Source organism: Loxodonta africana, chromosome 3, assembly GCF_030014295.1.
Source record: "Loxodonta africana isolate mLoxAfr1 chromosome 3, mLoxAfr1.hap2, whole genome shotgun sequence".
Classification (NCBI taxonomy): Eukaryota; Metazoa; Chordata; class Mammalia; order Proboscidea; family Elephantidae; genus Loxodonta; species Loxodonta africana.
In genome coordinates this window covers 209,320,512-209,392,600 of record NC_087344.1, presented here as the reverse complement: position 1 = coordinate 209,392,600, position 72,089 = coordinate 209,320,512, and the positions used below count along the sequence as shown (strand labels likewise).

Here is a 72,089-nt window from a genome sequence, read left to right as displayed (position 1 = left end):
CCATGAGGAAAATATAACAATTATAAACATATATGTGCCCAATAGCAAAGCATCAAAATACATGAAGAAAAAATGACAGAAAGAAATAAGCAATTCAACAATAACAGTTGAAGACTTCAATATTCCACTTTCAATAATGGATAAAACAACTAGACCAAAGATAACAATGAAATAAAAACTTGAACAACACAATAAACTAACCAATTCTGACTGACATCTATAGAACATCTAACAACAAAAAAATATACATTCTTCTCAAGTGCACATGGAGCATTCTCCAGGATAGACCATATACCAAAAAAAAAAAACAGCCAGTTACCATCAAGTTGATTTCAACTCATGGCGACTCTTTGTGTTTCAGAGTAGAACTCTGCTCCATAGGGTGTTCAATGGCTATGATCTTCAGTAGGCAAATCACCAGGCCTTTCTTCTGAGGCACCTATAGGTAGATACAAACTGCCAACTTTTCAATTAGTAGCCAAGCGCTTAACTATTTGCACCACCGAGGGACTCTGACCGTATACTAGGTCATAAAGGAAAATTTCAATGAATAAGGAAGAACAGAAATAGTATATGTTCTCCAATCCAGTGGAATAAAATTATAAATCAGTAATACAGAAAAATTTGGGAAACTCACAAATATGTGGAAATTAACGCACTCCTAAATTACCAATTGGGCAAAGAAAAAATCCAAAGGGTAAACATGAGTTTGAGATGAATAAAAATTAAGACACAACATACCAAACATACGATGCAGGCTAACTCAGGGCTGAGAGGGAAATTTTAGCTGTAAATATCTACATTAAGAAAGAAGAAAGTTCTCAAACAAATCACCTAAATTTTCACCTTAAGACATTGGGAAAAAAAAAGAGCAAATTAAACCTAAATCAAGTAGAAGGAAGGAAAACAAATTAGAGTAAAAAATAATGAAATAGAGAATATAAAAACAACACAGAAATCAATGAAACCAAAAGCTGGTTCTTTGAAAAGACCAACAAAGTTTGACCAAGAAAAAAAGAGAAAACTACTAGAATCAGAAATGAAAGAGGCGACATTACTCCTGACTCTACAGAAATAACTAATGAATTAGATGAATGAAATTGGCAAATTCCTAGAAAGACACATACAAAACTGACTCAAGAATAAATACACAGCCTGAAAAGACCTATAACAAGTAAAGAAATTGAATAAGAAATCAAAAAACTACCCACGAATGGTTGCACAACATGATTAATGCGTTGTTGTTAGGTGCCGTCCAGCTGGTTCCAACTCATAGCGACCCTATGCACAACAGAAGGAAACACTACCCAGTCCTGCCCCATCCTCACAATTGTTGTTATGCTTGAACCCATTGTTGCAGCCACTGTGCCAACTCATCTCACTGAAGGTCTTCCTCTTTTTCATTGACCCTCTATTTTACCAAGCATTATATCCTTCTCCAGGGACTGATCCTTTCTGATAATATGTCCAAAGTATGTAAGAGGTAGTCTTGCCATCCTGGCTTCTAAGGAGCATTCTGGTCGTACTTCTTCCAAGACAGAGTTGTTTGTTCTTTCGGCAGTTCATGGTTTATTTGACATTTTTCGCCAACACCACAATTCAAAGGGGTCAGTTCTTTTTCAGTCTTCCATATTCATCATCCAGCTTTTACAAGCGAATGAGGCAATTGGGAAAACACCATGGCTTGGGTCAGGCACACCTTAGTCCTCAAGGTGATATCTTTGCTTTTCAACACTTTAAAGAGGTCCTTTGCAGCAGATTTGTTCAGTGCAATGTGTCCTTTGATTTCCTGACTGCTGTTTCCATGGGTGTTGATTGTGGATCCAAGTAAAATGAAATCCTTGACAACTTCAATCTTTTCTCCATACTGAAGGCTGTGGTCTTTGATCTTCATTAGTAAGTGCTTCAAGCCCTCTTCACTTTCAGCAAGCAAGGTCATCTGCATAACACAGGTTGTTAATGAGTCTTCCTCCAATCCTGATGCCCCATTCTTCATGATTGATATAATTGGTTTTATTGAATTGTACACGAGAAAAATGTTGAATTGGCAAATGTCATCTCATCTGTATTTTTACAATATAAATAAATGTTTTTTGAAAGACAAGCCAAAACAACTACCCACAAAGAAAAACCCACACACAGATGGCTTTGCCAGTGAATTCTACCATTAAAGAAGAACTAATACCAATTCTTCACAAACTCTTCCAAAAAAAAAAAAAGAAGAAGAGAAGGAACAATCCTCAACTCATTCTCTGAGGCTAGTGTTATCCTGATACGAAAACCAAAGACTTCACAAGAAAAGAAAACTACATCTGTGAAAAACCCACAGCTAACACAGTAAAAAAAAAAAAATGAACAAATATATGGCTTATGTGTAAACTATAAACCCCTCCACTACTTTACCTTTAAGAATAAGGTTCAGAGCCAGAATCATAAATTTAAAAAAACCTAGAAAGTACATAAAAACTTGAAGCATAGTTTGCCTGTACTCCTCTCATTCTTGGCTCCATTTTATTTTGACCGCTCTTATTTTTCCTCAAAACTTCGATTTCTTTACTTCCTTTAAAAAGATAGATGGTTAGATATGTAGATGTAGAGAAGGTGATAGGCACATGAATGTACGTATGAATATGCGTGTGTGTGCACGTACATATATAGCCTGCTGCAGCTAGGGGGCATAAGCTGCAAGAGCTAAGTGGGTGCATCTCTTCTTAATCGTGATGGTTCATTTTATGCTTCAACTTGCCTAGGCTATGGTGTTCAGTTACTTGGTCAAACACTAGTCTAGATGTTCCTGTGATGGTATTTTGTTGATATGATTAACATTTACAATCAGTTGACTCTAAAGGAGATTACTCTCGATAATGTTTTTGGGTCTCATTCAATTAGTCACAGGCCTGAAGAGCAAAAACTGACGTTTCTGAGACAAGAAGGAATTCCTCCTGAAGACTGTGCATAAATATCCTGTTGGAGTTTCTAACCTGCCGATTAGATTTTGGATTTGTCAGCCCCCACAATCTTGTAAGTCAATTCCTTTAAGTGAATGAGTCTCTCTCTCTCTCTCTCTCTCTCTGTATATATATACATGTATGTATATATGCTGACGGCCATTCAAAAGTGGTTGCAGCACTACATCGAGGGGGAACTGCCAAAAATTCAACCAGGATTCAGAAGGAGACATGGAACAAGGGATACCATTGCTGATGTCAAATGGATCTTGGCTGAAAGCAGAGAATACCAGAAACATGTTTACCTCTCTTTTAATGACTATGCAAAGGCATTCGACTGTGTGGATCATAACAAATTATGGATAACATTGCAAAGAATGGGAATTTGAGAACACTTAATTGTGCTCATGAGGAACCTGTACCTAGACAAAAAGGCAGTTGTTGGAACAGAAGAAGGGAAATATTGCATGGTTTAAAGTCAGGAAAGGTGTGCATCAGGTTGTATCCTTTCACCGTACCTATTCAATCTGTGTGCTGAGCAAATAATCCAAGAAACTGGACTACATGAAGAAGAATGGGGCATCAAGTTTGGAGGAAGACTCATTAACCACCTGTGATAACGCAGATGACACAACCTTGCTTGCTGAAAGTGAAGAGGACTTGAAGCACTTGCTGACGAAAATCAAAGACTACACCCTTCAGTATGGATTACACCTCAACATAAAGGAAATAAAAACGCTCATAACTTGACTAATAAGCAACATCATGATAAATGGAGAAAAGATTGAAGTTGTCGAGGATTTCATTTTACTTCGGATCCGTAATCAACACCCATGGAAGCAGCAGTCAAGAAATCAAACGATGTGTCGTACTGGAAAATCTGCTGCAAGAGGCTTCTTTAAAGTTTTTAAAAGCAAAGACGCCACTTTAAGGGCTAAGGTGTGCCTGACCTAAGCCATGGTGTTTTCAGTTGCCTCATATGCATCTGAAAGCTGGACAATGAATAAAGAAGACCAAAGAATTGATGCCTTTGAATTATGATGTTGACGAAGAATATTGAATATACCACAGCCTACGGAAAGGACAAACAAATGTGTCTTGGAAGAAGTACAGACAGAATGCTCCTTAGAAGTGAGGATGGTGAGATTTTGTCTCACATACTTTACGCATGTTATCAGGAGCAGTCAGTCCCTGGAGAAGAACATCATGCTTGGTAAAGTAGAGGGTTAACAAAAAAGAGGAAGACCCTCAACGAGGTGGAATGACACAGTGGCTGCAACAATGGGCTCAAGCATAACAACGACTGCGAGAAGAGCACAGGACCAGGCAGTGTTTCGTCCTGTTGTACGTGGGGTCCCTACGAGTCGGAACTGACTGTACGGCACCTAACGACAACACGTATGTATGTATGAAAGGCCTGTTTCTCCGCAGAACCTTAATACATTCACTCTGCATTTCCTAGTCACACTGTACAAATCAAGGTTTTGGGTTTTGTTTTGTTTTGTTTTCTTTCTTTCTTAAGAGCCTTTTGTTAAACGTTGCCATATCGCTGTCTCTAGTTCAAAAGAACCAGCTGTTGTGAAGGCTCAGGTTTAGAGTGCCCACATTTATCCTTCGTCTTGTAGCTCATACCAAGAGGAGAGACCTGAAAATTCCTAGGAGATATCCTAACTTGCATATATGAAAGAAACATGGTATTAAAAAAAATGTCTTTTTTATTTGGAACATTCATATTAGTGAATACAGCTCTTTCTATCCTGGTTTAAAAATCTGAGCATAAATCATTTCAGATACACAGTACCAGTTAACTCTTGTGATAATAATGTGGTTTGATGATCCCACATATTAAATTAACTTGGAAATATTGATACATGGTAGAAGAATTCTTAGGCATTCAGGCTGTTTTATTCAAAGAAGTTTAAATACAGAATATTTTATTTTGCTCTGGAAATTTTAGAAAGGCATTTTGCCAAAGTATTAAATATTTGATTTTACTTGTTAAGATTTGCAGGAACTGCTTTAAATTTATTATAAAAAAATAACAGCAATGCAACACATTTTCCCCTTTCATTAAGGTAGTGAAAAAAAGAACTTTAAGAGCTTTTCCATAAAAATGCTTTAAAATATTCCATTAAAATTAAAAGGCAACTGCCATTTCACACGTGGTCAGGTTTAACTATTCAAAGTTATTTTAGGTATAACAGCCCCCAAAGACCAAACTACCTGAGTGTCTAGCTGTGTTCAAAGTAGATACCGATCTCCAGGGCTCAGCCTCCAGAGTTGGATAGGGCCGAAACAAAAGGTTGTTTAGGAGACCAGAGAAGAGTAGTCCTGGGTTCGATATTGGTATTCTCCACTCAAACAAGCCTCACTTGACTACAGGTTTCTTAAGGAAACATCCTGTGAGGGCCAGGGAGAAGTCCAGGACAGAGTGAGGAGCTTGGAGCAAAAGTCCAGTTCCAATATTGATAGCATCTTAACAGCAAGCAATCTTCCAGGATTGTGAGAAACAGCACTTCAGTTGAAATTGTGTGCTCTCGTGATTATAAAAGTTATCCTTAAAATGCTACAATAATATGCATATTTGTCATTAAACACTATACATTTGGTATAAGAACTTTGCCTAGTTTTGTTCTATAGCACCATCTATGCATTTTAAGTACAGTTCATACATGCATACCTGAGTTCTCCCAGAAATACATAGCTTATTAATGTATTTCTTAGGGTGACCCCATATATATATACACATATATACAGATATACAGATATAGCCTTGGAATCAAATTGTTAAATACTTATTTAAATGTCCCAATACAAAAGAATAAAGGTGCTCTCTATTTTTCAATCAAGAGGCAGTCGTGTGGACAGAACAAGGAGATACTGCATGGTTTAAAGTCAGGAAAAGTGTGCATATCAGGGTTGTATTCCTTTACCATACCTATTCAATCTGTATGCTGAGCAAATAATCTGAGAAGCCAGACTATATGAAGAAGAATGGGGCAAAAGGATTGATGGAAGACTCATTAACAACTTGTGTTATGCAGATGACACAACCTTGCTGGCTGAAAATGAAGAGGACTTGAAGCACTTACTGAAGAAGATGAAAGACCACAGCCTTCAGTATGGATTACACCTCAACATCAAGAAAATAAAGATCCTTACAACTGGACCAATAAGCAACATCATGACAAACGGAGAAAAGATTGAAGTTGTCAAGGATTTCATTTTACTTGGATTCATAATCAACACCCATGGAAGCAGCAATCAAGAAATCAAAACACACATTGCATTGGGCAAATGTGCTGCAAAAGACCTCTTTAAAGTGTTGAAAAGCAAAGATGTCACCTTGAAGACTAAGGTGTGCCTGACCGAAGCCATGGTATTTTCAATCACTTCATATGCATGCAAAAGCTGGACAATGAATAAGGAAGACAGAAGAATTGACACCTTTGGATCGTGGTGTTGGTGAAGAATATTGAATATACCATGGACTGCCAAAAGAACGAACAAATCTATCTTAGAAGAAGTACAGCCAGAATGCTCCTTAGAAGCAAGGATGGCAAGAGTACTTCTTACATGCTTTGGACATGTTTGTCAGAAGAGATCAGTCCCTGGAGAAGGACATCATGCTTGGTAAAATAGAGGGTCAGCAAAAATGAGGAAGACCCTCGATGAGATGGGTTGACACAGTGGCTACAACAATGGGTACAAGCATAACAACAATTGTGGGCATGCTGCCGGACCCAGGTGTGTTTCATTTTGTTGTACACAGGGTCGCTATGAGTCAGAATTGACTCTACAACACCTAACAGCAACAACAACAACGTATTTTTCAAGAATTTCTTATTGAATTTTGTACTCAAATCTTAACAATCTTTACCAGTATCCCTGTTGGGGGTACTTAACCCCAACAAATTTTTGGCATAACTTACTCATAGCAGGCGCTGATTTCTCTGGAATCTCATTGTTTGGTATAAAACAGTTATTTTTTTAAAAAGAGGTAAACTAATGACTAAGAAATAAAAGCTGTGGCCACAAATGATACAGTAACTAAATGAAAAAGCCAAAAGTCTTGCCAATATGCATTAACAGTTAACATCTTCCTGGAGCAGTTTTAGAAATAGGATCGGGGTTGCAGTATTTTTATTTTTTGCTTAGAGCTAAGTGAAAAGTAAAGGGCATAAAACCATACAGACTTGGAGTATAAGTCTGACTCCTCCACTTGCTCCATTATTTGACTCTGACAAAGTCACTCAACTTAGAATGACTTCCAGGTTTCATTCAGATTTCCTTTCAGGCCCATCAAAATAATGAGAAAACAAAAATAGGAACAATAATGATCTGATTTACACAAATATGGTGTAAATACTGAAAAAAAGTTATAGCGATGGTAACTTTCACGTTAGGCCATTGCTTTTCCTTGAACTATCCCTGTTAAGGACTTCTCAGCCTCTAGTTAAGAATGATTTCTTGTGAAGTATGGCTATAACACTTTTTTAAAGGAAGGATTTCTTCAGTCTCACACACTCCCTCACTACGTGCCAGCAGGCTGCTGGCCACTGGCTTTTCTTCCACCTGAAAGGGACCGTTTCCTGTCTCCTTGACACACTCATTTACCTTGAGCTCAGCTCCCTGGGTTGGAAAGCTGCAGTAGGTTTATGAGGGCCTATGGGATATTAAGTGGTTGTCATCTTCCTCTTGCTCCCTCCCACAGCCACACCAAATGCACCTGGACTCTACAATCCCTGCAGAGCACCTTGTTACCAGAAACGTGGAAAACTTGGACCAAGTTCAGAGAAGAGCTATTAAAATGATTAAGTGACCAAGGGGACCAATTTAAACAAACTCAGCAATGTTTGGCTAAGTGGTAATTACCTAGGAAAGGTATGGTGGCTCTGGAATTAAGTTTAAATTCCAAGCTGTACTTGGCAAAAAGGCCTCTTTTCAGGCCTTCAGTATTCTATTGAATAGTACCAGGAAGGAAAGGTGGAAGAATCCTATTCTCACCTGGGCCTCCAACCACTGCACAGGCTGCTTGGGTGGCGACCACACTAGAGTGTAGTAACCTCCACAAACAAGCGCAGAAGGCAACACCACCAAAGCGGAGAGCTCATCTGAGAAGGCAGAAGGATGCTGAAAGGAGCCTTCCCAGGAATCAAAGAACAAGCCTTGGCTGTGAAAGGCCAGTCCCTCCATTCCAGTTAAACGCCTACCCACTCCCCACCACCAACCTCTGCTTGATGGGTGGTACCCTTCAATCAGAGCTGCTGATCAAGCCAAAATGTGCAAGTGTGTGTAAAATACACCTCTGAAATGTCAATCTTATTAAGTGTATATAATAAGAATGAACGTTCCCACTTGGCCAAAAAGGAAAGCCTAAGAACAGCTGTAGCATTCAAGCAGGCAGGATAAGATAATTCCTCATAAAAAATTTCCCACAGTGTCTTGCAGGTGATGTTACTGTGCGTTACATGCATTAAAAAAGAAAAAAGGCTAGAATCTGGAATAAGTGAAGTTAAATTGTGTGTGCGCGCGTGTAAGTGTGTGTACCATGTTTGTTTTTTAACAGTAAAATCTCTGAGCCATTAATATGCCAACATATACAAGCTCTCACTGAGAGGTAGGTTGTGCACTATTTCCCAAAATCAGGTGGGCACAGAACCCTTTAAATCCTTGAGCCCTTTGTATGCATAGCTACTTCCACAATGCCTAAGGATCGTGCACTCAGTCAGTGGACAGTAAATCAGATGAACATGCCTAGGCAAGAGCCCACGTCTTAAATCCCAATTCACGCCTCTTTCCACCACGCTGATATTCTAGTTACTCTTCACTTACAGCAAATCTTCTCATTCTTGGAATCTGCAGTCTCTGTAAACGAAATTTGTTCACTAAGACCTGATTAGCATGAAGCTCCTGAAGCTCAAGCCCGTCAGCCTCTGCACCTGTGTGTCGAGAGTGTGTAGTCATTTTTCTTAAAGAGGCCCCACAAAATTGTATAACCTTCACACCCTGCAAAACCTGGTCTGCGCCTGCTGCTCCATATAAGATAAAAATGGCCCAAGTGATTTTCACCAAATTTGTAAAATGGCTTAAGTTATAGTTGATAGAATGGACTAAAATTCACTTTGAATTACTCTGGGGTCACCCTACCAACATAGGCATTCAGCCCCCTGTGTAAATGAAATGTAGATTCAAATAAGAAATAAATGTGTGCTCATTCTTTCTATACCCTTCCTAGTTATGTTAGCTTAAACCATCTCACTTTTAAGTACTCCTCTTAAGACAATGTTTACTACCTCTACTTATTTTCCTAAAGAGCACCTTATCCAAAATTGTCTTACTTCCATTCCCCAACCCCTCAATATTTCAAGACTAGAATAGTCACTCTGAAATCATCATGTTGTAAATATTACCACAGTTGGAAATCCTTCTGAAGACCATCTGAAGCCTGCATCATTTTTTTCACATGGAGTAGGGGCTGGCATCTTTAAACTTGAATCTACAATAGTGCAATTTGGCATTCCACTTCAATTCTTTAAAAACTTCATCCATATTGATCTTGTCTTCTGGAATTTCCTGTCTGGTGTCAAAGATAAAATAATTTCCAGCCTCATCCTCATCTTGTCTGCTCTGCACATTGACATTACGCCTTCAAAATCAAATCTTATTATTTAACCCAAAAGAAAAACTTTTTGTTAGAAAATATTAAATCAATAACATTAACTGACTGACCTTGGTAATCATTGGTCCCATGATTGATAAGCCAGTGTCTAAGCTTTGACTATAGACCCCTAAAACTTTATGGATTTTTCCAGAGTATTCATAATTTAACAGGATAGTCTAACAACCACACACTCTGTAAACCGCTTTGTGTCTTAGGCCAAAGGAGCGCCTTAGTCTCTCGTTCTTCAAGTAAACTTACAGTCAAGATTACAAAACTAGGACTGACTGGAAGATGAAAAGTTTTACCTTCCTGTCTTTCTCTCTCATCGTCTTCCTGAGTTGGTGACTATGAAAATATGCTGAGCCCAAAACAGCAGCTGGCACTGCCAGGCCTGCCTCGGTCGTTTCCAAGCCAAAGGCGAAGTGACAGACACCCCTTTACAAGTCTGAGGTTTGGAAACATCCAATGAAACGACTCCCTACAGTCAATTATTTCTGCAGAAAGCAGGCCAGATAATGTGGTAGTTAAACTGAGGACTGATGGAAACTGTAAAATAGGAGACTATTCTGCTCTGCAGTGTTCTAGTGAGTGCCTTTTATGCATTTAATTAAAAAAAAAATGCTTAAGAGTGTAATTAAAAAGAATTTCCTCTTCATTGAAAAGCATATTTAAAATTTTCTCATGAAGACAGTGTATGGAAAAGGAAGGAGAAACTTAGTTTCCCAGCATTTTCGTACAGTCAGTATGATTTCCTTATTTTAAGTATAATGAACTCTGAAATCAAAACACAACTGTATTCAAATGTAAGCACAGAAGACATCCCAAAGCTAGAATATCCTGTAGTCAAGACTCACTTTCCTGTGGGGTAGGTATTCACTTCACGGTGAATATGGTGTCTGCAGCACATTTTTACCCTTTAGCTCCTCTGGCTGGCCACCAACACACCTTGATTTACTCATTCATTCATCAGTGCCTGAGCCACCAATCAGGCATTGTTCTAGTTAATTGTCACGCAGCAGTAAACAGGAAATACTTTCCCACACACCTCTCCTGGTCGCCTAATAGATATGCACTTAGGGACAGACAAAAGTTCTGATGTAAAGGAACAAACTGGAATCCGGAGCTAATGGGCAGAGCTCTGAATGCTTCCCAAAGGAAAATGCAAGCTGTTGAATTACTTGTAGCGCTTCATTTTAAATGAGTCTTGCGTGCAAATAATCGCTGTTTCTCCCAGTATTTGGCACCACAGATACAAAGGCAAACAAATAAAAAAAACACAATAAATGTTTAGATCATCTGTGAGGGTCTCAGGAATTTTGGGGAAAAATTAAAAACTGAGGGAAACCAAGCCAGAAAATTACAAAGTAGAGTGAAACTGGAAGAGTTAGTGACTAAAAATAGCTTCTGCTACACAGCATAAATCCTTTTCATTTCTCTTTGTTAAAACACGTGATATTTTACCTATTAAATATTCATCTGGATGAATCTGCAAACTCTTTTGAAAATGAAAATATCTCAGGGGGTTGTTAAGAACTGTTAGTCATTCACACTCTGCTCATATGAGCTACGTAAGACTTTAATGAAATGTAAACTGAGAAACACTGTAATGGCAGCACGGCAGAGGAGTTAAGAGCTTAGATTCTGGAGCCAGATGGCCTAAGTTTGAATCCTAACTCTACTACTAACAAATGTGCCATCTTGAGTAACTAGTTTAAACTCTCAGTGCCTCGGTTTCCTCATCTGCAAAATGGGAATAGTAGTCAAAACCACCCTACAAGGTTGTTGAAAAGCTTAGTTAGTATACATAAAGCACTTAAAACAGTGCCGGGACTTGCACTTCTGACTGACTAAGATGAAGTAAAAACAAAACAAAACAAACTTGTTGCCATTGATTCTGACTCATAGCAACCCTATAGGGCAGCATAGAACTGCCCCATACGATTTCCAAGAAGCTGCCGGTGGATTCAAACTGCTGAACTTTTGGTTAGCAGCCTGAGCTCTTAACCACTGCACCACAGGTACTGAATTTACCCTCCCACCTAAAACAACCAAAAACAAACAAATGAAACATATGAAGCAATGGGTTGAAGACACAGAATATCAGGTAACAGAAGGGAGGAATCCCTGAGAGACAAGGAACCCAGCCAGGTCTCTGATTGTCCCAGTTTACAGCCTTAGGGAAGTTTCCTGGCCATAGCACAGGTAGGAAAACCCAGATGGAGCTTGGAGGACTCTCTAAATTGAGGAGATGGAGCTGAGAGTATGAAGAACAAGGGAACTAGAAGTGCCTGGCAAAATACAAGAAAGAAGAGAACCGCACAGAAGAACCACTGATGTCAGCAGAAGGTCCCTCTTGAATATTTGGCAGATCAGCACACTCATGTGACGAAACTACACGAGGCCAAGGAAAGAACAATCCAAAATCATCAAAGAGTATGTCTTAGTTACCTCATGCTGGTGTAACACAAACACCACAAGTGCGTGGCTTTAAAGAACAGAAACTTATTTCGTTACAGTTCTGGAGGCTAGATGTCCAAATCGGGGTCTCAGCCATGTTGATTCCTTCCCTGAGAGTAGCCATGGATGTTCCTTGGTTCCTTGGCATTCTTTGGCATTCCTTGGCTTGTAGACGATCCTCACATGATGTCTGTCTTCTCCCATGTGTGTGTCTCTGTGTCTATTTTGGTCTTTTTTATAACTCAAGTGATTAGGTTTTGGATCCAACTTATACTTGTATGACCTCATAACAGAAGACTCTATTTCCAAACAGGATCGCATCCACAGGTACAAGGGTCAGGTATTCAATACATATTTTGGGGGACCACAATTCAATCCATAACAGTACAGTACACAACACTTACACAGGACTGGAAATAGTGCCTAGTTCCACCAGTCAGACTGGAAAACCTCACAATTCACAGAGTATCTGGTGGAGTATTCAGAAGAGTATTGCCTCAGTAATGGTAGATATTTAGCCCTTGATTAAACATTTCTCTGGTCCTACCTAACAAATTCTAAAAATCAGACTCAAAAAGGTCAAACTATTTCCAAGTAACTTAACAGCAGTTCAGAACAAAACTCAAGAATATTTATAGGAAAACAAAATAGCACCTAGGAACATAAAAATTACAAGACCTTGTAACAAATCAAAGATTACCATGGATGTAAAGAAGTAGGAAAATATGAATCACAGTGAGAAGAAAATTTAATCAAACAAAGCCGACCTAAAACTCGGCCATCCAAGGGACAGCAATTGGTCTCTATTCACCTGGAGCAACAGAGGAAGGAGGAGAGTCAAGTATCGGAGGAGGATATGAAATGAGTGGCTAATTGCCTCCATGAACAATTGCCTCCTTTGCCATGAGACCAGAAGAACTGGATGGTGCCCAACTACAATTACTGAACATTTTGATCAAGGATTCTATTGCAGACTCTTGATCAAAAGGGTGGAAATGCAGAACAGAATTTCAAATTCTCATCAAATTCAGAATTTCTAGACACATGGAGGCTGAATAAATCCCTGAAACTATTGCCCGAAGACAATCTTTAATAAAACCTTAAACCAAAAATATCCCCTGAAGTCTTCTTAAAACCAGAGTTTAGCTTAATTAGTGAAGAATGTCCACCTTGAGCATTATGCTCTTTTTAGATGTATTTATATGGGATAAATTGACAAGAGCAACTCAAAAAATTAGATAGGAACCTTAGGGGTGAGTTTATGTTAATTGGGAGGAAAAACTCAGAAAAGAAGGGTGAGAATGGTTGTACAACTTGAAGAATGTGACAAATGTCACTGAATTTACATGTAGAAACTTGAATTTGTATATGTTTTTGCTGAGTATATTCTCAACAACAAAAATAAATTAAGAAAAAAAAAAACTGACCTAAAACTAACATCATAATCAGCAGACAAGGACATTAATATTTATCATTACTGTACTCCATATGTTAAAAAAATTAAGCAGAGATATCAAAGATATAAATAGAACTCAAAAAAGTATTCAATAAAATCCATTATCCACTTCTGATAAAAGCTCTCAGGAGAGTTAGAAAGGAATTTCATCACCCTGAATAAGGGCATCTATGAAAAACCTAAAATATCATACTTAATGGTGAAAGACTTTATGCTTTTCCCCTAAAATCAGAAACAAAAGAGATCATCTAACAATTTTTCTCTTCAGCATTGTACTGATGGGTCTATAAGGCTAGAAAAAGAAATAAAAGGTATATAGATTGGAAAGAAAGCAGTAAAGCTGTCTTTATTTTGCACACATGATCACTTATGTAGGAAACGCAATGGAATCTATAAGAAAAATGTTACTGTAATTAATAAGTGTGCTTATCAAGGTTGAAGGATATAAGATTGATAAACATAAGTCAATTTTATCTCTATATACTAGTCACAAATTTTGAAAATTGAAATAAAAAACTATTCACAGAAGCATCACAAATTATGAACTACTTAGGGATACATCTGACAAAGGTATGCAAGACCTATACACTGAAAACTACAGAACATCGCTGAAATACTATTTTAAGGCTTTACCAAAAAAAAAAAAGGGACAACCTGCTTCTTCTCAACCTATTTTTAACATTAAAATTTAGTAAACAATGAGATCACAGATGCAATATTAATAAATAATGAATGGGGTGTTACTCATCATCACAGAAATTTACACTAGAAAGGAATTTCAAAATATGGGAATGTTTCAAGCCAACATTTGACTCAGAAAGGTTTATTTTTTAATAAAAACATGAGTGACAAACATGCTGTGATATACTGCATGAATAAAAGATGCAGTCCCTGATCTTGTGCAGCTACTACCTAATAGAGGGAAATAGAAAATAAACAAGTATAATTAATGTTATAAAAGCAATAGCACTAATTATATTTGTTTGTCTGTTTTCCCTGATGGTGCAGTGGTTGAGAGCTATGGCTGCTAAGCAAAAGTGGGCATTTTGATTCCATCAGCTGCTCCTTGGAAATCCTATGGGACAGTTCTACTCTGTCGTATTGGGTCATTATGAGTTGGAATTGACTCAATGGCAACGGGTTTGGTTTGGTTATAAAAGCAATAAAGAATAAAAAATGGGGGCAGGGGTATGCTATTTGGATTATATGGTCACAGAATTGTTACCGGTGCCCCAACGCCTTTAATTAAATAAGCTTCTTGCCTCTCACTGGTCAAAAATGAACAGGTAAGGCACGGAGAATTTTCCACACAAGAAAAGCTTTATTGAAGAGGTTTGCAAGCAGAGATGAGGAGGGCCTAGGCAACTTTTACCCCCATCTCCCAGAACAAAGGATTTGCATGGGTTTTAAAAGGTTTTTGAGTGGTGTGGGGGGGGGGGGGAGGATTTATGTTTATTCATAGGTATAGGCGGGATTTTCCAGCAAGTAGCCCATCTGGGCAGGGATTCGTTAACTACTGTGTGCATGCAGCAGCTTTCTAAGATGGCTTTAAGACGGCTCCTGTCCCGGAGGCTTCTGGGATTCAAAGCAGTACTTATTATGGGGTGATGCGCCTGCACAGTCCCTCCTGTGGTGCCAGTTAGATTCCTATCTCGGGTACTTGCATCAGGCAGAAGTCATCCGTCAGTCACCTTGGTCACCTTGCTGATGTCTGCATGCTCCAGGGACCAGATCAGGCCAGTCCTTCTGAAAAACATCTTACAAGGGAGTACATTGTTCCTTCTTTCCTTATCACACATTCCAGATGGGGGTTTTGCATTAGCCAAACACATAGTATTGTAAGTAAGTTGTAAGTTGCAGGTATTGCAGGGCTCCTTGCCTAGGGGCTCAGCCCCTGTTTCTTCCCTATCTCAGAAAGTCTAAGCGGACAGTTAGGCCAAAACCTGAAGAATCAGAAGGAACCAGCCAGATAAGGGAAAGACTGATAGTCAAATGGAACATTTGGGAAGAACTTGGGTAGGGTAGATGGGGCCGGGGATGTTCTAAAATCCAATAAGCCAACTCAGCTGGACTAAGCGTACAGGGAAAGAGAGCCTATTAGTCACACAAACTGAGGTAGGCAGGGGTCAAGTAATGAGAGTTTATTCGAAGTGTGATGGGAAGCCATTTAACAGTTTTACCCAGACTACAAACATGATTAGATTTTTATTTTTAAAACATTACTCTGGCTGCTCTGGTGGAGAATCAATGGGAACCAACAGTCTAAATTGTCACAGATGGTCCCCACTCTTGCCATAAACACACAAATGCTAAATAACATCATGTTCTTATTTTTAAAAAAATACAGCAAGGGCTGAAAATCCGATGCATATTTGAAGACAAGATCCCTGAAATAATATTGAAAACCAGGGAAGGATTACCCACCAGATAACAGCATTAGAAAAACTCAGCAGAGTGCTCTGGGAAAGCAGTAAGTTACCCTGCTGTCTGTGAGGAATATTAGGTTTTTTTTTTTTTTTTTATAAAAACACTACAAAAAACTAACACCTGAGGCCTGTATCATACATGCGGTGGGACCTAAACTTATATTACAAGCTGAAAAGTCCTTCAGGAAAATTGGAACTTTTAGGGCCCAGCAAAATCACTTTGTAGAGACTCTTAACCCAGGGCTTGGAACACTCTTACAGAATAAAGAACTTCTTTGAAGATCAACTCCCAACAAAAATTTTATACATCGTTTGAAGAAACCAGCCACGGTGAAGGAGAGCCAACAGAAACAACACGAGGAATCTTACAAACTGGAAATTATAATTTTACACAGATGGACTTTATTGTCTTTCACTCCATCTCACCTACACTTTGGTTCTCACTTAAGGCCAACACACAACCTCTAAAGCACCACAATTTCCCTCTCTGTTAAGACTATTGACAATTCTTGAAATTTACCCAAACTGAAGAGGTTTAGGTGTAAAATCCAACATGGGGTAGATAAAGTGGTTCTGCAATGGGAGGTGAGCTAGAGGGCTGTTGCTTATAAACGGGAAACTGCATTAACTATACGAGACAGCCCCAGCTAATATCCTGGAGCTAATTTATACCTTTGTTTTAATGTATTTAGTCAGTGTTCAAAAACTGGATGAAATGTGTCCTTCAGTCCTTTTGGATGACATTTTAACTTTAGAATGTCACGGAAAAGTTCACATTTACAATGAAGCATCTGTGGCATCCCCAAATTTCAGAAATCACTTCAAATATTACAGAGAAATTTCCAAACATCCTTTACCTTTTGATCACCGATCTAAGCCTGAAAGATTCATTTCGATTATCTTCTTGGTGGGCTGTATTTTCCAGTCTATTTCTTTTATTTCAATTTGTTTAAATGGTATTGACGCACTAGAGCTAAAAGTCACATCTGAGATTTTTAAATGTAAGCCAAAATAATTTTTTTTTAATGCAAAACAGAGAAGAGAAACATGAAAAATGGGATAACTGGCCTTGCTCTTTGAAATCACTCTAACCTGCATGCACTTTGACAATGCATGCATCTTTTGATCTTCGCAGATCTCCTTAAAACAAGAGAACGGAAGCCCTGACAAGTGTTCAAGGCAGAACCAGAAAGTCGGTATCAGGCTCCAGGCAGGGGAATCCTAAGAAATGTTTTCACATCTCCAGCGTCGACTTTTACATTGTCTTGTGTGGACATAAGAAGAGATGGGAGAACAGTTAAGGGGAGAGATTTATGAAATGCATGAAGAGAAAGGCTGCACATTCGCGACAATTATTCGCAACCACAGGCAGCAGAAAGACATCTGGGGGGACGCGCTACGGCCTGCGAGAGACCTGGGTCTTCAGAGAAACCCTGTTGAACGTGTCCGTCCTCTGTCCATCTGTTAGACGCAGCCCTCCTAAACATTTCTTCATAAATGAAGCCTAAATCGGATCGCTTTTTTTTTTTAGGACGTATAACTCCAGCGCAGCTGACCGTCTAGCCTTCGAAGCCATGCTCTGCAAACCACGGCTGGCCCCCTCCCGGCCACCAGTGCAGGCTCCGCCCCAGAGTTTACAGAGGACCCCGACAGGCAGCCATTACGCCCGTCCCTTTCCGCCACCGACTAGTAGCCGCTTCCTAACTGCCTGTTTATCACCACACCTAGCCCCAACGCCATCTCCCCCTTATCTCTCCGAGCAACTAACCCCAGGAATTAGAAAAAGGGAGAGAGAGTAGAGCCAGGCCAAAGGATAGTAGTGTTTGCTTGGCCAAGGTTTCCTTAGATAGTTTTTCCGGCATTGCCAGAGGCAGCCTCGAAGGGGGCCGAACCCTGCAGCAGGGCCTTCTGTCTGGAGCCCGACGCGCTGATTGGCTGGTCGGCTGCCGCGGGGAAGAACCCGGATGTGGCTGGGAGGTAACGTTGGCAGTCCGGGTGTCTGAAGTTTGCGCGCTGTAGGGGTACGGGCAGTCCGGGCAAATGGCGCAGGCTTGGGCAGGCTTTTCTGAGGAGGAGCTGAGGCGGCTAAAGCAGACTAAAGGTAACGGGACGTGCCTGCAGAGGGTCAATTCTTGGATCTGTTAAGGGGAAGGGGCGGGACTGGAGCTTTTGCAGGAGAAAGGGGCGGGGAGAGGGTGTGTTTTGGGGGACAGAGTGACGGGATTGAGAGGGTTCCAGAGGTGGATGTACGTGGAGCCACGGGAGGAGAGGCAGGCCCAGGGGGCTGGGGTCTACTTTTAGGATAGAGGGTGCAGTGGCCCATTTCGGGTACCTCACTTTCTCCCTTGAAAGGAATGGAACTTGGGAGTCGAAGTGACCCTAACACTTGGTTCTCTCCTTTAGGGTGCATTGCTCCACGGATCAGTGGTGGCAGGGTTGGGGTTAGGGTGAGGGAAAGAGAAGGGGGGTGCACCATATTAGAATTATGATAAACTTATAGAAGCAGGTAATGATTAGAAAAAAGCAGAACAGAGTCTGAACACGCAAAAATTCAGCACTTTCCATAATACACCTGGATTACTGCATTCGCTTGCAGTTGCCTAATGATTTTTGTAGTTCTTTTCAACTCCGAGAGTCAGCTAAATCTAAACAATTTTTGAGGGGTTAAAAAAAAATTTGAGGGGTTAGATGTGAAATTTTATATATATATAGAGAGAGAGAGAGAGCGATTATGTCTCTCCTATACTTTGGACATGTTATCAGGAGGGATCAGTCCCTGGAGAAGGACATCATGCTTCGTAAAATAGAGGGTCAAGAGGAAGACCCTCAGTGAGATGGATTGACACCGTGGCTGCAACAGTGGGCTCAAACATAACAACGATTTTGAGGGTGGCACAGGACTAGGCAGTGTTTCATTCTGTTGTACATGGGGTCGTTATGAGTGGGAACTAACTGGATGCCACCTGGCAAACAACAACATATACACACATATGTATAACTCATTGCCATCGAGACGATTCTGACGCATATACATACATATATACATGTGTATGTGTGTGTATGCATATATATGTATTTCTGCCAACTTTGGGGTAAGCTAAAATTTTGTGCTCCCTCCTCCCTCTTACGAAGTAATCACTGAGTGGCTTTATAGTATTTTGTTTTCTTTCGATGAAGGCATGAAGTTTGCTAATACTTGGTGAGACAGTCCCAGTGATATAACTATGGTTAGCTTGTGGTTGAAATTTCATGAAGATCTGAATGAATATCCTGGTAGTGCACACCGCTTCTGGGAGCAGTTTACGCCACTCTTGGAACCATAACTTATTTTTAGTTCTTTTCAAAGTGTCTTCCTTTGGCACAGTTTAAACATGCACAGAATGAGTTTACTTCATTTAGCTGATTCACCTCAGAAAGTTAAGGTCAGGACACATTTTACGTTAGAGGCCTTTACTCCATCTCATGTAAAGAATTTCCTTCTAGTGAGTATTGTTTTGTTTGTGATCATGTTAATGGGGAGTGATGGCTGTCCTTTTGAATGAGCAGGGCCATCTGTAATGTCCCTATAATCTTTCCACGTGGACTAGCAACTTTGATAGACTTTACTTTGGGAGAAAATTAAATAAACCATACCGTGCCTTTTTTAGATATTTGTGAGAAAATTGGATGATGCTCAGGTAGGCTTTTTTTTTTTTTTTAAAGCATAGATATGAGAATGATCCAAGACTGACAAGTGGAAAAGAACGTAAATTACTAATATAGTGCCAGTGTGGATCATGTAGATTGGGGAAATTTCAACTGGTCGGTCCAAGGTAGTATAAAGGTTATACTACAGTGTGTGATTAATTGACACTGTCTAGCTTGATGTGTTCAAATTCTTTTGCTTTGTGTTTTCATTATCCATTCACTTATTCAGATTTATGGAGCCCTGGTGGCACAATGGTTAAGAAATCGGCTGCTAACCAAAAGATGGGCAGTTTGAATCCACCAGTCGCTCCTTGGGAACCCTATGGGGCAGTTCTACTCTGTCCTGTAGGGTCACTATGAGCCGGAATCGACTGGACAGCAATGGGTTTTGTTTTTTTTTTTTAATGGAGTGTAAGTATCCTTTCTCTGGTCCAGTCCGAAGTTCCAGTTATCACCTCTGATTAGGGGTACAAAGATGAACGAGACATCACCCCTGCCTTCAGAGAGCTTACATATAGCCAATGAGGAGACAGACCATTAAACAATCATAAAATGGTTTGATAGTAGATGTTGTATAAGAGCTTGCTGCAGAGCCAGGAGGGTCCTCGGTGTGCTAGGGGCTGTGGGGAGCTTGGGAAGATTTCACAAGGGTTATACATTAGTGGGGAAACCCTGGTGGCTTAGTGTTTAAGTGCTGTGGCTGCTAACCAAAGGGTTGGCACTTTGAATCCGCCAGGGGCTCCTTGGAAACTCTGTGGGGCAGTTCTACTCTGTCCTATAGGGTCGCTTTGAGTTGGAATCGACTCGACGGCAGTGGGTTTTTGGTTTCGGTATACATTAGTGGAGTGGGTTTGCCTGTGGGAAAGGACTTAATATGGAAGCAAAATTAAACAATACCTTGATTACGTAGAACTGTATTTCAAAATATCCTGCAATTTGGGATAGAGAGAGGTTGATAAGGACCTGAGTTTCAAGGCACATGGTGTGGTAGAGAGACTTTAGCGTCTGGATACCAACTCCCTAATGGATGACTACCTTGAGGACAGAGAAAACATCTTACCATTTTTATATGCCCATAGCCAAACACAGTGATTGGCATGTAGACTTCCCAGCTCTGCTTTTAAATCTTTTTGCCTTGGATTTCTTATTTGTAAAAGCAGAAGTGTTGGATCTTTAATTTTTAAGGCCTCTTCAAGCTGTTATGCAACTTAAAAATATAATTAATTAAATAATCTAGAAAGAGGGTTGCCAACAAAAATTAGGGCATTAGTACTGTAGGGACACTCATATGTACTTGGGGAAACATGATGAAGAATATTCTTAACTGTCGTTTATAGTACTAAAAAGGTGGAAATGAGGAAGTGTTCATTAACAAGAGAGTGGATAAATAGTGGCATAATCATTCTATGACTGCTGTATAGCTAGTGGGACTATATAAACTATAGCTACATGCCTTGATGTGTATACATTTCATAAATGTGTGAAAAGAGCAAGTTGCAGAAGAATATATGTATAGTCTGTTACCAGTTATATAATTTCAAAGTAATATAAAATTAACGGTATTCTTTTGGGGATATAGGAAAACCGTAAAGAAAATCAAGGAAATGAAACACAAAATTCAGGCTTATGAAGAGGCAGGGACAAGTATGTAGAGAATTTTGAAGGTATTGGTAGTTATGAAATCAGCTTAACCTGATTAAGCTGCAGTAACACTTTTTTTTTTTTTTTTTTAACACATAGCTCTAAAATATCAGTGGTTTAAAATAACGAAGGTCTATTTTCCACCCTCGCTTCATATCTAGCATGGTTTGGCAGGTGATTCTGCTCTACATGGTCACTCCACACTATTTCCTGGTGTGATCATACCAGGGTTCACCATGGCAGGAAGGTTGAGAATTGAACATTGTCAGTTAAATGCTTCCAGCATAACCAAGGTGCCCATCAGTGGATGAACGGATAAATAAATTGTGACATAGTCACACAATGGAATACTCTGCAGCGAGTAAGAACATAATGATTCTGTGAAACATTTCATAACATGGAGGAACCTGGAAGGCATCATGCTTAATGAAGTCAGTCAATTGCAAGAAGACAAATATTATACGAGACCACTATTATAAGAACTCCAGATAAAGTTTAAACAGAGAAGGAAATATTCTTTGATGGTTACAAGGGTGGGGAGGGAGGGAGAAGGATATTCACTAAGTAGATAAAAAAAAAAGTAGATAGTAGACAAAAATTTTTTTAGGTGAAGGGAAGGGCAACACATAACACAGGGATAGTACAACTGGACTAAACCAAAAGCAAAGAAATTTCCTCAATACAGCCAAAAGCTTTGAAGGCCAGAGTAGCACGGATGGGAGTCTGGGGACCATGGTTTCAAGGGATGGGAGTCAGATGGCATAACAAAATGTATTAAGAAAACGGTGTGCATTCTACTTTGATGAGAGGTGTTTGGGGTCTTAAAGGCTAGCAAGCAGCCATGTAAGATGCATAAATTGCTTTCAACCCACCTGGAACAAAGGAGAATGAAGAACACCGACGACACAAGGTAAATATGAGCCCAAGAGACAAGAAAGGGCCACATAAACCAGAGACTCCATCAGCTTGAGACCCAAAGAACTAGATGGTGCCTGGCTACCACCGATCACTCCCCTGACAGGGAACACAACGGAGAATCCCTGATGGAGCAGGAGAACAGTGGGATGCAGATCTTAAATTCTCGTAAAAAGACCAGGCTTAATGGTCTGAGACACCAGAGGGACCCTGACGGTCATGGTCCCTGGACCCTTTCATAGCCTAAGTTTGGAACCATTCCCGAAACCAACTCTACAGACAGGGATTGGCCTGGACTATAAGATAGACAGTGGTGCTGGTGAGGAGTGAACTTTGTGTCTCAAGTAGACACATGAGACTATGTGGGTGACTCCTGTCTGGTGGCGAGATGAGAAGGAAGAGGGGGACAGGAGCTGGTTGAATGGGCACGGGGAATACAGGGTGGAGAGGAGGAAAGTGCTGTCTCATTAAGGGGAGAGCAGCTGGGAGTACACAGCGAGGTGTGTATGGCTTTTGTATGAGAGACTGACTTGATTTGTAAACTTTCACCTAAAGCACAATAAATTAAAAAAAAAAAATGCTTCCACTAGTAAGTGACGTGTGTCACTTCTACTTACATTTTATTGAACAAAAGCAAGTCATATGACTTGAGGATCAGGAAGTACAAGTTCTCTTGTGTGTTCTAAAAGAGGGGGAAAATGTCCTTGAACAGTAGTTATGTCTACTACAGTCATGTTTTATTTCTTAAGCTAGGTTAATATTTTTATTATCCATGCACATTGGGTATACACATACATACATACACATACATGTATTTGATGTATGATCTATTTCATAGTGAAAATAATTGGAAAAAACAATGACAACCACATACTGTCAATTTCTAGTTAGAGAAAATATTCATAAGAGTTCTTTATTCTTGATAGTTGTTCTTCAATTTTATTTTGGAATGTACAGTTAACTTTACCCAAATTCTTGAGAGATAATCTCTAAAATCTTGAATTTAACCATTGATTTTTTTGTTATAGTACTGACGTGACTTGGTTGGGGGCTGGCCATGCTAGAAAGACCCATTGGGTGATATCAACTCTAGCTCGGGCAGGGCGCTGGAGGTTGAGTTTCATCACATGGACAATGATTCGCTCAATCATGCCTATGTAATAAAACCCCAATAAAAACTCTGGGTGTGAAGCCCAGGTGAGCTTCCTGGTTGGTGATAGACATCAATACATGAGAGGGTAACATGTCCTCTGAGGCATGGAAACTTGTATTTGGGGACCCTCCCAGACCTCGCCCTGTGTGTCTCTTCATTTGTATCCTTGTTGCTGTAATAAAACTGTAATAGTGAGTTTAGTGCTCTTCTGAGTTCTGTGAGTCATTCTAGTGGATCTTTGAACCTGAGGGGATAGTGAGAGCCCCCTGAAGTTTTAGCCAGAGGGTCAGAAAGGAGGGTGTCGTGGGGAACCCTGAGCTTGCAACTGGTGTCTGAAGTTTTAGGCAGACTTGGCAGTCAGGAGGAATGTGCCTTTTAACTTGTGAGATTTGACCTAGCTCCTGTGGTTAGGGTCAGAAGAAGGACAGCTGCATTTGCAGTTGGTGTCAGAGAGGATATTTAAAGTTGGCCTCAAAGAAGGCAGATAGATACCATATACTTCTAGTTTGTAACTTGTCATTTAACTTTATCTTTCAGATCAACAAATTATTATAGTCAAATTTGTCATTTTTTATATAGTCAACATTTCTGTTATCTTAAGAAATTAGTCTTCTGCAATAAGGTCTAAAAGATAATTCATTTTTATTTTCTATTAAGAATTTTTAAAAATCGTTTTTATTATATAAGATATAACAGATTCAGAAGACTACATAAAGCAGTGTATTTCATCTAAGAGATTTAAAGTGTTAATTTGACATTTAAATCCTTAATCCATTTGGAGAACTTTCTGTTCTCTTGTTTTTAATATTGTATGAGAGATGGATCCATACTGATAACCATTTTTTCCAGATCCATTTATTAAATAATGCCAGCTTTTGCTTTTGATCTGACATGCTACTTTGCCATATACCAATGTTTCATACAGGCGTATCTCAGAGATATTGTAGGTTCAGTTCCAGACCACCTCAATAAAGTGAGTCATGAATTTTTTGTTTCCCAGTGCATATAAAAGTTGTTATGCTGTTAAGTAAACAATAGCATTATGTCTAAAAAACAGTGTATATACCTTAGTTAAAAAATGTTTTATTGCTAAAAAAATGCAGACTATCATCTGCGCCTTCAACAAGTCGCAGTCTTTTTGCTGGTGGAGGGTCTTGCCTCGATGTTGATGGCTGCTGACTGGTCAGGGTGGTGGTTGCTGAAGGTTAGGGTGGCTGTGGCAATTTCTTAAAATAAGACAACGGAGAAGTATGTCACATTGATTGACTCTTCCTTTCATGAACAATTTCTCTGTAGCATGTGACACTGTTTGTTAGCATTTTACCCACAGTAGAACTTCTTTCAAAATTGGAGTCAGTGGTTTCAAACCCTACTGCTGTTTTATCAACTAAGCTTGTGTAATATTCTAAATCCTTTGTTATCATTTCAGTAATGTTCACAGATCTTCACCAAGAATAGATCCCATCTCAAGAAACCACTTTCTTTGCTCAGCCGTAAGAAGCAACTCCTCATCTGTTAAAGTTTTATCATGAGATTGCAGCAATTCAGTCACATCTTCAGGCTCCACTTCTAATTCTAGTTCTCTTGCTGTTCCCACCACATCTGCAGTTACTTCCTCCACTCAGAGGCAACCATGAGGGTTGGAATCAACTTATTCTCAACTGTTAATGTTGGTATTTTGATCTCATGTGAATCACGAATGTTCTTAATGACATCTACAATGGTGAATCCTTTCCAGAAGGTTTTCAATTTACTTTGCCCAGATCCATCAAAGGAATCACTATCTATGGCAGCAATATCCTTACGAAATATATTTCTTAAATAATAATACTTGAAAGTTGAAATTACTCCTTGATCGATGGGCTGTGGAATGAATGTTGTTTTAGCAGGCATGAAAACAACATTAAATCTCCTTGTATATCTCCATCAGAGCTCTTGGGTGACCAGGTGCATTGTCAGTGAACAGTAATATTTTGAAAGGGGTCGGGTCTTTTTTTCTGAGCAGTAAGCCTCGACAGTGGGGTTAAAATATTCACGAAACCAGGTTGTAAACAAACGTGCTGTCATCCAGGCTATGTTGTTCCATTTATAGAGTACACGCAGGGTAGATTTAACATAATTCCTAAGGGCCTTAGGATTTTCAGAAGGGTAAATAAGCATTGGCTTTAACTTAAAATCACCAGCTGCATTAGCCCCTGACAAGAGAGTCAGCCTGTCCTTTGAAACTTTGAAACCAGGCATTGACTTCTTTCTAGCTATGAAAACCCTAGATGGCATCTTCCGGTATAAGGCTGTTTTGTCTACATTGAAAATCTGTTTAGTGTAGCCACCTTCATCAATTATCTTAGCTAGATCTTCTGGGTAACTTGCCGTAGCTTCTACATCAGCATTTGCTGCTTCACCTTGCACTTTTATGATACGAAGATGGCTTCTTAAACCTCATGAACCAACCTCTCCTAGCTTCAGACTTTTCTTCTGCAGCTTCCTCACCTCTCTCAGCCTTCATAGAATTGAAGAGAATTAAGGCCTTGCTCTGGTTTAGGCTTTGGCTTAAAGGAATGTCATGGCTCCTTTGATCTTCTATCCAGACCACTAAAACTTTCCCCATGTCACAATAAGGCTCATTCATGTGTTCACTGGAGTAGCACTTTTAGTTTTCTTCAAGAACTTTTCCTTTGAATTCACAACTTGGCTAACTGGCGCAAGAGGCCTGGCTCATCTCAGCTTTTGACGTGTCTTCCTCACTAAGCATAATCATTTCTTGTTTTTGATTTAAAAGGAGAGATGTGTGACTCTTCTTTCACTTGAACACTTAGAGGCTGTGGTAGAGTAATTAATTGGCCTAATTTCAGTATTGTCGTGTCTCGGGGAATAGAGAGGCCCGAGGAGAGGGAGGACCGGGAAAGAGACAGGGAACTGCTGGTCAGTGGGGCAGTCAGAACAAACACAACTTTTATTAAGTTCACTGTCTTATATGAGCATGTTCGTGGTGCCCCAAAACAATTACAATAGTAACATCAACGGTCACTAATTACAGATCCCCATAACATATAATAATAATGAAAAAGTTTGAAATATTGTGAGAATTACGAAAATGTGACACAGAGACACGAAGTGAGCGCATGCTGTTAGAGTAATGGCACCGATAGACTTGCTCAATGTAGGGTTGCCACAGACCTTCAATTTGTAAAAAATGCAGTATCTGCAAAACACAGTAGAATGAGGTGCGCCTGTATAGGTACTCATCTGTTTCTGGTGTGTCTGTTTGATTCCGTTGATCATTCTGTCTGTTGTGTACCGATACCGGAAACCCTGGTGGTGTAGTGGTTAAGAGCTATGGCTGCTAACCAAGAAGTTGCCAGTTTAAATCCACCAGGCACCCCTTAGACATCCTCTGGTGCAGTTCTAGTCCGTCTTTTAGGGTTGCTATGAGTCAGAATCGATGGCAGCGGGTTGGGTTCTTGGTACCAATACCATAGTGTCCTAAAGCTTCATATCGATTCCTGGTATCTAGTAGCTTAGTCCCCTTCTTTCTTCTTTTTCAACTTTACTTTCTATCCTTGAACTTTTATCCTTTCATGTAAGATTTTGAATAATTTAACCCAGTTGGGATTTCATGGAAAACCCGGGTGGGATTTTGATTGGAATTGCACTGAATCTTTAAGTTATATTTTCACTAATATCGTGTATGTCTCCATTTATTTAGGTCTTCTTTAATATCTCTTGATAAAGTTTTAGAATTTTCCCTCTAGAAGCCTTGAGCAACCTTTTATGAGATTTATTCTTAAATTCTTTATAGTGTCTTTTCTGGTATTGCAACAATATCTTCTCCTTAATTGTGTTTTCTAGTTGTTTGCTGCTAATTTATGAAAAACACAAACGACCCAAAAGGAAAACGAACAAAAGACACGGATAGAAATTTCATAGAAAATGAATTTAAAGAGATGCTCATCACCATCAATGAGTAGAGAATTGCGAATAAAGAGCACAATGAGATACCACTTTACACCCACTGAGCTGACAAATTTAGAAGCCTGGTAATAGCATATATTGAAGAGAAAGTGCAGCCACAGCTCATCCCGTATTTCTTGAGGGAATGCATTTTGGAAAGTAACTTGACATTTCTCCTGAAGTTATACTTTATGATCTACCGGTTCTACTAGATGAATACCCAAGAGAAATTCTTTCGCATGTACAAGAGGAGACATAACAGCAAAATTCACAATAGCAGTAACCTGATACTAACCTGAATGCCCCTCAGTGGAAGAAGATGAATAGATCCTGGTTTATTCACACACTGCAGTGTTACACAGCCTCCGGAATGAGAGGCTGCAGTGACATGAACACCGTGTGTACGAGTGGCAATGTAATACGTTTAAAAAGTGATTGCATACAGCATGATGCCCTTTTTATAAAGTTAAGAAAAAAAAACTTGTAAAGAAACATTTGTAGATGTGATATAACTTATAAAAAAGGGAAGCAAGGGAACGATGAACTCATGATTCAGAATGATCGTTGTCTTGGGTATGGGGAGCAGGGCTTAAAAAAAAGAGGACATACCAGACATCACATACTGGTAGCCTGTTGGCTTAATTCCATCAACATGTTTGTGTGGCTTTTTTTTTTTTTTTTTGGTGTGTTTCTTACTCTTTTTTTGGCCACTTATCCAATCTTTAAATTAGATTCAAATCTTTTAAAATTCAATTAAAAAAAATTTGGAAATTTCCAACGTTTTTAAATTAACGGTGATTAGTGAAGCATGTCAAGTGCTTCTGGTTCCCTCTCCTTCCTAACGGTGATTAGTAAAGTAGCGGCTAAGTGCTGTGGATGCTAACCAAATGGTTGGCAGTTCAAGTCCACCAGGTGCTCCTCAGAAACCCTATTGGGCGTTGCATAGGGTCAGCTATGAGTCGGAAATGACTCGATAGCACTATTTTATTTTTTATTTAGTGAAACATGTCAAATGCTTCTGGTTCCCTCTCCTTCCCAGGCATATGCCCAGCCCCTTTGTGTTTGTTTATGACTATGTACTAGTTCTGGCCAGTGAGTTGTGAGCAGAAGTGGCCTGGCACCACTGGTCAGAGCATTTAATTGCTGTAGCCAGACCTCCCTGAGTTGTAGGCAAGCCAATAAGGTAGGCTTTGTGGACATGCAGAGTATAATGGAAACTGCAGTACTGAATTTTAGAGGAACTATTGATAATTCAGCTAATAGTTGAACTGGGAGGTAAGCAGACTCTTATGACATTTTCTGATAGTGTGAATAATGATCAGAAACCAGGAGTACTGTATTTTTGCAAATAGTGTGCCCATGTAAATAATGTACACACATACAACGCACGGAAATGATGAGATTATGTTAAAAAGTTCTGGCATAGCACGCCCATGCATATACCACGCACGTCTTGTGACACTTCCAGAAGTGAATTTTGACCTCGTTCAGTAGTCCCAAAAGGTTATTTTTGGTCATATTTATATAATAAAGGTATAAGCCATGGTCAAGAAGTAATGGATTGAGTTTGGTAGTATGCCGGTAATTGGAAAATAAACGATTGAAACTGTACATTTGTTTCTATGAATTTGATAATTATATCCCCGTTGCTTTTGAGTCATCAAAACCTTAAACCTACTGAAGCCTGTCCATAAAGCACATGCTGTCGGTTGGAAGTGGAAACAAAGCAAAGCCTGCACTGGCATAAATGGCACTGAGTAGCTATCAATAGGAATCTCGATTCAGCCTGCGTTGGAATAGTTATCGTTGTCCTTTTCTGACTCTGGTTTTTACTTAGAAGAGTAAAAAAAGCAAAACTGATACATGATCTTCTCTTGGCTCAACAGTGGAATGCAAAAACCTTATCCAGTCATTTTAAGTGAAGCCATTCAGTTATGTTAAACCCAGTGCCATCGAGTCGATTCTGACTCAGGGCGACCCTATAGGACAAAGCAGAACTGCCCCATAGAGTTTCCAAGGAGCCCCAGGCGGATTCGAACTGCCGACCCTTTGGTTAGGAGCAATAGCACTTAACCACTATGCCACCAGGGTTTCCAAGCTATGTTAGGTCTGCTTATTTCATAGTCTAATTATGTGTTATCCTTGGAAATCCTATAGGGCATTTCTGCTCTGCGCTATAGGGTGGCTATGAGCTGGAATCTACTCGAAGGCCATGGATTTTTATTGCTTAAGTCTACTGTTAAAATTAGTTTACATACATTAATTACAGGCTGACTAGACTTTGGGAGAATACAGCCTTGTTCTGGAACATAAAAAAGATTGAGGATTAACCAGCATTCCTGGAAATATAACTTCATTCAATTATATTTTGTATGGATAGTGTCTACGTACTTATCAAATTGCTCTAAAATCTGTTAAAATTTAAGAGAGGGGGAGCCCATTTGAAAATTCAACCAGCATTTTGTTTTAGGAGAGCAGGCAGAATCATAAATTTAAGGCATTCAGGAAGTTTAATTACCTTATTTTGTCAGAATTTGCTGATTCTTTTAGCAGCTGTCAAATTAAAACAGAAACTTTGCTTTGTGTCCTAAGGCCTAACACATTCAGACAGATTGACTTCCTATGACAGTAAATTGAGACATGGAGCAGTTTTTATTAAATGTTAACAGTATGAACTGAGAACTATTGAAACTGTAGGAAGAGGGGTGTTTTTCTCTGGGTGTTCAAGATAGAGAAGGGAAAAACAACAAAAGAACCAACTTCTAGAATTGTTTCTTTCCAAAGTTTAATGTTAATGCTTAATATTTTCTTAGAGGAGTTATGTTTTATTGCTCACACAAAGGAATTTTTCCCACTTTCTCTTTACGTAGATCCATTTGAACCACAGCGGCGTCGGCCCACGAACAAAAGTCGACAACAACTTCTGCGAGAGAAAGCCCTTCAAGAGCAAAGCCAAAAACTTGGACTTCAAGATGGATCAACCTCATTACCTCTAGAACAGCTGCTTTCCGTTCCGAAACAGAGATTTAATACTCAAAAACCATGTTCTTCTCTTCCTGCTCCTTCTGTGGCGCGCACCTCCCCTATTGGTGATGAAAAGCAACAGGGTACTGAAAGTCAGTCAAGGGAAGTGGGGCTCGAGAATTCTCATGATGTAAACCTCAATAAGAAAGTCGAGGTTCCACCTCCAAAGCCAGATTGCAAATTGGAGAAAAAGAAAATGGAATTGTTAGTAAGTCTGTACATCCATGAGATTTTCCTCGCATTTAACCTTTTTTTTTTTTCTGTTGGGCTTTGAGGAAATACAGGTTTTAACATTTCCTGCATTTTATATTGAAACCTAGAAATCTGAAAAACAAACTGTTGAAAGATAACTACCACCTAAATGTATTACATGCCGGGCATTGTTTATGTTATTATGTCATGTAGACTTCACAACAGCTTTGCGATGGATGTTAATTATTTTCACTTTACAGATGAGGTCTCTGGGATTCAGAGAAGATGTTATCTTCCAAAGCTAGTATGCCCACTCTTCATTTATCAACACAGGTCATTCTATGAAAATTGGGGTTATGAGAAAATGGAGGATTAGTGACCACAGCAGAGAATCACTACATCATTATGTAACAGCTAAATTACATCATTACACAATGGCCAAACCACTGAGAATCACGGCCCAACCAAGTTGTCACATAACCATCACAGCCAGCTTTACTCTTGCCCAGCACCTCGGCGTTTGTTTCTGCCAGACGTACATCGGTAACGCACAAAATAGTTTGGGTAGTAGATTTGTTTTACTATCGTAAATACAAAATGTTGGATAACAAGGTAGCTGACCTCTTTATCCGACATTTCACATTTACGATGGTAGTAAAAAATCTATCCAGCTATTTTTGTGCATTACTGACGTATGGCAGTAGTGAATGCTTAGTCAAGATTAACGCTGGCTGTGATGGCTGAAGTTATGTGTCAACTCGGCTGGACCGTGATTCTCAGTGGTTCAGCAGTTACGTAATCTGATTTGATGGTTATGTAATGATGTAGTCATTTTCCATTTTGTGATCTGATGTCATCTTCTGTTTTTGCATAATGCCGATTTTTACATATTGACCTGGTCTTTGGAACTTAATGGTGTCGATAAGTGAGGAGTGGGTGTCTATTTAATTTTGTGTTTGTAGTAGAAACCGCTTACCTACATAATTTAGTTTAGGTATATTCTTGTGGAATTTACCATTCTGTGACTTGTGAATTCTTATAATCAGAATTTTTTTTGTTTTAGAATATATGTTGTAATATCTGCTCATTTCTTTGTTTCCACCAGATTTATCACTCATTAGGGAGAAAGGATGGCATTTGTTTCTGTTTTCTATTTCTTGAGTCTTTTTCAAAGTATTTTTTTAATCTCTTAAATATTTTTTTAATCTCTGCTGACCCAGATCTGCACTATGAGTTTAAATTTTTCCCTTCCCGCAAGGGGTTTACACATAAGAAATCATTTTGACAGGAGATAATAAAATCCTATGCACTGTGAAACGAAAATTGTATAAGTATGTATAAATAGATGTAAGTACTTTTAAGGCTGGTTTACCAGCAATCATCTAAGACAGGTGGTAGGTGAGTTTAAACTGAGCTGAATAATTTAGATGGAATGTCTTTAGAAAATTATTCTCTTTTTAGGTACTTGGGAAATTTTTCATAATAGACATGTAATCTGAGGAACTTTTATGGAAAGGGGAAATTATGAGGTTTTAAGACAGGGAAAGGGAAGCTATATCTCTTAGAGAAGCTCAGAGATGTTATCTGACTTCTCTGGAAGAGGCAAAGGACCAGAGAATAGTCAAGAATTAAGCAAGAAAAGTAGGCCTTCGACCCCTAACTGCCTGCCTAGCCAGTTTCCTGATAAAGCAGGATATCACCAAGGCCTCTGAGGGAGACATGTCCAGATCAAAATAATGGTTATAGAAACCCAGGTGTCAACACTAAGACCATTGGGGATAGAGTGCTGATGGAGATGAGACTGAGGTGAGAAGCCTGCCTGTGGTAGTGTATGTGAGAGGTGGCCAGTGCCAGCACTGAAGTGGAAGCTGTGGGAATGGTGAGAAAAGGACAGCTCTGAAAGTCGTAACTAAGTGTGGGGATAAAGAAAGATCTTGGATATAATGACTGTAAGAAGTGACAGTAGTAGGAGTAGACAGCTTTGCTGTTACCTTGTTTAATTCAAGTTGACATCAAGTTCAGTATTTATGAGAAATTTTAATATGCTTTCGGAGTTGAACAGATTGGGTGCTAATTCATGTTTTTAGTTAGGTCTTCGAGGTTTTTCTTTAGCCCAGAATTCTTTCAACTCTTAGTTAATAGTGTTTCACTCTGTTTAGAAGTGTTGAAGAGTTGGAAAGAAATGAGCAAATTGAAGGGAAATATGTGAAATAAACATTGGTTATTGTCTTAAAGATGTTAAGGTGGTAGAGACTTTCCTTATAGAAAACTCTAAAACATAAGAATATAACAGATGACATCAGCTACAGACCAATATATTTTGATCTCCATTTAGCATATAATACCTGATTAACTTACACAGGTTTCTTTGTACTCCTAAAAAGAGCTGCAGTACTCTGGCTTCCAGTTGTGGGTTCCTAGATTATATACATATAATGGATTTCAAAGGGCCAATTTATGTAAGCCTCCTTTACTTCAGATCATGGTCTTTGTTCCTATTAGAATAAAATAACGAGCTGCAGATGGGTTGCTTTTAAGAGGACTTTTGAAAGAAAATATACATAATCTGGATGATTAAATTTTATACTTAGGGAACTGAGACTGGTAAGGTATGGGATGGAGTAGCAGTCTCTCTCATAACTCACTTTTATACTTTTTTTTGCTCCCTAGGCAAGAAAAATCTCGTTGGGAAGTCCTCCAACGAGAACAACGGTTAATGGAAGAGAAAAATAAACGTAAGAAAGCTCTTTTGGCCAAAGCTATTGCAGAAAGGTGAGGCACGTGAACCAGAGGAGGTTGTTTGTAGCCTGAAGTCAGTTGGTCATGCTTTATGTTTATTTTCCTGTGTCTTCTCTAGTAAACAGTTATTTTCTCTCCAACCATTTAAGGCTAATTAAACAAGTTTTTTATGCTTTATAAATGATACTAAGTTCTGGTTGTCTTAACTTATTAAGGAGGACTTTTTCAGCATAGGTCATATTGAATTCATGAATGTAGATACAATTGAAAATTCAGGACCAGCACCAGTGTTTTCAGTTTTAATCATCTACACATTCGTAAGGGAAGGGGTAAGTAGCCGTCGGTGTGTGTTAAGTTAGCAACAAATGCAGGTTTTAGTTTTGACGTCGGGAGTCCTTAATCATCTGGCATGTGGCATAATAAGGCATTCCACACAAGTGACTTATACCCCCACAAATCTTAATTGTGTTTCCTGTGACGTTTTCTTAGATAATTTACTGTGCACCTTTTGTTGATGGCTCAAGGTCACCATTGTGAGCACTATCAGGTACTGTGTGAGATCAGTTTTCTCGCACATTGCAGTGTCTATCAGTGGTCTTTTCTCCTTGACTTCTTCACTGCCATTGTGCCCACTTTGAACAGCAGCACTCTGTTCAGGCCACTCTTCCCATCGCCCATCCACTTTCTGTGTTTTTAGTTTGTAGTCTAATCTGCTGGAGCCTGAGGAAATCAAGTTTAGTCAACAAGGCAGTGACTAAGAATAGTGAGAATTAAATATAAGCACTCAATGGCATTTTTTTTTTTCAGATCTCTGGAAAAATCTGGCAAAACTATTATTGATTGGGAGGCTGGGGTGCATTTCTAGAGAAGTTGGAGGGGTGCTGAGAGAGACAGATGGCTGTAAGAGTTATTTGGAATTTTATTTTCCAGAGGGATGCATGTATTTGAAAATGATTTTTTTTTCCCTCCCCCTGGTGCCCCTTGATCTTTCATGAAGCGTAGGAAATATACAACTTGCTGAACTTCTATGTCTTAACAAAAGGACAAGACACAAAAAAGTAGTGCCCACTTTTTTTTCTACAAGTGATCACATATTGAAAAGTATTTTAGTACCCTCAGTTTGGAAGAAGGAGAGAAGCTGTTTATTGGGTATTTTATAAAGAACTGTACAGGGACAGCGCTCACTCTTCCCTAGATGCTTTTGAGATAGAAACCACTAATATGGGCAGAAATACAGGCAGCGAAGTACTTGAAGTAAAAGAATTATACTGGCAAATGAACTCTTGTAGGCAGAAAGCAAAAGTAACTGCGTAGTGGGGTAGAAATCAAGAGGATGACCTTGGGCATTTCGTGACCAGGCAGAACAGAGTTAGCAGACATGACTGGGTTGTGTCATCCCATAATTTTTGAGTACCATAAAGGGACAACATTCTTTCTTAAGTTGCAATATAGTAGTTTTATGAGGGGGGTTTCTTTCCCCTCAAAAATGTGTATGAAATTTTGAAATGAGTGAAATCATGATTAAAGGTTTGCTTTTGTATTTGCTTGTTCTGTTTCTTAAGTATGTATCGTACTTAGAGGGTGGCGAGGAGACTGAGAGAATGAGGTGGGATGTGCCTTTAAGCAAGGAAAAAAAAAAGTGGAGCCCCACGAATAATTTTGAAGACCTGCAGTTTTGTCTAGAGGACAAGAATCAAAGCAGTAAAAGTTTGGAGAAATAAGTCCTAAGAAAGTAAAAACCAAATACGTATTTTCAAATGTAAAGAAATGGTGTTCATTAATGTAGGCATCTGTTCTCAGCGTCTCCTAAGTATCAGACAAGCGAAAATGGGCTTAGCAGGAAGAAGGATTGAAAGCTAGAAATTTGGAAGGCTGTGTTGGATGTTCTGAAGAAATGGGAATGCAGATGTACTTTTTTAGTACTTCCTCTCCTTACTGAATGATACAGACTCACATGTGAACTGTTTACTAGGATTTTTTTTTTTTTTTTACCTTATTTTCTCCTTTATGTATGCAAATAATATACACTAATAGAAAACTTGGAAAAATAAGGAAAAAAATCTCAAATGCAGTCTCTGAGAGATGTATCAAAATGTTACCCTGCATTTTTTTTTTTTTTTTTAATTTTTAAATCTTAAATTATAACCATATGTACTCACTCACTTTCTCTGTCTCATTCTCTATATATAGTATCTTGCATCTTTTTTCCCTTAAATCATGTATGGGTACACTGTTTAAAAAGTTTTTTATTTTTCCACTCATTTTCCTGATTTTCTAGATCTAAAAGAACTCAAGCAGAGACCATGAAATTGAAGCGGATCCAGAAGGAGTTACAAGCTTTAGATGACATGGTGTCCACTGACATTGGAATTCTCAGGAACCGGATCGATCAGGCCAGCCTAGACTATTCATATGCCCGGTAAGTTGGGGAAACTGAACTCTGATCAGGGAGTACAGTTTAATTAATTTCCGTTACTAGCCAGGTGAGGCATTTTTATGTGTGTCGTCATTTAAGCTTCGAAGCAGCCCTGTTAGGTGCTGTATTTATTTCTCTTTTGTGCTAATTCAAGTGCGTCCTCTCCTGTGAAGACTTCCTTAACCCTGTTCTAACAGCTTCCCTTGTTATGTGCCCCTGAAACCATTTCTTACATTATTTACTCACATTTTAGTCTTCCCTGTTAAACCATCAGCTATTTAATGTTTGGGACTCTGGTTTTATTAATCTTTCAGGCTAGCAGACTCTCAGTAATTATTTCTTAAATAAATGACAATATCTGAGTGACTTGCCCCAAAACACATAATTGTTACATCTCAGAACCAATATTAAAACTATTAATTTTACCCTAAGCTTTTCCCTTCCATTAAGAAGTTTTGATTGAGATGATCATTATGGGATGGAAGCCTAGTTCTCATTTTAGTTTCATCAAAGAAACATGATCTAGTTTATTTTATATAAAATTTATGAGTATTTTAAGGAAATTATGACTCCATCTTGGAAACTTGAAACTTTTTCTCATTGTTTTCTTTTCTGTTATATACTTCTATGGTACGTTATGTTATGCACTTGTTATCTCCTTTTCTATATATATAATAGAAATTGGTTTGATGTGTATTTTTTTGTTTTCAACCACTGGCATTTTTTTAAAGAGAAAAAAGCCATCAAGAAATAATTTAAAAATGAACTAACACATGTAAAGAATTACGTGGACTTTGCAAACAGATAAAAGGGCAAAAAATGAAGTCCAATTTCAGGGTTTTCAGCCCTTTCAACATTGCTTTAATCATCCTGGTTTGTCTTTTTTCACAGGGGAGTGCTGTGTTAATGACTCAGTTTTGCATCTTTCCCTGTTACACTAGAAATCCATCAGAATGCCTCATTAGCCCAGGGTAAACCACAGCATCAGAATGTTTATATAACAATTTAATAAAGCGGAAATGCTTGAGTGTGGTTTTCAGTTCACTGTCTGGTGTTTAAGAAGGAGGGTCGTGGCTGTCCTTGTGATTTTTGTAATTGTTGTTTGACCGTATGCTACTAAACTTAATGGGTTGCCTTTATTAATTAACTTACTAAATTAATGCCATCAGTAGCTGATGACTAGAGGTTCCAGATTTCTATTAATACGATCATTAAAGAGGTGAGCAAGCTTTTGTTATGAGTAAATTCAGCCTTCATTTTTAGCACATTTTGTTCTCTGTAACAGAAGCTTGACAGAGGAGCATTTTTATGCCCCCGTAGTTCTTTATATAAATATTTCAGATCGTAAGGCACAGTGCTGGGAGCCTCAACTGGAAAACGATCTGGTTATGTTTTAAATCTGTCCTGGTGTAGGCTGGAGAGGGTTGCCTTTGCATATAGAATATTTTTTAACGAATGTGAATGTTTTAGCCTTCAGAGTACCACTGAAAAGATGGGATTACTAGTTATAGAAGAAAACATCCCGTAGTACATAAATATTCATAATAAACTTTTATGTAGTTGATGTTCCTTAATGAGCTAAAGATGGCATTTCTCTTGGTCCTGACACTGATGTTGTTATATGTAAGTGGGTGTTGCGCCCGCGGCTGTCTTTAGAAGCCTAAGGCTTGTGTTAAGTCAGAGAGAAGCCAGAGACAAAGACAGCTAGAACCGGGGCTGTGTCTTCTTGTTCATGGTAAGATTAAAAGCACATTTCCTAAATTTCCATCTGTGGTTACCGAGAAAATATGAATTGGTAAATTAATACTGTGTCCAGATTTCTAGTGAAAGGTTATCCCCAGGGCAGTCAGTTTCTATGAGAGATTTACTTGATTTTTTTTTTTTTTTTATTTTAATAAAAATTATTATCTTAGTTGTAGAGTGCCTGGTGGTCCCTAGGTGGCACAAATGGCTTGTGCCCAACTACTGACCTAAAGATTGATGGTTCACACCCACCCAGTGGCACCACAGGAGGAAGTCCTGACGATCTCCCTCTGTAAAGATTACAGCAAAGAAAACCCTGTGGAGGAGTTCTGCTCTGTAACACATCGGGTCGCCGTGAGTCAGAATTGACTTGACGGCAGCGGGTTTGGTTTTTTGCTTATAGTGCCTGGTACGGTGCTGTATCCACAGAAGGTTCTTGGTTAGTGAATAGTCCAGAAGTGACTTTAAACCGTCGCTGTAGAGCAGTGTCCGCGTGGACATCTCTGGGGAGACCAGCACCCTGATCGTGCCAGCGTGAGAAAGTTGCTGCCTTTGGTTTTCACAGCTGTGATTACAGTGCCACCATATGCTGTGCAGACCAGCTTGTAAAACTGGGAGTAGCTGCATGTAGAATATATATATTTTTAACCCTCAGTATACCAGGAATACTAGGATCCCTGGGTGGTGCAAATGGTTAACATTATTAGGTGCCATCGAGTCGATTTCAACTCATAGCACCCCCTTGTCACAGAGTAGAACTTCTCCATAGGGTTTCTAGGCTCTAACCTTTAAACGATTAATGTATTTGCCTGCTAACCAAAAGGTTGGAGCTTTGAGTCCACTGAGTGTCACCTAGGAAGAAAGGCCTGGCAATTTGCTTCTGGAAAGTCATCCACTAAGAACCTTATAAAACCTAGTTCTACTCTGACACCCATGGGGTCACCTCGAGTTGGAGTCATCTTGACTGAAGCTTGGTCATACCGGGAAGAAGAATTACCACCCTTTTCCATGTAGATTTAATAGCCCTCCCCCTTGTTTATATATGTCATTTTATGAATATAGAAGTGAGGATAAACACAGTTGTGGAAAAACAACTTTATTTGGAATTTTAATAAAAATTTAAGCATAAGAAACATCTTTTAGTATGAAGTAATTTTGACCCAGAAACAAAAAGTTGGAAGAGTACTTGCCCCACCCCTTTGACAGCCCAGAGACAGTCCAAGTTCTTATAAGACATTGTGTAATTAAGTTCTTCCTGTTGGAATGGTTAACGGGATGAGAATACCATATTTGTTTTTATCCTTACAAATATATTTTTCACTCATCGATTCTTGAGTTTGAGAAAATTCATCTAGGCTATCTTTTTCTGAGGACTGATAATCTGGTACTTTACTTACGTGACCGATTCCACCGTCTGGAGTCCCAAGTGCTGGCCTCCGCATTTGTGTTCCTTTCCTGGGGCTGCTGTAACAAAGTACCACAAATGGGTGACTTAAGACAACAGGAACTTATTCTCTCACAGTTCTGAAGACCACAAGTCCTAAATCAAGGTGCAGGCAGGGCTGCACCCTCTGGAGCCTCTGTGGGAGAATCCGTGGCCTCCTCTACCAGCTTCTGGGTGTTCTTGGCTTGTGTGGCCGCATCACTCCCTGTCTCATAAAAGAGGCAAGAGTGCATGTGCTTGCATTTCAGGCCTACGGGACAACCCACGATAACCTCCTCCTTTCAAGATCTTTAATTTAACTGCATCGTTTGCCATGTAAGGTAATATTCACAGCTTCTGGGGATTAAAAAAAAAAAAAACACCAAATCTGTTGCCCTTCAGCTGATTCTGACTCATAGTGTTCCTACAGGACAGAGTAGAACCTCCCCATAAGGTTTCCAAAGAGCAGGTGGTGGATTTGAACTGCCAGCCTTCTGATTAGCAGCCGTAGCTCTTAACCACTGCGCCACCAGGGCTCCAAATGGAAGATTCCCTCACAGCTGAATAAAGGCACCACTGAGATTTGAACCAGGGATCTCCTGTTTACTAGACAGGCACGTTAACCAGCTATGCTACAGCACCAGCACTAAACTCGTTGCTGTTGAGTCAATTCCAACTCATAGCAACCCTGGGGATTAGAAACTAAATATATATTTGGAGGTCTACTTTTTCGTCTGCCCACAGCATTCTTTTGGTTTGTCTAATAAGTGCAAAATGTCTTTCTCTGTCAGTTTTCTTGTCTTTGCCATTATTAGGAGAAACTGAAAAAACATGAATTTGCAACTGTGTTCAATGAAAGCTTAAGAGCAGATTATAAAGTTGGTGTCTCAGGTCTTCTTTTATATCTTCTCGAAGGATGATACAGTGCATCGTACACACAGTAAGGAAACTGAAAGATGATGATTTGTTTCACACCCTTTTACATAATTGGTCATTCTTTATGTTCTTATTCTTTTAATTTTTTAGCCTAGCGGAACTGATGAATAATGATGAAGTAACTCCTAAAGTGATGAAATGGCAAAATGTTTGAAGATAACAGGAAAAATAAGATCTCTGTGGTGTAGCTTAGATCTCCAAAAGGGTCCACTGGGCCCATGCGGAAATGGCAAAACAGAATTAGATTCTAATTTTGTAACGAAATTCTCTCTTTGTTCTTTGGGATACTTCTGAAAAAGTATAAAAGTCATGAAATGTCAGCTCTTACAAATAGCTAGAACATCTCACAAAGGAACTCAGAAGTGAAAATGAGGTCAGTGGGACCTGACAGTGTACTGAGCGTTAAGGATTGAGATTTTTTTTTAATTTTAGGGATACCAAAACCAAGATACGGTTTTTAAAACTCTTTAACACTTATTACATCATTCAGTGTCATTTTAAAGTAATGAAATAATTCTAGAATTGCACTTCCAGTTCAGTTTGTCTTTGTTGTATATAATGCTCTTACTGTTTTGTTCCAAACTAAGTCATCACACTCTTACTTAGCAGTACCCACCTGATCCCCAGACTGCTGCTGCGGTTCGTGAGTTGTTGTTGTTAGGTGCCATTGAGTCGGTTGTGACTCACAGCGACCCCATGTACAACAGAACGAAACACTGTCCGGTCCTGAGCCATCCTTACAGTCGTTGTTATGCTTGACCTCATTGTTGCAGCCACTGTGTCAATCCACCTCGTTGAGGGTCTTCCTCTTTTCCGCTGACCCTGTGCTCTGCCAAGCACGATGTCCTTCTCCAGGGACTCATCCCTCCTGAGGACATGTCCAAAGTTTGTAAGATGCAGCCTTCCCATCCTTGCTTCTAAGGAGCATTCTGGTTGTACTTCTTCCAAGACAGATTTGTTTGTTCTTTTGGCAGTCCGTAGTATATTCAATATTCGTCGCCAACACAATTCAAAGGTGTCAGTTCTTCTTCGGTCTTCATTATTCACTGTCCAGCTTTCACATGCATATGATGTGATTGAAAATACCATGGCCTGGGTCAGGCACACTTTAGTCTTCAAGGTGACATCTTTGCTTTTCAACACTTTAAGGAGGTCTTTTGCTGCAGATTTACCCAACATGCAATGTATCATTTGATTTCTTGACTGCTGCTTCCGTGGCTGTTGATTGTGGATTCAGGTAAAATGAAATACTTGACAACTTCGATCGTTTCTCCGTTTATCATGATGTTGCTTATTGTTCCAGTTGTGAGGATTTTTGTTTTCTTTATGTTGAGGTGTAACCCATACCGAAGGCTGTGGTCTTTGATCTTCATTAGTAAGTGCTTCAAGTCCTCTTCACTTTCAGCAAGCATGGTTGTGTCATCTGCATAACGCAGGTTGTTAATGAGTCTTCCTCCAATCCTGATGACCCGTTCTTCACGTAGTACAGCTTCTGGGATTATTTGTTCAGCATACAGATTAAATAGGTACGGTGAAAGAATACAACCCTGACACACACCTTTCCTGACTTTAAACCAATCAGTATCCCCTTGTTCTGTCCGAACAACTGCCTCTTGACCTATGTAAAGGTTCCTCATGAGCACAATTAAGTGTTCTGGAATTCCCATTCACAGTGTTATCCATAATTTGTTACGATCGACACAGTCGAATGCCTTTGCATAGTCAATAAAACAGAGGTAAACATCCTTCTGGTATCCTTTACTGTCAGCCAGGATCCATCTGACATCAGCAATGATATCCCTGGTTCCATGTCCTCTTCTGAAACCAGCCTGAATTTCTGGCAGTTCCCTGTCAATATACTGCTGCAGCCATTTTTGAATGATCTTCAGCAAAATTTTGCTTGCGTGTGATATTAGTGATATTGTTCTGTAATTTCAACATTTAATTGGATCACGTTTCTTGGGAATAGGCATAAATATGGATCTCTTCCAGTCAGTTGGCCAGGAAGGTGTCTTCCATATTTCTTGGCATAGACGAGTGAGCACCTCCAGCGCTGCATCTGTTTGTTGAAACATCTCAATTGATATTCCATCAATTCCTGGAGCCTTGTTTTTCGCCAGTGCCTTCAGAGCAGCTTGGACTTCTTCCTTCAGTACCATCGGTTCCTGATCATATGCCACCTCTTGAAATGGTTGAATATGGACTAATTCTTTTTGGTATAACGACTCTGTGTATTCCTTCCATCTTTTTTTGATGCTTCTCCTTCACTACCGCAACTCAAGGCTTGAATTTTTTCCTCAGTTCTTTAAGTTTGAGAAACGCCAGGTGTGTTCTTCCCTTTTGGTTTTCTATCTCCAGCTCTTTGCACATGTCATTATAATACTTTACTTTGTCTTCTTGAGCCGCCATTTGAAATCTTCGGTTCTTTTACTTCATCATTTTCTTCCTTTTGCTTTAGCTGCGTGACGTTCGTGAGCAAGTTTCAGAGTCTCCTCTGACATCTATCTTGGTCTTTTCTTTCTTTCCTATCTTTTCAATAATCTCTTACATTCTTCATGTACGATCTCCTTGATGTCATTCCACAACTCGTCTGCTTTTTGGTCACTAGTGTTCAGTGTGTCAAGTCTATTTGTCAGATGGTCTCTAAATTCAGGTGGGATATACTCAAGGTCATATTTTGGCTCTCGTGGACTTGCTCTGATTTTCTTCGGTTTCAGCTTGAACTTGCATATGAGCAACTGATGGTCAGTTGCACAGTCGGCCCCTGGCCTTGTTCCGACTGATGATATTGAGCTTTTCCATTCTCTTTCCACAGATGTAGTCAGTTTGACTGCTGTGCGTTTCCTCTGGTGAGGTCCATGTGTATAGTCGCCGTTTATGTTGGTGAAAGAAGAAGGTATTTGTGATGAAGAAGTTGGTCTTACAAAATTCTGTCATTCAGTGTTTGCCGTTGTTTCTATCACCAAGGCCATATTTTCCAACTACCGACCCTTCTTCTTTATTTCCACCTTGCGTATTCCAATCACCAGTAATTACCAATGCATCCTGATTGCATGTTCTATCCATTTCAGACTGCAGCAGCTGATAAAAATCTTCAATTTCTTCATCTTTGGCCTTGGTGGTTGCTGGGTAAATTTGAATTAACTGGTCTTCCTTGTAGGCATGTGCATATTATCCTATCACTGACAGTGCTATACTTCAGGATAGATCTTGAAATAATCTTTTCGACAATGAATGCAACACCATTCCTCTTCAAGTTGTCATTCCCCGGATAGTAGACTATGTGATTGTCTAATTCAAAATGGCCAGTACCAGTCCATTTCAGCTCACTCATGCCTAGGATATCAATGTTTATGCATTCCATTTCATTTGTGATTATTTCCAATTTTCCTAGATTCATACTTTGTACATTCCAGGTTCCAATTATTAATGGATGTTTGCAGCTGTTTCTTCTCATTTTGAGTTGTGCCACATCAGCAAATGAAGGTCCCAAAAGCTTTACTCCATCCACGTCATTAAGGTCGACTCTACTTTGAGGGGACTAAGACAGACTAGAAAGAAGGACCCAGTGGTCTACTTCTGAAAAGCATTAGCCAGTGAAAACCTTACGAATAGCAGCGGAACATTGTCTGATATAGTGCTGGAAGATGAGACCCCAGGTTGGAAGGCACTCAAGATGACTGGGGAAGAACTGCCCCCTCAAAGTACAGTCGACCAGTTTGTGAGACTAATCGGTATTTTAAACATAAATCACTCTGTACAAGCATATATATTTATGTTTCTGGCCAAAAGGACTTTAAAAAAACAAATTGCAAATTTTTCAGTGATTTATCCCAGGTGAAAGATAATGGAAACCTAGGGACCTGTTTTTGGATGTTCATTTCAATTCATTATTCGTGAGCATAGTCAGTGAATCTATACCCACTGACTTGGGGAGGCCATAAACGTGCAGAAAAAGGAGACTTGGGGTTGGCAAGGGACAAGGCTTTGTACCCGTAGAGAATGTCGCAAGAGCTGTTACGCCTGATGCAAGAACATTGGTAGACATAATGAAGCATGGAAATAAGGGACCCAGGTATCCAACAGAGCATCTTTAGAACAGTTCTTTTAATACAAGAAATTATTTTTAGAAGGGTAGTTTTCTCATATATTTACTAGGTGACAGTTTTAAAAAATGCAGTATGATAAATCCACTTTATGTAAATAAGAGTTTTTGAGTTAAACACCAGGCCCCTGAATTTTACATAATTTTAGGTACATGTTTACTGATGTACCAACAGCCCTTTTTGACCCTGGTGCTCTGAGGGGGAGCTCTGTTTCTTGAGTGCCTGTGAGGCTCTGGGAAACCCAGGTGGCGTAGTGGTTAAAGTGCTACGGCTGCGAACCAAAGGGTTGGCAGTTCAAATCCTCCAGGTGCTTCTTGGAAACTCTATGGGGGCAGTTCTACTCCGTCCTGTAGGGTCGCTATGAGTCGGAATCGACTCGACAGCACTGGGTTTTTATGAGGCACTGATCTAGACACTTTCCTTGTGTTATTTAATCATTAACACTCTGTGAAGTGTTATTATTATCATCATCAATTTACAGATAAACCAGGACTCTGCAGAAGTAACTGCCAGAGTCACTGTACTGGGGTCGTCAGTCACTGTGTGCCTCCTCCCCAGCGCCTTGCACAGGAATCTGGCTGTGCCCTGTACTCATGATGCTGACCCTTACCTTTACCCTTAGAGTAAAGACAGGCTACTGACTCCAGTGGTCCATGACATGGCCTGGCACTAAGATCTCTGTTTAAACTGAAATGAGTCAGGCCAGCCCAGTTCCTGCCCCTGGAGTTTTGGAACTGAAACACGAAGAGATTGAGGGAATTTGATGTAGTGCCTCAACTGGCAGCCATACTGGGCTGTAGGATAGGAAAGCAGAAATGAGACAAACTCTGGTTCTAAGCATTGAAGAGAATAGCCTTTGATTCTGATGATATGCTCATGAGATTACCTCTTGTTTCCCACAATAAAACCCACCTTTTACCTGGGCTAGTTTGACCAGGTGTCTGTTCTTTGCATCCAAAAGGCCTTGGCCAAAACAGGTGTGTACGTAGTAAATGGCCAAGGCAGGTTTTAAATCCAGCAATCTCTAAACTCAGAGCCTTTTATTTTTCCACTGTTTACTTAATTCTCAGACAGAGAATCTGACCTTAGGAGAATTGCCTGTTTCTCTTTCGCCAAAATTTTATGCTGGCAACTGCTTCCTGCATTGAGCTGATTTAGGCAGTTGTAACAGAAAAGATGGCACTGGGCTGGGGAACAGATAAGACAACATGGCGGGCACAGCAGTTGGTGGGAATGAAATGGAAGAACAATTTGGAAAGTGAGGATCAGCTTCTTGGTGAAAAGAAAAGCAGCAAATGATATGGAAAAAGCAAAGACATTATACCAACAAACTCTGATAACTTTTCTGCTGTGTACCCACCTGGTGCAAAAGAGAAAAGGTGGTCAGTAAGGTAACTTGTCCAGTAGAATTACCCAGCTTCACGTAAGGCTCCAGCAAGCTTCCTTTCTGTGGAATTTGTATGCATGTAAACACATTAAAATTCCTAACAAAAAGCCTAATAGTAGGCTGTTGCAGAGTAGACAGAGCAAGGATGGGAGAACAACTTCTCCCAGGGGCACTCAGCTGGAACTGATCTGCCCCCAGGAGACACTTGTCAATGTCTGCAGACATTTTGGTTGTTAAACTGGTGGGAGCTACAGGCAGCTGGTGGGTAGAGGCTGCTGAGGTTCCTCCACTGCTCGGGACAGCGCCTCACAACAAAGAATTACATGGCCAGAGTGTCAGTAGTGCCGAGGCTGGGGAACCCTGACTAAACGTGTCCTGCAGTTTTCTCTTCTGCTTGGTGTTTCTTGCCCTCACTTTGGATTCCACCCATTATCATTTTTCCTCAGCTCTGGTGTGCTCTCCCATTTATAGTCACCTCCCAGTCACTGTTCATACCCTTTTCTACCACCAGGAGTTTTCTTTTCTAATCCGTTTAATCAAGAAATACAGATTGTCTACTTTCTCCATCTCTTCTTTTGCCTCAGATTTAACCAACTGTGTGCTGGCTTGCAAGAGCAGATTTTATGCACTGCTTTCCAGTCCTACATTCAGTGATGTTGCCCTGTGTCTCAGCCTCCTAGTGCTGCTGACACAGATACCCGAAGTGGTGGTTTTAAAGAACACAAATTTATTCTTTCTCAGTTCAGAAGGCTAGAAGCCCAAATTTGGGGTGTGGCTCTAGAGGGAAGCCAGCAGTCCTTTGAGTTCATGGGATTGTGGATTTGTCTGCCTTTCTGGTCCTTAGGTCAGATAACACCTGTCTTTCCCTGGTGTCTGTGGGCCTCCGTGTCCAGTCTGCTCTTTTTACAACTCAGAAGTGGATAGGTTTAGGATCCACCCTACACTGGTGTGACCCCAACTGATTGATTGGTTCCATTAGCTTGTATTATGGAAGGTGATTACACTACATTACGTTACATCCACAGGTACAGGAGTTAGAATCCCGACACATATTTTCGAGGGCCACAATTCAATTCAGAACACATTGGTAGCTTGAAATTGGCAATGGGGGTTGTAGTTACACGTCAGAAATTAGCACACACTAACTGGAGCTCCCCGCCAAGCTAGCACACCACTAAATTAACCCTCTTTAGCCTGCTTTCGCTGAGTGTGGAAGAATGTCGCTCCGTGAGGAGAATCCAAATAAGGATGTTGTGGAAGTTGCAGCAGCTGTAGCCTAATTTGTCTGCGGCGTACAGACAGGCGTCAGTAAAGTATTCGTATTTTTGTTGTTTTTTTTTTTTTTCCCCTGATTTTGGAGTGTAATTACAGTTTTTACACCTTCCTCTGAACTTCCTCCTCTTCGGTGGGAAGCTAACCAATCAGTCTTTGTACCTGTCCTTGCAGGAAGCGGTTTGACAAGGCCGAGGCAGAGTATGTTGCAGCAAAGCTAGATCTCCAGCGCAAGACTGAAATTAAAGAGCAGCTCACTGAGCACCTTTGTACGATCATACAGCAGAATGAGCTCCGGAAGGCCGAGAAGTTGGAGGGGTTGATGCAGCAGCTGGATGTACAAGCTGACGAAGAGGCTTTGGCGCTTGAGGCGGAGGTGGCGAGATTGCTGCAGGAACAAGAGACAGAAGCGGGGAAACAGACGACTGGTTTAGAGAAGCTGTGTCATCCTTCTGGGGACAGGGCGACCTTAGAATTTCCTAAAGAGAACAGAAAGCATCAAGAACAAACTGCTTCCCCAAAGGTAGATGAACAGGGTGAAAGTTCCAATGGCAGCTCCCTTCATAGTCCAGACGGCCAAAATCAAGACACTAAAGCTGCTGTAGGTGACACTTCAGCCGCTCTGCCCACATGAGGAACCAGGGTTGGTTCTTTTCCAGGATTGTGGTACGTGGTATAGAAGTGTACTTTGTGCTGTGGGTTATGCCCTGGCCTCTGATAAAAATCTCTTCGAAATAGTGTTAATTTTTGAATCCGTGATTGGTTTTAGTATTTTAACATGTTTGATCATTCTTAAACTCTCGAATTATGATAATTTTGTATCAGGGGTATATTTTACCTTGATTTTGGTCCAGTTCCTTCAGTGTATCCTTATTAATGGGTGAAAGAAAGTCACTTAAAAGGACGGAAGAAAAACTACATGGTTAGGTGGTTTTTAGACCTGGTAAAAATGAAAATGATACTTAGTCTCTAACTGAATTGTGTAACTTCTCCTGAGAGGAGTGTTGAGAGTGGGAGCAGTGTTCTATGTAGTTAGTGAAAAGACACAGGCTTTACCACTTGCCAGAAAGGTGGAGGCAGAAACGACTGACAGAAGTAGCAGGTTGAAGTACCTGTCGGGACCATACTAGATTTGTAAAACAGGACTCAGGAGCTGCAGCTTATGTAAAGAGCCAGCCAGCTTAAGCCGCCCTAACCCTTGTCTTAAATGGGCCTTTTAAATGGTTTTAGTTTAGTGCTTGGATTTTGGTTAATTTTTACATGCAGACATACCCATCCACTCCCCGCCCCCACAATGCACTACCAAAAACCAACCCGTTGAGTCGAACCCCACTCATGGCGACCCCGTGTGTTTCAGAGTAGAACTGCAGTCCACAGGATTTTCAGTGGCTTTGGTTTTCAGGAGTAAATCAGAAAGCTTTTCGGGGTTTTCTTCTGAGGAGCCTGTGGCTGAATGAGAACCGCCACCTGTCAGTTAGGAGGCAGGCGTGTAACCGTTTGCCCCGCCCGGGGCTCCTGTAGACAGACAGTACACACAGGCATGGCATTTTACCGTTAGTATATTTTCTTTGATTGAGGTATTGATTAGGTAAACTAATCCAAAATTGATTATTTAAAAAATTGCTACTTTTGATGATCAAAAAAATAGATGTATTTTCTCTCTAAAGTTATCTGTGCTTTCTACGTTAGACAAAAATAACCGTCATAAAGCATTTAAATTGTTAAAATGTTGGTTTTCTCATTAATAGTTTATTAATTACCTATTACTAATAGTCAATCACTACATTATGCTATATGTATGTAAATAAATTATAATTTTGTTACAGAATCTGTGGGTATTACTTTGTGACCTATTTATCAGAAATTCCAAAAAGTATGAAGATTGTGTTTTTAAGTCTTTTTTAAAAAGCACTATTTTAAAAGGATAAGGATGAGTGCAATATTGTATCCATAATAGTTTCTGGAGAAGTTATTATCTGCTCGTGTTCTGTATGAACTTTGTGTTTTTATATTACGTAATTTTAGTTGAAATTACAGCTGTCCATTACTGATTTCTCTAAACAGAAGCATTTACGGAAATAGTTACATTTTTATTTATGAATGTATGCGCATACATAAAAATTGAAGGCCTCAATCAAAGCACTCTTTATTTTTCCAAGGAATAAATGAGTCTGATGTATTTATAATGTTTTTTTGTTTACCTTAAAATTTTTTCCAAGCGGTATGTGGCAGCAGTGTATCTTGGATCTCCATGTGATAGATACCATTGTCTGTTCTTGTATGAGCCCCAGCTCAGGAAATGAGATGCTGTAAGATTGGTTAAATATAAAGAGGAGTACAAGCTAATTCTCCATCTAAGTGCTTATCTCAAGGCCTGGGGAGAAATGAGAGCCATGAAATGAATGAGTTGGATGGGACCTCAGCAAACATCTGATTTAATCATTTTATTTTACAGATGAGGAATCAAGGACCAGGGATTTCACTAGTGGGTTGTTGACCACCTGGCTTATTTTAAACTTCAAGTGCTAGTAAAACTGCAGTTCTGTGCCCTTGATGTATCTCTTACATCTCTCAGGCTGTAAGTTCACTGCATTCCTCTGCTTGAAATTTCTGCTTTATAATCAATTCAGGTATTGTTTTGTGTGAAATGCTTTCAAATATGGCTATAAAAGGTTCGCTGAAACCACCATTTTGAAAAACCTTATCTTGTGTTCCCAGGGTGGTATCTGAGTGCTCAGGTGATGATATAAGTGACAAAATTATGTTGCATCAATTTTATACACAGGCAGCTGTGTCCCATGTGTGGGAGAAACAAGAGCAAATGAAGGAGCCGTGGGGCCCTTTGGTGTGAGCACCGTATGCACTGGCTTTTCCAGGATAACCTTGATATAGACTTTTTTTAAATAATAAAATACACTGAAAGCCTTTTCATATATGAATTCATAAACCCACAATAATTGTTCGTTTCTTTAACTAAATTATTGTTTCAAAATTACCACCGTGAGTTTATTGGGAAACTTTTTAGAGCTGACTCTAGCGTTAAACTTCCCTTGCTTCCGCTTCTCATGTACTTAAAGCGTAAGTCAAGGCTCTTAAACGATACAAGTAACTTGGGAGTTAACTCCGTTGTGGTATCTCACTGGTGCCACTGAAAAGATATTTTATACCAAGTTGCAATAATTTTCACTTATAAAAGCTTACTTCGCTCTTAGCTAAACTTTACTTCCTGGATTTAAGGGTCCTTAGCACTTTTTTTTTTTTTTTTGGCACCTAGATTCCCTATTTCTTTCTTGAAACTAGAGCTATTTTTACAGATTGCAGAGAAGCAGAATTTTTTAAAGCACAGTTCTCGTTGCATTTGAAATAAAGAGTTTTTCTCAAGGTACTTCTACCTCCGCATAGTCATGCTGAATGACAGCACTTGCAGGTGGTAAATCTCTGTACTCACTGAGAGCACGGCTGGGAGAGACTTCAGTTTCCAAGTCAGATGATAAAAATCTCTGATTGGAATTCTTAGAGCCTATTTCACTGCCGGACTGGCATTTTGAGTTATAGAGTAAGAAGTCTGCTATAAACCTAACGCATTCTTCATTTGGATTTAGCAACATAGTATTCTCAAGGAGCTTATCTAAGCATTCAGTGACTTCTGTGGCACTGGCACATAACAAACTCAGGTTATTCTGACCCAGGCCATTCCCAGTGACCTTTATAAATGATGTTTTGGGTTTTGTACTTCTAAGGAGCTGGGTCAGCATTTTTAAAGGCCCTGATAGATATAACTCAGTCTGCTAGACAAGACCTGGGGCCACTGTGGAGCAGGGTAATTAATGCTGCCTCTCAACGTAGACCTATCCCAGGCCTGACTTGAGTACTCTCTGGAGGGATGACGCGGGACACTGTTCTCCAGTCTGCCTTTGCCTGAATGTCAGGTTTCTTAACTGCCAAGCTCCTAATTCCAAGCAGCTGTCTTGAAAAATACAGTATCAGCTATTTATGCAGTTGATCAAACTGTACGTAGCTACCTATATGGACAAATATATGAGGTATCTGTTCTGTGCCTTTTGTCCTAAGGAGCTTATTGTCTAGTCTAGGGACTAAGATTTGCAGATGTCAAACAAAGGCTGATACAACAGAATGTCTTATTAATGGGAGGCCAAATAAGTGCTTACAACAGTGAACATGGATGTATCCCCCAGAAGTTCCAAATTCTTAGAACACTCCTAATTTTAAATATTATATCCAGTTGCTCTACAATCCATCAACCGCGTTTAGGACCTGCCACATCTTTCAGTTTGCTTTTAGCACTGGGGAGTAACACTCACGTGACTAAAAGGAAAACAAACAAAAAAACAAGAAAACCTCTCAGACTGTATGTTTAGGTTTTGAGTTAGAAAAGTACCAGAGCAAGAGGGCATTGGAAAGAGGGGAGGCTTTTGCATGTTGATATAAAATAGGGGGCCCACTGGGATTTATCAGTGGGCAAAACCCCATCAAGTGTTAGAAAAATTAACTTTAAGCACATGCTTTTATGAGAATGGGTTGATAGTGTCTTGTGTAAAGACTAGGATAAATGTAAGCGCTTGTTAAAATAACCTAAGGTGTTGCTGAACCAAGGGTCAGTAATTATCGTCCAAGCCCAGAGCAAGGTAGAAGTGGAACAAACTGGTATGAACTAAAGGATAACTCATCACAGGCATGTTCAAAGATCATACACAAGAGAGGTCTTTCCAAGCCAAATGACTCTGGGAGCCTAAAATAGAGCCATAATTAAGCAATAAGACATGACAGGGAGCACATTTCTCAGTGATTATAGCATGCCTCCAGGGATAAGTCACTAGGCCAAAGGTTCATGTGAGGACTGAAATAATAACCCTGCAATGTATAGTCAGTGATGTTAGGAGAGGGAGAAGCAGAGGGAAATGAATAATGGGAGTGAGAAGAGTCATTTTATGAGCTCTTGCAGCTATTGTGTAACACTGCCATGTGTGGAGTACATGTGGCCATCAGTTGTATCTAGCCTTCTAAAGCTGTGCATTGACACCAGAGCCTTCACTGAATTAAAACTTCAGCAGAATTGGCTATCTTCTCTTTTTCATAAAAATAGCCAAGCAAAAACAGGCAATGAAGACAAACCTGAGGCTCCATAGGCATTCTGAAAGAATCATAATTACAGTTGTTTAGACCTGAATTTCACAACTGGAAAACAGCTGAAACAACCACAGTTGAGTCTTTTTTTATGTTCAATATTTTGGCTCATGTACCTCATGTGCATTTCTCTCAAAAATTGCCAATAGACATAGATAGCCCCAGTGTCACATAGCTACAAAAATATCTCCAGCCTTTTAGTCCAAGCTTTTCTTCCCCACCACTATCCTGTTGGTGGAAGAGAAGGAGAACCCTAGTCCTACTGACCGACTAAATCCCTCACTATGGTGGGGACAAGTCTGCCTTTTACCAAGATGAGAGCTGAGATACCTAGTACCCACAGGGTGGGGCAAAAAAATTTCCAAACGTTGACAGAGGCCCTGAGAAGCCCTGAGGATAGAGACTGCTGTCTTTATTACTAGATTCCTCTCCATGTTTCTATGATTCTTATTTATTACCTCAGAACGTAGTTAAAAATCTGAGCCATACCCAGAGAACAGTGTCTTCTGTGGTTCTTAGGGTCTCCCATGGCACAGGACAGAGCTGTACCCTGGACATGAGACTGGACAAACACTGACTTCCGTGACACAGCCTGGTCCCTATTTCAGGTGACCACTGTTGTTACTGCCTCTCAAAATCTCTTAGAAAAAGATCTGAAGGCAATTATTTAGATCTTGGGGAGACTTTAAGTCAGGAGTTTATTTCTCCCAAGAGTGTCTACATTTTAATGTAATGGAATATTTCAAAGTAATGTATTTTCTTAAAGAGTCCTGGTGGTGCAACTATTAAGCACTTGGCTGCTAACCAAAAGGTTAGTGGTTTGAACCCACCAAATATCTCCATGGGAGAAAGACCTGATAAGCTACTTCCATGAAGATTACAGCCAAGTACTATCACTGAACATTTTGACTAAAGATCCTGTAGAAGATTGCTCATCAAATGGGGGAAATACAGAACAGAATTTCAAATTCTCATGGACTCTACATTTTCTAGAGCCATAGAGGTTGGATGAATCCTTGCAACTCTTCCCTGAGATACTCTTTGGACCTTGAACCAGGAATGTACCCTGTAGTTTTCTTAAAACCAAACAGTGGTTTAGCTTAACTAATAACAATGTCTGGTTTAGCATTGTGCTCTTTCAGGATCTGTCTGTATGGGATCAAACTGACAACGGCAACTTGAAAGATGGGAATCTTAGTGGGCAGTGAGTTTATGTTAATGGGGAGGAACGACTCAGAAAAGGAGGGTGAGAATAATTGCACAACTTGAATGTAACCCAATGTCATTGAGTTTACATGTAGAAACTGCTGAGTTGGTGTACGTTTTGCTGTGTATATTCTGAACGGCAGAATTTAAAAAAAAAAAGATTACAACCAAGGGACCATATGGGGTGGTTCTACTCTGTCATATGGGGTTGCTATGAGTCAGAATCAACTTGATGGCACCTAACAACAATGGAAGCCTTAATCCTCTAAAGGAATCTCAAGTGTCAGCATGTGTAAAAATTAGTGGGGGGAGTAGTGCTGCCTTGAGAGGACTTGGAAACATCCTAAAATCATATTCTGCTATATGGGCTGTGAAAAAAATTTCCTGAAGCATTAATCGCCTGTGCTAAATAGTAAACTCCATTTGAGGAAAACGAGCCCAATGTGTCCTCGCCCAATTTCCTATTGCTAGTGCAGCGCTGTTAGAGAAGTGAAACCAACTCTGCCATTCTAGCTACATGTATCACTTATTTATGGCTGCATGACAATCCACCCACAACTTAGTGTCTTAAAACAACCACCAGTCTATTTGCTTATGATTCTTTGGATAAGCAATTTGGTGTAGGCTCAGCTGGGGAGTTCTGCTGGTCTTGCTGGGGATCACACAGCAAGATACGTCTACAGTAAATCTGGTGGCTCACCTGGGGCTGGATGGTCTGAAATGGCTAAGACAGCCCCACTCACATTCTGGTAGTTGCTGCTGTTTATCACCTCAAGCTTTCCATTTAGTCTCTCATCCTCAAGGAGGCTAGCTTGGGCTTCTATTTGTGGAGGTCCCAGAGTTCCAAGATGGCAAAAATGGGAGTTGCAAGGATTCTTGAGGTCCAGGCTCAGCAGCCACATACATCATTTCTGCTACATTTCACTGGTCAAAGCAAGTCACAAGACCAGCTCAGATTCAAGTGATGGGTAAATGGACTCTGCAACTTGATGGAAGGTACAGGAAAGTCACATTGTAAAGGGGCATTCATATAGGGAGGGAGGAATCGTGGCCATCTTTGCAAACAATCTAAAATTAGCACAGTCCGCCCCCGGCTACAATAGTTCACATCAATTCTGTATGCAAAATGCATTCACATCCTCCCCCAAAAGTCTCACCTTATTATGGTTTCAGGCTTGAGGTCTGGGATCTCATCATCTAATCAAGTACAGATGTGGATGAGGCTCCTCAGTGTGCTACCTTGAGTGTGTCTCCTCTTAAGGCTTATGAACTAAAATGTAAAATTAGCTGCCCCCTCCTCTAGCCCCATATCTCAACATAGAGTGGTGAGACAGGGACGAAAAACCAAAATCCGCTGCCATTGGGTCGACTCCAACTCATACCAACCCTATAGGACAGAGTAGAACTTCCCCCTAGAGTTTCCAAGGAGCACCTGGTGGATTGGAACTGCCGACCTCTTGGTTAGCAGCCGTAGCACAACCACTACGTCACCAGGGTTTCCCAGACAGGGACAAGATACCTTTAATATTACCTTTAATATTACTCCCTTTGAAGAAGAAGAACAGGAGACACATTGGTGATACTGATTCATAGAAATTCTGAAATGTAGCTTGGTACAGGTTGTCAGGGCTCCTTCCTCTGGGAACAGGAGAATTCTTTGATTAAGGCCTAGTTTTGCTCCCTAGGAATGGTTTACTAGTGTTCTCCACAGCTCTTGGCTCCATGCTCTGAGATGTCTTTCTTTTTCCATAAGAAATGGCCCATGTTTTCAGCTGAGCAGCTTTCATAGCCTACATCCTTCCCATAGAGATTTGAGGGCCCAGGGTCCTCTTTTTGTTTGAAATGTCTTGGTTTTAGTTTAAGATATTGGTGCTTTTGTCAATACAACTCTCTTAAAAACTTTGTAGGTTTCCTTTGAATCTTCTTGGGGTTCACTCATAATACCAAAGCTACATTCATAATTATTTTTGATGAAGACCTCTCTTGCCTTTGTGTATGTCAGGCAGCTGTGAGACGATGCCCTTAAGATTGTTAGAAGAACTTGTGTCTAACTGAGAGATTCTACTAGGCGCCATACTTTCATAATCTTCTGCCAGCTGAAGAGGCCGGGGGATGAGAAACAGTTTTATTTTCCAACCTGGTGAGTACTAAAAAACAAACAAAAACACTCACTGCCGTCAAGTCGATTACCAACTCATAGCGACCCTGTAGGACAGAGCAAAACTGCCCCATAGAGGTTCCAAGGAGCACCTGGTGGATTTGAACTGCCAACCTTTTGGTTAGCAGCTGTAGCTCTTAACCACCAGGATAATTTCTCTAAATTTGGCTTGCAAACGGAAACAGTTCATTCTATTCTTATAGTATCTCTCTTTTGTACTATCTTAATATATGCATCTAAAGAATTAGTTGCCATCTAGTCAACTCCAACTCAAAATCACCTGATGTGTGTCAGAGCAGAACTGCGCTCCACAGGATTTTCAATGGCCAATTTTTCAGAAGTAAATCACTAGGCCTTTCTTCCAAGGCACCTCTGGGTGGATTTCAACATCCTTACATATATCTAGAAGCACTCAGTTGACACTTTCACGATTCTGTCTAGAGATCTTGTTGTGTTTACGTGTCATCGAGTCGGTTCCAATTCATAACAACCCCATGCACAACAGAACGAAACACTGCTGAGTCCTGCGCCATCCTCACAATTGTTGCTATGCTCAACCCTATTGTTGCAGCCACTGTGTCAATCCATTTTGTTGAGGGTCTTCCTCTTTTTCGCTGACCCTCTACTTTACCAAGCATGATGTCCTTTTCCAGGGACTGATCCCTCCTGATAGCATGTCCAAAATATGGGAGACATAGTCTCACCATCTTTGCTTCTAAGGAGCATTCTGATTGTACTTCTTGCAAGACAGATTTGTTTGTTCTTTTGGCAGTCCATGGTATATTCAATATTCTTCACCAGCACCACAGTTCAAAGGTGTCAATTCTTCTTCAGTCTTCCTTATTCATTGTCCATCTTTTGCATCCATATGAGGCAATTGGAAACACCGTGGCTTGGGTCAGGCTCATCTTAGTCCTCAAGGTGACATCTTTGCTTTTCCACACTTTAAAGAGGCCTTTTGCAGCCGATTTGCCCAATGCAAAGAGATCTCCTTAGTCATGAATTTATTAGGTAAACGTTCTACGTTTTCAGTTCTCTCAGGTGAGATTTTTGCCAGTTGTTCCACCACTAGCTAACACCGGTTGCCCATTTTCCTGCTTTTTCTAGCCTGTATCTGCTGGTTGGTCCCAAAGTCAAAGCCTTACACGTTAGGTTTTTGTTCCGACAGCATCCCACTTTTAGGTACCAATTTCTGCATCGCTTATCTATTGCTGTGTAATAAGTCTTCCTCCAAATCAATGGCTTACCTAAAACTGTACACCTGGAAAGGGTGAATTTCTCTCTGTATGTTCCCTGAGTGGGGCAAATGGTTAAACGCTTGACTATTAGCTGAAAAGTTAGGAGTTTGTACCTACCCAGGAACCCGTTGCCATCAAGTCTATTCCAACTCATAGCAACCATACTGAGCAGAATAGAATCGCCCCAGATGATTTCCAAGGAGCGGCTGGTGGATTCAAACTGTCCACCTTTTGGTTAGCAGCCGAGCTCATCATCACTACGCCACCAGGGCTCTGAACGCACCCAGCGGTGCCTTGAAAGAAAAATCTGGCGATTTGCTTCCAAAACGTCACATCCTTGAAATCTCTGTGGAGCACAGTTCTACTCTGCACACAGGGGGTCACCATGAGTCAGAATCAACTCGACAGCAACTGGTTTGGTTTTCAGTTTTCACTCTATATAAATCATGCCTCAATAAGCCTGACCTTAAGAAAAAATGTTGTTGTTGTTAGGTGGTGTTGAGTTGATTTTTGACTCATAGCGATTCCATATGACAGAATAGAACTGCCCATAGGGTTTTCTAGGCTGTAATCTTCATACGGGAGTAGAATACCAGCTCTTTCTCCTACAGAGCTACCGGGTGTATTTGGGCCACCAACCTTTCCGTTAGCAGCTGAGCACTTAACAGTTGTACCACCTGACCTCCTTTAAGAAGAGAGAGGAAAAAAAAAAAAAAAACCTTTGCCTGTCCAATTGATTCTGACTTATAACGACCCTATAGAACAGAGTAGAACTGCCCCATAGTGTTTCTAAGGCTGTAAATTTTTACAAAAGCAGACTGCCACATTCTTTGTCCTGTGGAGAGGCAGGTGGATTCAAACTGCTGACCTTGTGCTTAGCAGCTGAAAGCAACATTAACCACTGCACCACCAGGGCTCCTCAAGGAAAAATGGTGACTTAAAATAACCATTTTATTTGCTCACATTCTGTGAGTCAGTAATTTGGGCTGGGATCAGATGGGTTCTTCTGCTGTTCTATCCACAGAATCCAAAACAAATAAAATTGCTGTTTTAAGACAGTAAATAAGTTTCAGGGGGGTTGTTATTATATCATGTTATTGTTGCATGTTGTCGAGTCAATTCCAACTCCTAGCAACCCTGTGAGATGATGTATCATAGTAGACTGAATCAGTGGTTCTTGCATGTTCTGGGAGACAACAAAAAAGGGGCTGTCTACAAGGAAATCAGCCACCCATGGGGTGCTTTGCAGAACTCTGCCCCATAGTGGTGGATGCCACATCTAAATGATGCCTGAACCATCCACTCAGAACATCCATTTGGTGAAGTACTCAGTGCGGTGCACAGAGAGTTGCTCAAATGGCTACCTGGAGGGAGGCTAAGTTACTTTCCCAGAATCACATGAGGCCCTCAGCACGCCTCAGGATTTGGTCCTTGGTTGGTATCTGTCCAGCTTGGCAACCTCTATGCTGTGTATGGTACAATCTGGTCCTTGGTGCTCAATCCATGTGGATTACATCTTCATTCCTTAGCTTAGACCGTGGGATCCCTCAATGTCCGGCTCTCTTGGCTACATCTATACCTTCCACAGGGTCACGGAAAGTATTAGACTCACCTCCCTCACCTCTCCGGGACTGTGGTAAACTCTGTGAGGTAATCACAGTCCCTTCTGTTCTAGATATGCCAAGCACAATGATGGAAACGAGGGATCTCTCTGAGGTTCGCCATTTCCTTTTCAGTTCCAACAAAGAAGCCAGGAGCAGGTCTCCTTGTTCTCAGAACCTGAGAAACCCTTGGTCATGCTGGAGCTCAGCCTGTGAAGAAGGCAGGAGGAGCATGCAGGAGCTCTTTGTCAAGGACTTATCAGCATCTAACTCTCTTGCTTCACTCTAGAATCACCTACTGTCCCCCAAACCAAAAAAAAAAAAAACTTATTGCCGTTGATTCAATTCAGACTCGTACTGTCCCCCAGCCAGGGGAATTTTTATCTTACGAGGGCAGGAAAAAAACTGGCTTAAATTGATCAAATATCCTTCCAAATCTTTTTTGTCTGAAGTCTGAGTCTCAACTTTTTAAAGTCAAAAGCCAGGAATTTGTCTCTTTTGTTCTCTGGTTCTGTTGTGACAACCCTCCCTGAAGGCAATGAATGACTCATGGTCTAGCTGCCCAGATGGGGGAGGGTCAAGGGTAACAGGAAATCATGGGGAAAATCACGTTGGTTAATACATCAAATTATTATCCTGCTAAACTTGAATTTCTACTCTCTTTCTAGAATATTCTCTGCTCAATGGAGATGAACATGTCCTTCTACTTTCTTACAAACCTTTCTGCATTGGATAGGGTTCTTTGGGTGTAAGTAATAGAAATCAAGTCATTTTTGCCCTCCCTCCTGCAAGAAAATGAAATGCAGATGCTGGGAGAAGAGGTGGGAAGAACGGGACTCTGAGATAGAAATGTAATTGAGCTTCATGAAGGCACCAGAGACCTGAATTTCCATCAGAACCTTGCTTTCTCTGGTTTCTGCTCTCTCTGCATGTTGACTTTATCTGATCTCTTTACAACTTTCTCTGGCCCTAAATTTGTACTCCTCCTCCTACTATGCCGAGACTGAAATCTCTTGTTCTGACTTCTGAATTCTAATAGAAGGGACTCTAACCAGGTCAATGCAATCAATGGCCAATCAACTGCAGCTGAGGGAGAGGGTGTCTGGGAAGACCAGATTCCAATTTATAAAGTGGCTGCAAAGTGTCCACCACCAACAGAGAAAATGCTTGAAAAAGTGGAGGCTGGGCAGACAACCTCTTAGATGTCCAGTACACCATTCCCTAAATGAAAGTGAATTCACCTCTACTGAATTACCTTAGTGAAAGAAAGGCCTGGTGATCTGCTTTGGTAAAGATTACAGCCAAGAAAACTCTATGGAGCAATTCTACTCTGTAACACATAGGGTCACCATAAGTCAGAATTGACTTGATAGCAGGCAGCTTGGTTTTGGTTAAACTACCTTAGAACCTTATCTGCACCCACCATGTAGCACTTTTTATACTTCTTTCATTTATAGATATTTATGGATCTGTCTCTTTCATCTAATGCATCACCTGCAACTTGTGGGCAAGAATTTAGTTTCCCTTCCCTGCAAAGGCACAGCCCTGCACACACTAGGTATTCAAAAGTATCCGTTGAATGTTCAAATGAATAAATAGAAAGAGCTAATTGAATCTATAAGACTCAGCAATCATTGGACCCACCACTTGTCTGTGAGCTTATTCTACTGCTGTGTCTTGCATGTTACTGTGATGCTGGAAGCTATGCCAGCAGTATTTCAAATACCAGTAGGGTCACTCATGGTGGACAGGTTCCAGCAGAGTTTCCAGACTAAGACTGGGAAGAGGGCAATGAGGACTCACTCTGAAAAAAAATTGACCATGAAAACCTTATGAATAGCAGTGGAACACTGTCTGATACAGTGCCAGAAGATGAGCCCTCAGGTTGGAAGGCACTCAAAATACGGCTAGGGAAGACCCGACTCCTCAAAATAGAGTCGACCTTAGTGATATGGATGGAGTAAAGTTTTCAGGACCTTCATTTGCTGATGTGGCACGATTCAAAACGAGGAGAAAGATCTGCAAATACCCATTCATAATCAGAAAGTGGAATGTACAAAGTATGAATCTAGGAAAATTGGAAGTTGTCAAAAATGGAATGTATAAAGATCGATATCCTAGGCATTAGTGAGCTGAAATGGACTGGTATTGGCCATTTTGAATCAGACAGTCATTTGGTCTACTATGCTGGGAATGACAAATTGAAAAGGAAAGCATCACATTCATTGTCAAAAAGAACAGTTCAAGATCTGTCCTGAAGTACAACAATGTCAGTGATAGGATAATATTAATATACCTACAAGGAAGACCAGTTAATATGACTGTTATTCAGATTTACTCACCAACCACTAAGGCCAAAGATGAAGAAAGTGAAGAATTTTTACGAACTTCTGCAGTCTGAAATTGATCAAACATGCAGTCGAGATGCATTGATAATTACTGGTGATTGAAATGCAAAACTTGGAAACAAGGAAGGAGGATCAGTAGTTGGAAACATGGCCTTGGTGATAGAAATGACACTGAAGATCACATAGCAGAATTTTGCAAGACCAATGACTTTTTCATTGCAAATACCTTTTTTCAACAACATAAACAGTGACTTAAACAGTGACATAAACGTGGGCCTAGCCAGATAGAATACACAAGAATCAAATCGACTACTTCTGTGGAAAGAGACAATGGAGAAGCACAATATAATCAATCAGACCAAGGTCAGGCACCAACTGTGAAATAGACCGTCAATTGCTCATGTGCAAGTTCAAGCTGAAGAAAATTAAAACAAGTCCAAGAGAGCCAAAGTACGACTTTGAGTATATCCCATCTGAATTTAGAGACCATCTCAATAATAGATTTGTCACATTGAACACAAACGACCCAAGACCAGATGAGTTGTGGGATGCCATTAACGACATCATAAATGAAGAAAGCAAAAAGTCATTTAAAATACAGGAAAGAAAGAAAAGACCAAAATGGATGTCAGAAGAGGCTCTGAAACTTGGTCTTGAACATAGAGTACCTAAAGTGAATGAAAGAAAAGATGAAGTAAAAGAACTGAACAGAAGATTTCAAAGGGCAGCTTGAGAAGACAAAGTAAAGTATTATAATGAAATGCGCAAAGACCTGAAGTTAGAAAACCAAAAGGGAAGAACATGTTTGAAGTTTCTCAAGTTGAAAGAACTAAAGAAAATAGTCAAGCCTCCAGTTGCAATACAGATTCTATGGACAAAATATTGAATGATGTAGGAAGCATCAAAAGAAGATGGAAGGAATACAGAACCACTGAGCCAAAAAGAATTGGTCTACTTTCAACCATTTCAGGAGACAGCATATGATCAAGAACTGATGGTACTGAAGGAAGAAATCCGAGTTGCACTGAAGGCATTGGCAAAAAATAAGTCTCCAGGAATTGATGTAATACCAACTGAAATGTTTCAACAAATGCAAGCAATGCTGGAAGTGCTTACTTGTCTATGCCAAGAAATTTGGAACACAGCGACCTTGCCAAACAATGGGACATATTTATGCCCCACTCCAACAGAATGTGGAAATTATCAAACAATATCAGTAATATCACACGCAAGTACAATTTTTGCTGAAGATAATTAAAAAACATTTACAGCAGTACAACAGGCAACTGCCAGAAATTCAAGCTGGATTCAGAGAGGACAGGGAACTAGGGGTATCATTGTTGATGTCAGATGGATCTTGGCTGAAATCAGAGACTACCAGAAAGATGTTTGCCTGTGTTTTATTGACTATGCAAAGGTATTCGACTGTGTGGATCATAACAAATTATGGATCATACTGCGACAAATGGGAATTCCAGAACACTTAATGGTCCTCATCAGGAACCCGTACGTAGACCAAGAGGCAATCATTCAAACAGAACAAGGAAAGGTATTTGTCAGGGTAGTATCCTTTTACCATATTATTCAGTGTGTATGCTGAGCAAATACCCTGAGAAGCTGGACTGTATGAAGAAGAAAGTCGCATCAGGATTGGAGGTAGCCTCATTAACAGCTTGCAATATGCAGATGACACAGCCTTGCTTGCTGAAAGCAAAGAGGACTTGAAGAACTGTATACTGATGAAGATCAAAGTGTATAGCCTTCAGTAGGGATTACAACTCAACATAAAGAAAACAAAAATCCTCATAAATGGACCAATGAGAAACATCATGATAAACTGAGAAACTATTGAAGTTGTCAAGGATTTTATTTACTCAGATCCACAATCAATGCCCATGTAAGCAGCTGTCAAGAAATCAAAAGACATATTGCATTGGGCAAATCTGCTGCAAAAGACCCCTTTAACGTGTTGAAAACAAAGATGTTAGTTTGAAGACTTAGGTGAGCTTGACCCAACCCCCAAAATGCCAAACCCATTGCCATCAAGTCTATTCCAACTCATAGTGATCCTATCGGACAGAGTGGAACTGCCCCTAGGGTTTCCAAGGAGCTGTTGATGGATTCAAACTGCCAACCTTTTGGTTAGCAGCTGAGCTCTTAACCATTGGGCCACCAGGGCTCCAAGCCATGGTATTTTCATTTACCTCATATGCATGGGAAAGCTGGACAGTGAATAAGGAAGACCGAAGAAGAATTGATGCAGTTGAATTATGATGTTGACAAAGAATATTGTATATACCATGGACTGCCAGAAGAATGAACAAATATGTCATGGAAGTACAGCCAGAATGCTCCTTAGAAGCAAGGATGTCAAGACTTTGTCTTCATATTTTGGACATGTTATCAGGAGGGGCCAGTCCCTGGAGAAGAATATCATGCTTGGTAAAATAGAGGGTCAATGAAAAAGAGGAAGATCCTCAACAACATGGATTGACACAGTGGCTGCAACAATGGGCTCAAGCATGGCAAGGATTGTGTGGATGGTGCAGGACCAGGCAGTGTTTCGTTGTGTTGTACATAGGGTCGCTATGAGTCCGAACCTACTCAACAATACCTAACAACAACAATTCATGGGCACTGTAAGGGAGAAATATAAACTATTTTGTGCTAGGTTGATATAATTTTGAAAAAATATCCTGATATCTTCAATTAGGCAGCACATTTGAAATTTTCTCTAGGCAGAGAAGGAGTTAAGCTCTTTTGCTCTGTTCATGGACTTCTGACATGATATAAAACACTACAATTTTGGCTTTTCCATTTTAGCTGACATAGTTTAAGTTGATGAATATTTTGATTTGTGCCAGTCTCAGGCCGTTTTAAATGCTATCCCTGCAGGAGCCAAGCAGCCCAGTCATAATCATAACAATATGCTTGTCAGTCAAAGGCACCGGAAGATTGTGTAGGTGCAAAGAAAGCATTTTCCCCTGAAAGGAAGCAGGGCAATTGAAATCACCTACTTTTCAAGGCATTGAAGTCAAAACTGTTACCAGCTTCATGGTGTGAAAATCCAGGTCTTGGCACCCCCTTGGTCAGACTCCAGTATGTCCTGGGGCTATCCAGCTAAAAAACAAGCTAGAGTCTAAAGTTCAGAAGAAATTAGACAAAAGGAAAAGCACAGCGATCAAGGTTGATTTCCCCATCATTATTTGCAGGTCACTGTTTCAGCAGAGAATATATAATGAAATTCCTTCCATCTCTGCAGCCAGTGCACCTTGGGATAGATTTGCAGAGCCAAGTAAATCAGAGAATTCTTGCAATTACACAAGACCTGGACAGAAGAAAGTGATTTTTTTTCCTGAATAGACTGAGCAATTAATACTTGGTAGAGTTGACCTAAAGGTTATTCCGTAGGAACTGTTTGCATTGTGGCAGGCAAAATGTAAAAATCCACATAGAATTGGTTCGTTAAAAAAAAAAAAAAAGAAAGAAAAGAAAAAGGCAGAAACCAGTGTGAGAGAAAGAAAGGAAGAAAGAAATGAACAGCCTGGAGAAACGGCTTTCAACATTGGAAGCGGCCCAGAATTATTTAGAACTTTGGGTATGTTGATGTCAGGACCTTATTTTTTCAACGTTACTGTGACCTTAACAACTCCAGCTGCTCTGCAAATTTGCTCAGCAAGCTTGCCCCACCATAAGAAAATGAAAAAGCAAATCTGGTATGGCTGTTCTAATTATATCAATAGCAGTTTTGTAAGGCAATGAACCAGTTAAATACAAAGTTACTATAATAGAAAGAACACCTTTCACCCCAAAGAATTCCATATACCCCATGCTGATATCAAAAGAGTCTCCTCATGGGAAAGAGCAATGTGGAAAGCAGAGGGGAACAAAAATCTGGTGTTCAGAGTCCACTGGGAGCTTCAGACAAATATGAAACAATGACTTCATGTAGTAGATAAATTTCTCACATTCTTCAACTAGTTTTATTGGCTAAATGCTCATGTATCCAGTTATATGAACACCAGCCCACCCAAAGAAGAATCTCAGTGGGTATTAGAAAAGATATCCAGAGTGGGAATCTAGTCTTTTCTCCAACAGTTACCAATGTTCTTATTCGTTGGTCGTTCTTACAATTGTCTAAAATACGTCCGAGATTATCCTCTATCTCACAGACAAAACCCAAAAAACCAGTTGCCATTGAGTTGATTCCAACTCATAGCCACTCTATAGGACAGGGTAGAACTGCCCCATAAGGTTTCAAAGGAGCAGCTGGTGGATTCAAACTGCCAAACTTTTAGTTCGCAGCCGAGCTCTTAACCACTGTGCCACCAGGATTCTATCTCACAGATAAAAAAGATAGAGGAAGGTAAAAATCTCTTAGAAATAATAGAGCAGGAGGACATTTACGATAATTATGTCTACATCCAACGTTCTAGGTGTTCTACTGCCCCAAGATGCAGTTCAAACTTTGGCATCCAAACCAAAAAGCCAAAGCTGTTTGGGTGGAATTGATTCTGACTCATAGCGACCCTACCATAATTTGTCCCAGATCTCCCTCTTTGGCTTTGTTTCCTGATTCTCTCCCTGAGACCCTTTCTTGTATGGGTTAAATTGTGTCCCTGTTGTGGACTGAACTATGTTCCCCCAGAATACATGTTGGAATTCTAACCCCTAAACCTGTGGATGTAATCCTATTCGGAAATAGGGTTTTCTTTCTTATGTCAATGAGGCCATATCAGTGTAGGGTATGTCCGAAACCTAATCACTTCTGAGATATAGAAAGAGCAGATTAGACACAGAAGTGAGCACAAGTTAGATGCCAAGTGAAGACTGCCGAGAAACTGATGAACGCTGGGGCTACAGAAGCTGAGACAAGGTCCTTCCCCCAGTGCCAAAGGAGAGAGAGACTTCCCCTATACCTGGTCCCCTGAATTCCAACACCTAGCCTCCTAACCTCTGAGAAAATAGCTTTCTGTTCTTTAAAACCACCCCACTGGTGGTATTTCTATTACTGAAGCACTGGGAACCTAACACAGTTCCCCAAAAAGATATGCTGCCGTCCTCACCCTTGGTACCCGTGAATGTGACCATATTTGGAAATAGGTCTTTGGAGATGTAATAAGTCCATACTGGAGTGGTGTGGGCCCTAATCCAATATGACTGGTGTCCTTATCAAAAGAGGAGGAGAGGTAGACTTGGAAGGAAGATGGCCATGTGAAGACAGGCAGAGACTGGAGTTACGCCGCCACAGCCAAGGAAAGGCTGGAGCCATCAGAAGCTGGGAGAGACCAGGAGGGATCCTCAGAGGCAGGCTTTAGAGAGCACAGCCCTGCCGACAGCCTGAATTCAAATTTCTAGCCTCCAGACTGAGACAATGCGTTTCTGTTGTTTTAAGCCACATAGTTGTGGTACTTTGTGATAGCAGCCACAGGAAATGATTATACTTTCCTTTCACTGAAGCCACTTCTATTCATTTTCCCTGAGCAGGCCAGGCCCATGTCTGCCTCTGCCCTTGGTGTGCACGTGTGCACCTCTCTCTCCTTGCCCAAGCCCGGCCCATCCTTCAGACGTGGTACCTCTATGAAACTCACGGCCTGACCCAGCCCTTTGCCTGGTCTCTCTTTTCAGGATACCTCTCAATTGGTGCTTAGTCTACCTTGCCCTATAATTATCTCTTATGAGTCCATTAGTCTTTAAAGGCCATGTGGTATAATAGTGAGCATATAGGCTTTGGAATTAGACAGACTTGGTTTGAAATCCAGGCTCTTTCCCTAATGAACTGTGATAATTGAAAGTCTCTGAAGTTTTATGTTTTCTTATATGTACACTGGTAATAATAACATCAAGTTTGCAGAGTTCTCGGGAGCATTAAATAAAGTAACATCTACAGAGTGCCTAGTCCTTTACAATGCAAAGTATGGCAGGACTTTTGTCTCTTGCTCGCTGCTTCATCTATGTCACCTAGATGAATTCCTAGCACATAGGAGGTGCTCAATAAAGGCTTATTGAATGAATTAATAATTATTTGGTGCTCAGTAAACATTGGTTCTCTTCTATTTTCTTTACTAGTCTGCAGTTCTGTGCAGGGCAGGGCTCGTGCATGCACCTCTTGGTGCACTCACTGGAAGGAGCTTTGATGAATATCTTCTCATGAGTCCTCATGAGTCCTTGATCTTCCTATTTGCTAGATAACTCCCCAAAGACACTTTAAGATCCATTTATCATGACAGCTAACCCATTTGCCTATGAGCTTCAAAGCAGCTTTCCCCTGATGGAAACAGGAGTAAATAATAATAATCTTGGGGAAGACCAGTGGATCCAGAGGAGGACGTTTGAAAAATATGGATTACTTACCAATCTTTCCTACCTGCCCCGCATGCTGAAAAGTATACCATATAACTCAAAAATTAAAGTCAAACCATTGATAATAGATAATAAAGGTATTAAAGAAGAAAAAAAAGGAGGGAGAGATGGAGAGTAAGAGAGAGGAGGAAAAGAAGAAAACCTTGAACATATTGCTGCTGCCTCAAGGTTGCATGTTTTGTGTTTGTTCCCAGGCCTCTAGTGACCATTCTGGCACAGGCTGGGAATAGCCTCAGAGGAGTTCTGAAGTCCCAGAAGGATAGTAGTATTTAAAGCCCAGACGTCTAATACCAGAGTCTCTCCTTCAGAGACCATGCCAAGCCACCACACATTTCCCATACCATCTGCCTCTTCTCTCTCTATCAGATTAAGAAAAGATCTGTGATCCTAGAAATATCCTTCTTGATTTTAACCCTGGGACTTCTCCAGATTTTTTTTAAAAAATCAGCTTTTCGAAAGGAGAGTCTGTGATGTCATACATCAGAAAGACAGTTTGGGGCAGTTAGGGCTGGCTTTCCCTTGGCATAATGGGAACCACATGCACCATTACGGATTTCTAAGGCTCCACTGAGGTGGGTACGTGTTGCTTTGAAGAAAAGGAAGCCATTTCCAACCACAGTTCTCCTGATTTATTCCCCTACCCCAGAAGTTCCAGATGGTTTGGAAAAGTTATGGTAACTGGAGAAGTGACAGGGGGTGAGAAAGGACAATTTTGTGAAAGGCTGCAAACTTGACTCTCACTTGAAGTCCTTGCCTCAGGCAATGTGTTCATTACAGAGCTTAAACCATGTTACTAGTTTAAGTCAGATTGAGGGTGAAAGACTACACAGCTTTATGAATTAGGACTGGATTGTTCTGGTAAAAACATTTTCTAAGTTGGCCAAACATAAATCAGTCATAACAAGGCACCTGCAATTACAGGCAGATTTAATGCCCCTCACCACTACCCACCCGTTCTCATTCCTCTACTGTTTGCATTTTTTCCAACCAGAAAAGTAGAAATCAATGAAGTTTTTTTTTTTTAAACACTTTGTACTCGGCCCTGAAAGACAGTAGAACACTCCAGAAAGACAGGTCTGCTGCACAGGGCACAGGTGACTTCATAGATCTTAGCAAGGAGGTAAGGAGCAGGCAGAGTCAGATGGTGACACAGAGGAGCTTTACATCAGACAGCAGGGAATGGAAGTCCCAGGTTTCAGGATAAAGGCCAAGAACTCGCATCAGCTGTCATCTGGCAGCTGGAATTCCACAATTTGGCCTCAGGGCTCCATGACTGCACACCTAAGCTCCTGACCTGGACCAGTGCCTCATCTTTCTCCTCTTACACTTTGGTCTGTAGATCTGCTTGGTTCAGGAGATTCTAGTCCCTCGTCTTTTCAAGAGACTGTTTATCTATGGGAAATCTTCAGAGATAATGCTTCTTAAACCACAGATTTTGACTTCGCTATGTTTCTTCATGATTGTGTTATTTTATTCTTGCTGTATCGAGAAAAAAAGGTCTCGCCTTTTAATCACTGCTCTATTTCCATTAGCAAATACCTTTCTTTTTCAAGTCCTACCAAAAACAGAAGAATAATAACACTGAAAAAGACACCAGGTTTATTTTGTCCTTTAGAAACCTTGTTAACTGGTCAAATAGGCCAGAAACCTTTTATCTACTAAATCCAGGAGTCTTGGTAAAGAACAAACAAAACAAAACAAAACAAAAAAAAACAACTGTAGGTGTGGCTGTTTTTAGGCTTTTATTTATTTATTAAAACTTGATTTAAACTGTCCGTTCTCATCATGTTCTCTGCCATTGGAAATATTTTTTTACAAGGAATATAACCTTCGTATTTTTACTATTTGTAATTAATCTCAGGTTGCTCACTTTTTCCATTGATTTATGCTGTTTTAATGTTCCATGTGGACTACTGCTCAGGTTAGTTACTGAGTTCTGAGATCAGATGTAAAACGATTACAGTCATGCATCTCTTAACATTAACAATACAAAAAAAAAAAAAACAAACCCAGAGCCATCGATTCGATTCCGACTCACAGTGACCCTATAGGACAGAGTAGAACTGTCCCATAGAGTTTCCAAGGAGCGCCTGGAGGATTTGAGCTGCCAACCCTTTGGTTAGCAGTCGCAGCACTTAACCACTACACCACCAGGGTCTCCAAACATCCACAATACATTCTGTAAATAGGACATTACGTGATTTGGATGTTGTGCAAACACCATGTTATATACAGGCAGTCCCCAGATTGCGAAGTCTGTCGAATTTGTGTATAAGTCACTAAAATGTTCGTCTTAGTATACAGTATATAGACTATCTTTCTGTGCATAAAAAACACTCCCAGATATGCCACTGTTGCTGTTGTTAGGTGCTGTTAAGTTGGTTCCAACTCAACAGAACGAGACACTGCCGAGTCCTGTGCCATCCTCACAATTGTTTTTATGCTTGAGTCCATTGTTGCAGCCACTGTGTCAATCCATCCTGTTGAAGGTCTTTATATTTTTGCTGACCCTCTACTTTACCAAGCATGATGTCATTCTCAAGGGACTGGTCCCAGCTGATAAGTACATAAGATGAAGTCTTGCCATCCTTGTTTCTTTTCTTTTCTTTTTTTTTTTAATAATTTACATTGTGCTTTTTTTTTTAAGTGAAAGTTTACAAATCAAGTCAGTCTCTCACACAAAAACCCATATACACCTTGCTACACACTCCTAATTACTCTCCCCTTAATGAGACAGCCCACTCCCTCCCTCTACTCTCTCTTTTCGTTTCCATTTCACCAGCTTCTAACCCCCTTCACCCTCTCATCTCCCCTCCAGGCAGGAGATGCCAACATAGTCTCAAGCGTCCACCTGGTCCAAGAAGCTCACTCCTCACAAGCATCCCTCTCCAACCCATTGTCCAGTCCAATCCCTGTCTGAAGAGTTGACTTCGGGAATGGTTCCTGTCCTGGGCCAACAGAAGGCCTGGGGGTCATGACCACTGGGGTCCTTCTAGTCTCAGTCAGACCATTAAGTCTGGTCTTATGAGAATTTGGGGTCTGTATCCCACTGCTCTCCTGCTCCCTCAGGGGTTCACTGTTGTGTTTCCTGTCAGGGCAGTCATTGGTTGTATCCAGGCACCATCTAGTTCTTCTGGTCTCAGGATGATGTGGTCTCTGGTTCATGTGGCCCTTTCTGTCTCTTGGGCTCGTTCACCTTGTGTCCTTGGTGTTCTTCACTCTTCTTTGATCCAGGTGGATTGAGACCAATTGATGCATCTTAGATGGCTGCTTGCTAGCATTTAAAACCCCAGATGCTGCTCTTCAAAGTGGGATGCAGAATGTTTTCTTAATAGGTTTTATTATGCCAATTGACTTAGATGTCCCCTGAAACCATGGTCCCCAGACCCCTGCCCTACTACGCTGGCCTTTGAAGCATTCAGTTTATTCAGGAAACTTCTTTGCTTTTGGTTTAGTCCAATTGTGCTGACCTCCCCTGTATTGTGTGCTGTCTTTCCCTTCACCTAAAGTAGTTCTTATCTACTATCTAATTAGTGAATGCCCCCTCCCACCCTCCTCCCTCCCCCATCTCGTAACCAGGAAAAAAGGTGTTCTTCTCAGTTTAAACTATTTCTCAAGTTCTCATAATAGTGGTCTTATACAATATTTGTCCTTTTGCAACTGACTAATTTCACTCAGCATAATGCCTTCCAGGTTCCCCCATATTATGAAATGTTTCACAGATTCCTCACTGTTCTTTACTGATGCGTAGTATTCCATTGTGTGAATATATCATAATTTATTTATCCATTCATCCATTGATGGGCACCGTGGTTGCTTCCATCTTTTTGCTATTGTGAACAGTGCTGCAATAAACATGGGAGTGCATATATCTGTTCATGTAAAGGCTCTTATTTCTCTAGGATATATTCCAAGGAGTGGCATTGCTGGATCATACGGTAGTTCTATTTCTAGCTTTTTAAGGCAGTGCCAAATCGATTTCCAAAGTGGTTGTATCATTTTACATTCCCACCAGCAGTGAAGAAGTGTTCCAATCTCTCCAAAGCCTCTCCAACATTTATTATTTTGTTTTTTGGATTAATGCCAGCCTTGTTGGGTGAGATGAAATCTCATTGTAGTTTTGATCTGCATTTCTCCAATGGCTAATGATTGTGAACATTTCCTTATGTATCTGTTAGCTACCTGAATGTCTTCTTTAGTGAAGTGCCTATTCATAACTTTTGCCCATTTTTTAACTGGGTTATTTGTCCTTTTGCAGTTGAGTTTTTGCAGTATTGTGTAGATTTTAGAGATCAGGCGCTGAACAGATACGTCATAGCTAAAAACTTTTTCCCAGGCTGTAGGTAGTCTTTTTACTCTTTTGGTGAAGTCTTTGGATGAGCATAAGTGTTATCTAGTTTTTCTTCTGCATTCTTTATAATGTTTGGTATACTGTTATGCCATGGGTTAGGGCTCCTAATGTCCCTATTTTTCCTTCCATGATCTTTATCGTTTTAGATTTTATATCTAGGTCTTTGATCCATTTTGAGTTAGTTTTTGTGCATGGAGTGAGGTATGGGTCTTGTTTCATTTTTTTGCAGATGGATATCCAGTTATGCTAGCACCATTTGTTAAAAAGACTGTCTTTTCCCAATTTGACTTGTTTGGGGCTACCGTCAAATATCAACTGCTCATATGTGGATGGATTTATGTCTGGATTCTCAATTCTGTTCCATTGGTCCATGTATCTGTTGTTGCACCAGTACCAGGCTGTTTTGACTACTGTGGTGGTATAATAGGTTCTAAAATCAGGTAAAGTAAGGCCTCCCACTTTGTTCTTTTTCAGTAATTCCTTATTGATCTGGCGCCTCTTTCCTCTCCATGTGAAATTAATGATTTGTTTCTCCATCTCATTAAAGAATGTCCTTGGGATTTTGTTTGGAATTGCATTAAATGTATAGATTGCTTTTGGTAGAATAGACATTTTTATAATGTTAAGTCTTCCTATCCACGAGCAAGGTATGTTCTTCCACTTATGTAAGTCTCTTTTGGTTTCTTGCAGAAGTGTACTGTAGTTTTCTTTGTATAAGTCTTTTACATCTCTGGTAAGATTTATCCCTAAGTATTTTATCCTCTTGGGGGCTACTGTAAATGGCATTGATTTGGTGATTTCCTCTTCGATGTTCTTTTTGTTGGTGTAGAGGAATCCAACTGATTTTTGTATGTTTATCTTGTATCCCGATACTCTGCTGAACACTTCTATTAGTTTCAGTAGTTTTCTGGAGGATTCCTTAGGGTTTTCTGTGTATAAGATCATGTCATCTGCAAACAGAGATACTTTTACTTCTTCCTTGCTGATCTGATGCCCTTTATTTCTTTGTCTAGCCTAATTGCTCTGGCTAGGACTTCCAGCACAATGTTGAATAAGAGTGGTGATAAAGGGCATCCTTGTCTGGTTCCCAATCTCAAAGAGAATGTTTTCAGGCTCTCTCCATTTAGGGTGATGTTGGCTGTT

At 40.2% G+C, this 72,089-nt stretch overlaps 1 protein-coding gene across 1 annotated transcript; it reads left to right on the top strand.

Annotated features, from left to right (window-relative positions):
* Window positions 1-17,789: 17,789 nt before the first annotated feature.
* Window positions 17,790-65,233, top strand: GORAB (golgin, RAB6 interacting). The gene is made up of 6 exons (XM_064282942.1): window positions 17,790-18,052; window positions 30,169-30,526; window positions 33,185-33,286; window positions 35,532-35,672; window positions 46,711-47,202; window positions 54,890-65,233. The coding sequence occupies exons 1-5, from the start codon at window positions 17,992-17,994 to the stop codon at window positions 47,168-47,170; spliced, it is 1,122 nt and encodes a 373-aa protein (XP_064139012.1). The 5' UTR covers window positions 17,790-17,991; the 3' UTR covers window positions 47,171-47,202; window positions 54,890-65,233.
* The last annotated feature ends 6,856 nt before the right edge of the window (window positions 65,234-72,089 follow it).

Bases quoted from the DNA above. Each gene is read 5' to 3' on its own strand.
- GORAB (XM_064282942.1), top strand. From the start codon at position 17,992: ATGGCGCAGGCTTGGGCAGGCTTTTCTGAGGAGGAGCTGAGGCGGCTA. The intron at 18,053-30,168 runs GTAACGGGACGT...CTCTTTACGTAG, and splicing joins GCGGCTAAAGCAGACTAAAG to ATCCATTTGAACCACAGCGG. The intron at 35,673-46,710 runs GTAAGTTGGGGA...CTGTCCTTGCAG, and splicing joins CTAGACTATTCATATGCCCG to GAAGCGGTTTGACAAGGCCG.